General features: G+C 42.7%; 1 protein-coding gene across 1 annotated transcript; it reads right to left on the reverse strand.

Annotated features, from left to right (window-relative positions):
• Positions 1–4,921: 4,921 nt before the first annotated feature.
• Positions 4,922–53,705, reverse strand: STX7 (syntaxin 7). Its single transcript, XM_065401035.1, has 10 exons — positions 53,638–53,705; positions 43,435–43,597; positions 24,562–24,631; positions 17,112–17,202; positions 15,697–15,834; positions 14,204–14,256; positions 12,631–12,721; positions 10,766–10,838; positions 8,756–8,838; positions 4,922–6,376 (listed from the first exon to the last, which is right to left on the reverse strand). Exons 2-10 carry the CDS (start codon positions 43,517–43,519, stop codon positions 6,284–6,286), a joined length of 777 nt encoding a protein of 258 aa, XP_065257107.1. The 5' UTR covers positions 43,520–43,597; positions 53,638–53,705; the 3' UTR covers positions 4,922–6,283.
• Positions 53,706–68,660: the final 14,955 nt, after the last annotated feature.

Genomic DNA, 68,660 nt, shown 5'->3' on the forward strand with positions numbered 1-68,660 from the left:
AGTAACTATCTTCTTTTGTGGACTGAGCAACTGACCAGGCTCTGAAGTCAGAAGGGAGTGCTGTCCACCTCTTCCTCTGCTCAATCATGGGTAAGTCCTGACGGGGCTTCCATGTAGAGTTGGTTGGGAATTCTTTTTTTGGGTTGGAAATGCTGATTTATCAAAACCAGAATTTTTGGCAAGAACTTATCCATGTAGATAGACAACATTTTTGTTGGGAAGGTTGCTCAAGTCCAGGATGGAAATACTGGTCAAAATGAGAGAACGATACCAGAATAGCCAATAGCTAAATCACAGCAATGCAATTGTTCTTGAGACACTTATAGAACACGTTACACTCCTTATCAAATACCGTTCAACCACCACTGCTTGGATGAAATGAGGGAAAACCATGACTGTAAATCACTATGGTTTGAGTGGAGAAACGATGAGGAGTAACAAAAAAATAAAATGCCGCTGGCAATTTTCAGAATTGAATTGCCTTGTTTCTTTCCACCCGCAAAGATGAGTTAACGCAATATGCTAATTTAAAAAAGGCTAATAGGTAATACTGTCTTGCACTAACAAGCCTTTGATGCTAGATAGGTTCTCTGATTTTAAAAAAAATGTTTAGTATCATTAGCAGAGATTCCGACCTCTCCCACACAAATTGCTTTCTCTACTGAATTTTTACACATGAGCAAGTTTTTTTATGATTGACATATTCACAATCACTCTACCGTTTCTGCAAAACATTGCACCCTTGCATATGGAGATCAGAACACATCTTGCTGCATTTCCAACCCCAGTACCTTCACATCATTTTAACAGCAGTTAGAAATATTATTGCAAGATGGGAAAGCACCATGTGCATGACTCTGTACACCCTGAAATGGACACAAACAGCCAGCACCTCACTAATAGAAAAGCTTATAACCAATGGCATAAAGAAGAAAATTATGACAAAATTGGGTCCTTTTAGGATGACCTATTTGAAGACATTACATGTTCCTCTCCACCTTTTAAGTCAGAATTTTGTTAGAGTTACAGACATCTCTAGTTACAGCTTTTGTACACTTACCTTTATTCAAACATTGTATGACCTGCCCATCTTCAATGAAAAGGAAGTAAAGAACACCACAAATATTTGCATTCTTACACTCTGAAAATGGTTGCAGTTTCTAGGGCACTGTTTGCTTTTGTGGTATGTCTTGGGCCTTTTTTTCCCCCAAGGAAATTGAGTGGTGCAGCTATTGATAATTAAGTGATTCTGCAACAGCTCTTCCAGAAGAGCTCCCTGTGTGGGCATTCTATTCCAGAATAAAATTCACTAACTCTGGAGTAATTACCTATTCTGTAATAGCAGTACTGGTCAATTTCCACATATAGACAAGGTGTTACACTTTAGGTGACATATTAAGATTTAATTTCAAGCTCACTGAGGAGGCACTGTACCTCCCTTTGTTTGCACTGCACTGAGCACATTGTGAATACTATCAGAATATAAATGTGCAAGCGAGAAATAAGGCTGGTACTGGATGGGTACATGTACCCTGTGTGCGCGCGTGGGTATACACACACTCCCCTCCCTCTCATTAATAGTTAATGCTTACAAGCCCCAAAAGTGTTTTAATGAAAACGCTAAACAAAATGACTCCAGAACACAGAACTTGTTCTCTAGCACACTTCAGAACAGCTCTAGAACATTGCTATTTCCAATGCCATTAGCAGCTGGGGATATAAATCTGATAATCTAAAAGAGAAATATGGTTGGTTACTAACCTGCCACCCACCCACTGGACTAAAAACAGTTTAAAATGATTAAACAATTCCTTTAATGGCCAACTTCCAGCCCACCCTTCAGTTTCTGAAACACTGACATTCCAATATATTTGCTGACTTTATGCACAAAGTAAGGGGGCCTGCCAGAAAAGACTGTTAAGTTAGTTTGCAGATACTGTTTAATACTAAGAACAATTTCCAAGAAGGAAAAAAAACTTCACAGAAACCTCTGGCCTTGTGATTGTCATCACCTTTGAAAAAGCAGGAAAGAAAAGAAGCTCTCCTGGTGTGTGGTTAAGATAACTACAAAGGAACTATTCTTACAAGGTCTCATCCGTGAAACTGAAATGTGCTTTGATTGACTTTTTTTTTTTTGCCTTGCTAATCTGACATGTTGATGCATAATTCAGAACAATGAACGTCTGTGTTCTAGAAGACAGTCTCACATACATCCTATCCAGATGTTTTGTTAGGTTGTTAATAGATAATCAAAGCTTTCTTTCAGTACTTGGGGATTACATTTTATATATAGTCAAGAGCTATGTCTATATTAGGAAAAAGATTAGGAAAAAGTAGCTCCATTAGAATTTCTGTTGTTTAAAGTGATTGCTGATAGACACCTAAATTGTGTGCCTTCCATCATCAAATTGCTTTAAAAAACATTCTCCTCCTCCTGCCTATGCCCCCTTGGTTTTGTGAGGCTGAAGGCCCTGTCTGAGCTAATTGGCAATCAGGTACTTGACCAGTGGGGCTGGGTTTTTATATTGAGTTTAGGGGCTGTAAGAAGGCTGCTCCAGAGGGTGCAGTTTGGCTGAATGTGGTGGGCAGCTCACCCTGTCTGATCTACTCAATCTACAAAGTGACTGTGCCCTGATCAAAGGCTTGCACTACATGGGTTCGGACAACTCATCCCCACTACTATGGGTAGAGGGAAAGGAGGAATCCCTAGTTCTTGCTTCCCCCTCCTTTATCACTTGTGCAATGGGGAACAAGATCCTTTGCTCACTCCCTTCCCTAGTACCTAAGGCGAGAAAAGGAAACACCTCCCCCAGCCCTTTCCTAGGAGCAGGAGAATGAAAGTAACACTGACATGATCATGGTGTGCACAAAATAAAATTTAGTATTTAAGTTATACCCTGAAAAGTAACTACACCTCTACCTCAATATAATGCTGTCCTCGGGAGCCAAAAAATCTTATCGCGTTATATTGAACTTGCTTTGATCCACTCGAGTGCGCAGCCCCACGCCCCCGGAGCACTGCTTTACCGCGTTATATCCGAATTCGTGTTATATCGGGTCGCGTTATATTGAGGTAGCAGTGTATGTAAAAATGGCACTGTGCTATTCATCAGATCTGCCCAGTGCAAGTATTCAGAATGCTGTCTGCTTACAGCTAACTCCTGCACACAAGAGTTAGATGGTATACAAGGTTTAAAGTACCCACATAGGGAACTGTAATGTGATAGCAGAAGGCTCTTCAATCTAGCAGCCACAAGTATAAACAAGATCCCATGGATGGCAGTTGAACCTAGACATACACAGACTAGAAGTTAGGCACACTTTTCTTTTTTTGAAAGCAGTAAGTGTAATTAGCCACCAGAACAATATACCATGGGTAGTGGAGGATTCTCGATCACTGGAAATTTTTCAGTCATGACTGGATGTTTTTCTAAGAGATATGCTCTAGTTCAGCCATCGCTATTGGACTTGAAACAAAATTAATTTTGGGAAGTCGTATGGCTTGATTGCCATATTTGGGGTCGGGAAGGAATTTTCCCTGGGTCAGATTGGCAGGGTCGTCTCCCCCCCCCCAATGCATGACTTGCAGGTTTAAACTAGTGTAAATGGTGAATTCTCTGTAACTTGAAGTCAATGGGAGCTGCGATCGGCTGAACCTGCAGATGCGGCAGGTAAACAAACCGGCCCGGCCTGCATGCTAAAGGTTGCCGATCCCTGCCATAGAGTTTAAAATCATCAAATTTTGGTGGACCCGTTTATAAGCCAACCCTCGCTCTTTGATGCGACACTTTTTTACCAAAAATATTCAGCTTATGAACGAGTATATACGGTATGTGCTTAAATATTTGTAGTGGGATTTAGCTGCTTATACCATGCCAGTCTCCACTGTATCCAAACTAAAAGAGCAAACTGTATCTAGTTTTAGCTTGTGCAGCAACATAATTATCAACTAAACTCCAATTGCAAGTCCAAGTTCTGCCCTCAGTTACACCCACACAACTCCCTTTGAAGGCAATGAGTTTGCATAGGTGTAACTGATGGCAGTATGTTCCTGCAGAATTTTCAATACCAGGGAGTGGCGGGTGAAGGGATGAGTCACAAGATGGAGGGGAAAGAAGAAAGCTACTTTCAGATCCTAAATTTGTATTTACAGTTCTGACATTTAGGGAACCACAAGTATTTTTGTTGTTTTTACTTACTGTATCCAAGTAAATGTGTAACAAACCCACAGTGATATTGGTACAGAGTCACCATACTCAATTCTAACCAAGATTGCAAAAGGACAAAGAAATTGGCCCAAATTCTTTTAGAAAAGCTTTTATAAAAAATTTAAAGACCAACAGAAGCGTTCCCACAATTAAAGAGATTCCAATCGCCCCACCCAAAAAAAAAAAAAAAAAACCCCAAAAAACCAAACAACAACAACAACACAGGTTTTAAATAAAAGAACATACCCTGCAGTGTTTGAAACTCAAATACATCAGCACTAAGAACCTGACATTAAAGCTTATTTCTTCCAAAATGTAACACACATCTATAGGTGCCCATCCTGTAATTCTGGGCTCCTATCTTATATATTAAAAATTACAAAGAACTGGTAATGAATATATCCTCCTGAACAGCCAGACTTCAGAAAGAGGTGAAAACCTTGACCTTAATTTCCATTATCCAAGGTTGGGTCTTGACCCTGCAATCTGATACATCTGGCTGAACTCTTATACACATGGAGTCCCATTTAAGTCAACGGGCCCACACACAGATGTGAAGTCCTTGTGTGGACCAGATTGCATATTTGCAGCTTACGATTTGAGTTTGTCCACCTTTAAATGAGTTTTAATCACTTGGTAAGTGATGTGTGCTGGTACAGAAAAAAAAAAAAAAAAAAATTCTGAAAACCCCTCACTTTTAAAACAACATCATCTTTATTTTGGCTTCATGGTTACAATTTTAAGTCCATAGATACTTACAGTTAAATGGTTCTCAATTAGTAAATCTCCGCTTGTTATGTAAATAGTGCATTCTCTATCAAACTGCTGTACAATAACTTTATAAAATACAGATGAAGTGACATTTTCATCTGCACAATATTCTTGATTAGTGCACTATCGTAACATCAATTACAAAGGCAAATACATTACCGTTCTAATTATGGATTAGTATAAAATGGCACAAAAAGGAAAAAAACTGGAAAGCTGTAAGCGTGGCCAAGCTTCTGAGCAAGTTGAGTCAGGTCAACTGATTGGCATTTGGAAGTAGAGATCTTAATCAGTCGTGGACACTAAATTTAACGATTAGTCCTCCTCTCTCTGATTGCATAAGAAACAAATACATTTTTTTACAAATTGGGGTCTGTACTGTTCAAAGTATTTGTACCAGAACAGCAGGTTCAGATCACTGGAGTTCAAGTGCAATTAGGAAACTACACATTTTCACTATTCCCAATATCATACTTAAGAGTTCACAACTAAAATTAGATCCAGATTTTCAGTCAAACATGTTCAATTGTGCATAATCATTTATCAACACTTATTTTAGGCATGAAAATACCAGATGTGTGCATAAGTTAGGTGCATGAATGCTAAGTAAAAATATGGCCCAAAGTCTCATTTCTAAATTTAAGAGTTTAATCAAAAAGCCTATATTAATAAATTATTGCCATCCATTTTACCTATAAAATAGGCTTTGCCTGGCACATGGATACCTACTGCCACATAAAGACAAATGAAATCTATGAAAGATTTCCTAGTCAAAAAGAAACTGAACACCTAATCCAAAGGCTTCAATAGTGAAGGATAGTTTTCTGACGTCAACATGGTTTTATGTTATAATCTTGAGTAATCCATAGGAGACAGCGAGTGGGAAGACCTATTCACCAGTTTAAAAATAATTTGTGACAATAAGTGTGTTGTCCCAATTAGAATAAGGAGTTCAGAAAACTCTGTTTAAATTTGGCAACACTTAGAAATATCAAAGCAGATTATGCCCCACTTTATCAAAACTTCTGATTAGCCCGAAATATTTAGAGGTGTTTATTAAGTAAGTTTACCAACAAAAAGTAAGTTTATAAAGCTGACTGATTGTTGTCTTGCCAGTACAGCCAATCTCAAATCCAAGAATGGAAGGAAGTTATACCAACTAGTGGTACCAACAGTCATTTCTCAGGTTTTAAAAAAATCAACAGTGATAAAGTATAGAACCATCATTTACTGAACAGCTTCAGAAGCAGACAAAAACGATTGTAGGAGTTTTCTTGCATAATTTAAATAATGCTCTTTCAACAGTCTTATCTCACAGATGCCCATATGATGAGTCCAAGAACCACTGCTCCAATGACAAGTACAAGAATGATGATGCACATTTTCTTTCGGGACTTGCGCTGTTAATACAAAAATTTGATTGTTGTGCAGTGTTCAGAACTACTTAGCAACTGCTTCTGTGGTTCTGTTATTTACACAATCTAAATGAACTGTGTACTTAAAAAAAAAAAGACAATTAAGACAGTAAATGGTTAACAGGCAACAGTCGTTCAGGAAACAAACAAAAGTTATAACTTCACCCCTTAGATTTCAAGGGTATTTGGAATTCACATTGGAAAAATACATTCTCCCTGGCATCTCACAGGAAATGTAATGAGTATATAGATTTTTTTGTCTGTAAGGGGAGGGGGAAGGACAGTGGAGAGAGCAGACTGGGACAGAGGTAGAGAGTATGGGTGGAGATCGGGGCTGTGAGCTGGTTGGGGGTGCAGGAACCTGGGACAAGGAGCCAAGGTGTGTTTTGGGAGGTGGGGAATTAGGATGAGGAGCCCAGGGAGGAAGACAGACTGGGACTGGAACTTGGACAAGGAAGCCTGGAGGGGATAACTGGGATGAAGAACCAGGAGATAGGCATCTCCTCCCAGTTCTAGTCTTCCACCCCTCCCCTCAGTAGAATCTCAGGGTTCTCCCCTGACACCCAGCTGGCTCCCAGCCCCACACCGCCCGCAACACACTTTCACTCAGTCTCCCAAGCTGACTCCCAGTCTTCTTGTCCAACCATTTCCACCACCCTCTCCCATCCCCAGCTTCCAGTCTACTTACTGAGCCAGTTAGAGTTTCTCCCCCTGCACCCCTTCCAATCCCAGTGTTGTCGGACTCCTTGTCCCAATCTACTCCTTTCCCACATGGCAATCTGCCTCCCTCGTCTCCCACCCCACAGATGAATCTGATGGCTTCCTTCTCCATGCTGCCTGGGTGCCAGCAGGGAAGTCATTGTGAATGCAGGAGACAGGCTCTCCATTCCAGGGCCTGGCTCCCAGAATAGCTGGGATCAGCCATTACAGGGAATGTCTGGCTTTACTCTCACAGCTCTGAACTGGAGGGAGCATACTCAGTTGCTCTGTGGGGATGGCACACATGCAATATGCTCAGCACTAGGGAGCTGTGAGAGGCTTGAGCATGGTCAGTGAGGATGGAATCAGAGATTTTAGCTGCTAAAAAAACAAAACAAACAAAAAAACACAGCCAACCAAGTCTCTACTGAGTATGTAGAAACTGATTTTTTCAAAGGCTTATAACTTGGCCAAATTTGCACGGATTTTCACAGGGATAACAAAAGGCCCATCCTGACACAAAGGCCATTCCTCAGCCAAATTTCAAGTCCCTCTCCAAAATCCATGGGATGTTAAAACTTTTCAAATAAAAAGGTCACCAGAATTTTTTTAGCATGGACAAAAATTATGTATTTTCCTCTGTATTGCCTCATTCTTTGAAACAGATCAATCATTTTGGCTGAAGTTTTCCAAAAAATTTCAGCCAGGTAGACACTGGAATGAAAATTTTTATCTCAAATGGTTAAAGTTTGAGGGGGGGTTTGGGTGGGGGGGGAAAAAGGTGGAACAAAACTAAAAACTTATAAGCAACTGAAAACAGGGTCTTATAATGGGAACTGTTGGGCAATCTTAATAAGTGGCGCTACCAGCCCTGCCTATATTTTAGAAAAAAGTTGGCCACCTTAATTTTGTCCCTTACAAGCTAGCAGACAAATCTAGGTTTAATAAAATTTTCCCCATTGATTCGTTTGCCTGGCTATAACTGCAATACGACTTTAAATGAGAAGGCCAACTTCAGCAGAGAAGTGTTCAAGGAAGAGGATGTATTACTAATAAGATTATCTCTAACACAGGCCAAAATTTAAGACTCTCTAAATAGACTTGAAAAAGAAAAAGAAAAAAAAGAAAAAAAAAAAAGTCTTTCACAGGTTTCTAAAACTTTGCTCTTTCATTTTATTTTTTAAGTCAGTGAACATGGCAGAACTGGAAAGCAAAGTCTTCTATGCACAGAAGAGATTTATGCAGCCTGAGCAGCAGCACAAAACTTCCCTATGCTGCCCTACCAATGAACCCCAATCCTGACTTAGGGAAATTACGAAGCAAAGGATAGGTTCATTCTCCATGCACATTCAATCCTTCCCATACTGCACTGGCAATGAGAAGGTCAGTTATGATGGTTTTTCATAGTATGGGACACCAGCCAGCTAATTTCACATAAGACTGCTAAACTTTCAGAGGGCATTGACTTTTTGTTACTACCAACCTGGGCTGAATTTGGATTAGTGACCCAGAGATGCTATCCTATGCCAGTCTTGCGCCTTTGAGTAAGTCTCCAAACCATTAAAACAATTATAAGGAAGAATTAAACTACCATAATAAAAATTAAGACAAACAAGTGAAAGGGAAAATTATTGATAGATGACTGGCAGTTTGCACTGATATTACCTGGTAGTCTGCTGCTCTTGATAGCTGCTGGTTTCCTTGCTGGACATGTACGTCAGCATTTTCTACATTGGCTTCTATGCTGTCTTTTTAAAAGAAAGAAAAAAAAGTCATTTTCTCAATTAAAGCCTGATGTAGTAAAAGCCTCATGTGTTTGCCACTGTTACTAATTAAATTACAGCTGCTGCAGTTCTGATCTTCCACATTCTCAGAGCAGACATTTACTCTCATAACATTAAATCCCAACAAGCCTATCCTTAGAATTTCTATGTACAATTGGATCAGATTAAGTATCTACTGCAAGACAAAAACACCACCCTCCTAATGATTAATGGCTAAAAATCAATAACATGGTATAAATGGACCTATAGGTAATAGTTTACCATTACCTCGTGATATTTATTTTCATCTTACTTTCCTGAAAAAGTTAAATCTCTATCCCCTAAAAAGCATTCAAACTAACTTTGATAAACACAGTAGATAAAACACTGAAATACACAGAGCAAAGTGCAAGAACAATCACTTTTGACTTGCATTTACCTTCACTAACACACAAACATTATCCTACTGCATTATGGAAGTTTCCTCCTTTGTCATTTTCCCTATATGTACTGTAACAGTGACCAGGCTAACTTCTGAAGCACCCAGAGTATTCCAAGGTTTACTTCAGATATCATAACTTCCAAGTTCAGGTATTTTAGAAGTGGAGGGTTGGCTTTGGACATGGACCAATAAGGATAGTTTCTCAGGAAGCTGGTGTTTGAGAATAAACGAGAGAGAGAGCGCGCGTGCACCTACTGCTCAGAGAAAGACACGAGAGAAAAGTGATGATAGACAGATGAAATGAGTGACCCAGAACTTTTTAAGAATACCACTTAGTACGAAATTCAATTGATGGAAATTTTGTTTGAAAGGTTTGGTGGATCAGTAATTATTAAGAGAGAAGGCTTTGTGGGCACAAAACCAATCATAGCCAGTCTGTGAATGTTGGTTAGAAGAGTGTTATTTAGTTGTATTCTGAGAAAATGATGTGCGCTTAAATTTGCATTTATTGAAGTAACTAAGGGCTTACTCAAGGTAATTTACTGGCATTATCAAACCAACATAATTGCAACAGTGTAACTCCCTGTGTGGATGATCTTTTTTGGAATAAGAGTGTCTGTTTTTTGGTTTAGCTTAGGGCAGGTCTACAATATGGGGCTCAGTCGACCTAAGTTACGCAAGTCCAGCTATGTGAATAACGTAGCTGGAGTCGACGTAGCTTAAGTTGACCTTTCGCAGTGTCTATACCGCGCTGGGTCGACAGGAGAGTTCCTCCCATCGACTTACCTTATGCTTCTCATTCCGGTGGAGTACCAGAGTCGACAGGAGAGTGATCGGCAGTCGATATAGCGGGTCTAGTGAAGACCTGCTAAATCGACCCCCGGTGGATCGATCGCCGCACCCAGTAAAGTGGAGACAAGCCCTTAATTTGCTTTGCCCAACATAAAGAACCAAGGAAATAACACTCCTATTGTTTCCCCCCCAGTTTCTTTATACTTTGCATTTTTTCCCCATTTTAGGTTGGTCATTCACTCAGAAATGGGGAGTGAAAGACATTTTACAAAATAAGAAAAGTGCAATTAAAAACTCACAAAAATTGGAAGCAAAACTCAAAATGAAGGAGTAGAACCTGAAACTACATTTAAAGCCATTTTCCCCAAGTGTACTGGATTTCCTGATTGCTTTAACAGATCACCCAACAATCTCTGCCGATATAGAACACAACAGGTTAGAACCTCAATCAACTTAAATACAGACAGTCAGCAGAGAAGCTGCTCAAAAAAGCACCATCAAAAACAAATCTTATCTGGCTAGTTTCTGGAGAATCATGATTCTGTGGTTTAAAATTAAGATCCAAGCATTATACAGCATGATGAATAATCTACATAAATCAATGGGATATTATTCTCTCTCCCCCCCTTCCTAAATTTCATGTAAAATTTTCTAAAATATTTTATGATCTGTGCTTACCTATCACATCACCTTGTTCATGAATCATCATTCCTAAATCTTTAAATATTTCATTGATGTCCATAATATCTGCCTGAAAGAGAAAATAATTTAAAAAACAAACAGTTAGCAAATACCATGGGAAACTCCTGTAGTTAGCCAAGCATTGTGCATTATTTCAGACTAGATAGCTATGGTTTCCTGCACCAAGAAGCTAATATAAATTCTTTTGCAAGCTCAAGTTTTAATTTGGATTAAAAGAATACTATCATATTCATCTAAATATCCAAAATCAGTTGCACTGCACATCCTACTAGTTAAGAGGCCAATTTCTAAGGTCTTGTCTACACACAAACTTGCAATGGCAAAGGTGTTCTTAAACTAGTTCAGGGCTTGTCTATACAGAGAGTTAATGCACAGCAAGTTGGGGTGGAAATCTAGAGTGCTATAGTCTGCTGCGTATTCACTCTCCATACAAACATGGCCTTAGTTAAACTAGTGCAAAATTCCTTCTGTCAGTTTAAGAGTAGCTTATGTCAAAAAGGCTTAAATAATTTCTTTAGTGACTTAAACCAAACGGAAAGAAGTATCTTCCCATAAGATTTTGCAGCAGTTTAACCATATCTGTTTAAGTTAAACTTGTGTGACTCTTATTGACCAGCCCTTAGTTACCAAAAAACAGTTTCATCCAGTAGAGGGCAGTGGCACATACACAACATTAACTATTACAACATGGTTATGATAAAGTGACATGTCACCTTCTTGTTTTGCTTACAATTCCTATTTATCCACCTCTGTTTAGTTTACCCACAAAAGTAAGTTCTTATACAATCAGTACTGCAAAGCCTATAAAGAAAAGAGAGGACTGGATTCTATTTGTCTCATGCGTCAGCAAAATTGCCTGTTAAAGGTCCAGTTCCAGACTCTTAATTGCTGGTGAAGTTTGTTGGAGCTCAAAATATATAATTTCAGTCTGGAATCCATCATTCATTTCCACTGGTGTTTTACAAGTCAATTACTTTTTCAAAACCCACAACAGCCACAATGCCATTAATCCATAACCTACATTTCGGAGTCATTTAATATGTTCATTAGTACTTATTTTGTTTTAAAATATTGGAATTTCCCCTGCCTCTCCCATCCAAGTTTTTTGTTTTGCTATTGGTAGATGAATACACGGACAGATGGATTGTCCTCAAGCATTTCTGTTCAATTCCAGAAAAATTTAGTCATTACTGGAGTCAATATTTCATATGCCCAACTATTGGTACTTTTTATGCATATATAGTACAAATAGGAGTTACCCATTTTTATTACATTTAATATGTTTATCCTGCATTTCCAGACAATGATATTAAAGACAGCCGACACCAGGAAGAACTGAAAAATACCCCACCTGGAAAATTCTGTAGAGGGGATGTTTTGCATTTTATTTAAAATTTGCTTTTGAACTTAATGGGGGAACAAGCCATGGACAAGAATGAATGGCAATACTGTGCTACACTGCATGGTCTATAAAAATGCTTTGGGATGAGGAGAAGTCTTGGGGGGGGGGGGAAAGAGAACAGTTCTAGGGATATTTGCATGAAAACCCAAGTTCTATCTTACTTGGTAGTCACATGGGTGGCTATTTATTCCTCAAGTGAAGTCAGGAGAGCTTAGTAGACCATGACACTGCGTAATAGAACAGTGAAAAGTGGTTTTCATGTAGGGAATTCCACATGCAGTTCTTTACCTACTGCGTAAAAACAATTTCTGCATTAAAAAATATTTTCTAACCTTTGATGATGGATTCCTCCCACTAATGCTAATGCCTGCTGCTTTAGGAAGTATCAGAAAAATATTCTCAAGTTTGTTCTAACGCTGCACATAGCAGCACTGCTTACCTCAAGCTGCCTGATGGAGGACTCTCTCTCCTCAATAAGACGGAGATCATCTTCTGTAATGTCTTCATCTTGCACTTGTGCTTGAGGTTGACTGTAAAAAAACCAAGAATACTCGAACCGGCTGAACTGCTCTTATACACAAGGTTGAAATGCACTTCATGTTAAAAAGACTAAAGTACAGAGAATACACATTAAACTTGCTATTAACAAGACATGATGTTTTTACCTTTGCAAAAAAAATTGATGTACAGCTGATGTGAAAGGCCTGAATCCTCAGGCCCTCAATAAAGAAAGTTATACAAGCATACTATTAAACAGCTTTGACATATGAAACTCCTTAAAACCTAGTGTTTTGGCTCAGCATTTTCTAACTAAGCATGCAGATATCAAACACATCTTTCTATTTGGATTCTGAACTAAGTGTCATTTGGAGTCTGGCATTCATTTTGGCTTTCCTCGTTAGTGGAGTCTGAATTAGAAGCCACTTCGAGAAAAATGCAGGTATTCAGTCTTATGGATTAATAGTTAAATATCTTGATCCAAGTTTTAGAGACCCAGCTGTCCTAATCTGGAAGGATAAAAGACAAAAGGCTGCATTGTTTTTATGTTGTCCTCTACAGGCATAGTTGGATGAAAGCTTTTTACCACATCTCTTTCCTTCAGAAGATCCTAACAAACTAGAGGAAGCACATTCCATTTAATGTTTGTTAATTCATAACAATTTTTAAAAGCCTTTTTTAAAATTTTGTCTTATGGGTGTGCATTTTTTCTTAAGGTTGTTAAACATGCATACATCCATTTACTAGCCTGTTCCTCCTCCTTATCTTGTAGTTGGTGGTTTATTCTCTGAAAATAATCAGGAGGGGAGCAGTGGTTGGGGTTAGCTAAATCTAACCTGACTCAAACACATAAAACCCTTAACTCTGAGTCCATTACACATGGAAATAAAGGTTAATTTGGTGGCAGCAACTCTATTTAGTTTTGGTTGGGGGGGGGGGGGAGGGAGGAGAGATGAGGGGGGAGAAAGGAGAGTTTGGTACAATGCCTATCACAATTAGGCCCTTATCTCTGTTGAAGCCTCTGGGCTCTATTGTAATAGAATTGTATTACATTTTTTTAACAACTAATTTTAGTTTTCTATTTCCTTCTGCAGGGAAAAAAAAAACAAAAAACAACAACTTCCACTGTTCCAGTTAAACAGATCACATTAAAGGCCAGAAGACCCAGAAACTGAGTTTGATAGTGTTAAAGCAGTAACTTTAAAAAAAAAATAAAAATAGAAATTGATATTTTCAGTTCTAATTTTAACTTCTGTAGAACACTAGCAGCTTGTGATCATTAGCTTTCAGAGGGTCACAAAAAGCCAACAAAAAAACCGAACACACAGCATGCTTTAACAAATAGATTTTTTTTTAAATGCACTGTATAAGTGATCTTAATGTTGTTTCACCACACAAGTTCTGTTAAAACCATGGACTACAGCACAGAGTGTATCTCAAATAAGTCACCATTATTGGAGTCAACCAATCAATTTACAAGACAGGTTATAAGGTTTATGGCACACCCGTCCTACCTGTCCCAAGAGACAAGTGTTCCTTCTTTGTAACCGTCTTCTGAAGGACCAGCCTGTAGGAAAAGCAAAAATTACCATTTTATTTGAGTGATGGGTACATAGTAAAATGTCTGTCGAAATTCCCATAATGAATCAAGATTAAGGGGGTTTTAACTTCGGTAGCTCTAAAACAAAATGTCAGTTATATTCTTGGTGTGGGGCTGGGGTGTGTGGATATATATACAAATAAACTGAGCTTGGTAGCAGCCTGCAATATATTTTATGCCAATACACATTGCTGTATTCATGGAGTCAAAGGTCAGGACTGAGCCTATATTACTACCAAAAAAAAAAAACCCAGCATAATTTTGCATTTCCAAACTATGTTAAAATTGTAGTTCTCTAAAATTAACCGAAGTCCAATTTAAGACTGACATAAGTAAAGACACTTTAAATGAAGGCTACTACTTTACTCAATGTTTCCTGCTTCATAGCCCATGATAGCCTCAATCCTGCAAAGGGGTCTAGCAGATGGATCCTTATATCCAAAAAGAATCCCTGGTGATTTAGGGGACACTATACACATACAAAGATCTACCTCTATGATTCCCATAGCAAGATCAGGGCATTGCACTATGCGGAGTACCTATGAACCCCTTTGTAAAACCATACATAGGCACAAGGACAGAGTAAGTCTTTTAATAAGGAATTACTATGAAGTTATTTTTTCCTTAATCAAACCATTAAACTGAAATGCATGTTTTAAATTTAATACCTTGTGTTCAAAGGCAAGCAAAGTTTAAAAAAATAAAATAAAAAAACCACACAACTATGCTGGCATTGTGCGCACATTCTACATGCGTGCATTTAGTTTATTTATTTATTTTATTTTATTTATCTCCTGCAATGGTGACAATCCTGTAAGAAGCAACAGAGGGTCCTGTGGCACCTTTAAGACTAACAGAAGTATTGGGAGCATAAGCTTTCGTGGGTAAGAACCTCACTTCTTCAGATGCAAGTAATGGAAATCTCCAGAGGCAGGTATAAATCAGTGTGGAGATAACGAGGTTCGTTCAATCAGGGAGAGTGAGGTGCTCTGCTAGCAGTAGAGGTGTGAACACCAAGGGAGGAGAAACTGCTTCTGTAGTTGGATAGCCACTACAGAAGCAGTTTTTCCTCCCTTGGTGTTCACACCTCTACTGCTAGCAGAGCACCTCACTCTCCCTGATTGAACTAACCTCGTTATCTCCACACTGATTTATACCTGCCTCTGGAGATTTCCATTACTTGCATCTGAAGAAGTGAGGTTCTTACCCACGAAAGCTTATGCTCCCAATACTTCTGTTAGTCTTAAAGGTGCCACAGGACCCTCTGTTGCTTTTTACAGATTCAGACTAACACGGCTACCCCTCTGATACTTGAATCCTGTAAGAATGCTGCTCTCAAGCTAATAAAAAGAAGCAGGTTTTATGTAAATAATGTTTGAGTTGAATAATATATTTCTGGATACTTACAGATACCCTAGAGCTGGCTCTTACTCTGGCTACAAGATCTTTTTCTTTCTCAGCAGCTTGCCTTTGGATCCTCTGGAAGTTGGCCAGTGCAGTACTGAACTCCGCCACAAGACGATCTTTCTGTATTTTTCTTTGACGCTATTGGAAGAAAGCAAGACTGATTTTTATAACAAGCAAGCTAGCTCTTGTTCAAGGCTTTACAAATAAGTTATTTCAAGGGTGGTTTGTTTGTGTGGTTCCCCCCCACCCTTTCCCGTTAGCATGGGCCTCACACTTTAAATAGAGTGTCTCATGGCACGTTCCCTCTCATTTGAGATTGTATGGACTACCTCCCATTCGGGTTCACATAACAACCCTATCACTATTACAGCAATTGTGGAAAAGTAGTATTAGGAATGCAGTGTATTTTCAACTGTCTTATTGGTATTTAACTACTGGAATTAAGGAGGATCCAGCATCACACATACAGACAGCTTTCAGTAAGCCACTAGTGAGACCTTCTGTCTTATTTATTAACTAGGTTCACTGTACAATTGCTGAATATTTTGATATTGTAAAATTTAAACTGTGTAAAAACAGCCCAGAGCATCAGGGGAGGAGGGGAAACTCACTGATTTAATTATAAGACAGAAGTGCTGAAGGTATGCCCTGAACTGTACCTGAGAGGAGAAATGACCTTGTAATCATGTTTTTACAAAAACATCAATTTCCAATTTTTACTCCTATTGAGAATGGACAAGGTCAGGTCATGAGAGAATTTCCTCTAGATTTCCCCATCCACATTGACACTCCCTTTGAATTTGCAATGTGATCTAAGAGCTACAACTTGCCCTTAGTCAATCACCTCCACTTTTCCATCTTGGAGTCATGAACAAGGGTGGGAGGGAACAGTCTGGTCAAACAACATGGTTGAGTTTCTTACCACAAACTTTCAAACTCTAGGGTCAAGCAAAAGAGGCACTTCAAATTTTTTTTCCTTTTTTGGGTCTAGAGGTATTTATGTACCAAGTGCAAAGTTTAAGCAGCAAACATGAATGAGACAGAAGTGATTAAATAGTTATAATCTGTTGACCATACTCACTCATTTTAAATCTCTTAATCCTACAAGTCACAATAACACACCATCAGCAGCAATAGTAATTACCAGGTTGGTAGCAATTCTTGTCAGAGTGCTTTAGTTCTGATACACTGTAGGAGCAATTGCTTACAGAAAACTATTCTGCATTTTACTGCACTTGAGGCCTATTAAGTGACTTCTACATAGCACTGAACATTCGTTTTGAACACAGACCTCACTTGGATGTTGTCAACATCTAGTAACGACAGCAATAATATGAATACGTAACTGAAGCCATTCAGATACTTTACATCAGCCAACATTATGTTCAAATGATCCATGTTCTTCATTTTTATACCTGTTCACTTGTTGCAGGCAGAGACCCAAACTCTTTAATGTTCTTGTCAGTTTCTTTGGCAAGCTGGTTTGTATGCTGCTGCTTCTGCTGCCTAAACCAAACACAAAGTCTGTATTATAGCCACTGGATTATTTTGCTGGAACAATTTCATGGATGCTCAGGAGCAGTATTTTTAGAAGAAAGTTACCAATTATCTTACTAAATATTTATTTATAGGCATTTCTATTCATCACTATAATATCTGTGAACTGATCACTCAGAAGGGTGTTGGATGAGACACAGACTCTGAAAGAAATGATGTTAAATTAGGCCTGGTCTACACTATGACTTTAATTCGGATTTAGCAGCGTTAAATCGAATTAACCCTGCACCCGTCCACACAGTGGAGCCATTTATTTCGAAATAAAGGGCTCTTAAAATCGATTTCTGTACTCCATCCCGACGAGCGGAGTAGCGCCAAAATCGATTTTGTCAATTCGAATTAGGGTTAGTGTGGCCGCAATTCGATGGTATTGGCCTCCGGGAGCTGTCCCAGAGTGCACCATTGTGACCGCTCTGGACAGCAATCTGAACTCGCATGCACTGGCCAGGTAGACAGGAAAAGCCCCAGGAAAATTTGAATTTCATTTCCTGTTTGCCCAGCGTGGAGAGCACAGGTGACCACAGATACCTCAGCTCATCAGCACAGGTAACCATGCAGGCTGATAATCGAAAAAGAGCACCAGCATGGACCGCACGGGAGGTACTGGATCTGATTGCTATATGGGGAGAGGATTCAGTGCTAGCAGAACTTCGTTTGAAAAGACGAAATGCCAAAACTTTTGAAAAAATCTCCAAGGGCATGATGGAGAGAGGCCACAATAGGGACTCAGATCAGTGCCGCGTGAAAGTCAAGGAGCTCAGACAAGCCTATCAAAAAACAAAGGAGGCAAACGGTCGCTCCGGGTCAGAGCCGCGGACATGCCGCTTCTACGCCGAGCTGCATGCAATTCTAGGGGGGGCCGCCACCACTACCCCACCTGTGACCGTGGATTCCGGGTCGGGGATAGTCTCATCAGCTACACCTGAGGATTCTGCGGATGGGGAAGAGGAGGAGGAGGAGGACGAGCTTGCAGAGAGCACCCAGCACTCCGTTCTCCCCAACAGCCAGGATCTTTTTCTCAGCCTGACTGAAGTACCCTCCCACGCCTCCCAAGCCAGTAGCTAAGACCATGACCCCATGGAAGGGACCTCAGGTGAGTTTACCTTTTAAAATATAAAACATGGTTTAAAAGCAAGCGTTTTTTAATGATTAATTTGCCCTGAGGACTTGGGATGCATTCGCGGCCAGTACAGCTACTGGAAAAGTCTGTTAACGTGTCTGGGGATGGAGCGGAAATCCTCCAGGGACATCTCCATGAAGCTCTCCTGGAGGTACTCCAAAAGCCTTGCCACAAGGTTTCTGGGCAGTGCAGCCTTATTCCGTCCTCCATGGTAGGACACTTGACCACGCCATGCTTGCAGCAAGTAATCTGGTATCATTGCCTGACAAAGCCTGGCAGTGTATGGTCCCGGTGTTTGCTGGCATTCAAGCAACATCCGTTCTTTATCTTGCTGTGTAATCCTCAGGAGAGTGATATCGCTCATGGTAACCTGGTTGAAATACGGGAACTTAATTAAGGGGACAGAGGTGGCCGTTCCTATTGAGCTGTTTGCCTGTGGCTGAAAAGAAATCCTTCCCTGCAGTTAGCCAAGCACAGGGGGGGGGGAATTGGCCCTGAGCTTTTCGCGTTTGGCTAGCAGGGGGGGTTAGTTTGGTTTCTGCAGGGATCTTCCCTGATACCTGCCATGCGGTGGGGGGAGGGATAAAGCGATCATCCCAGAGAATTGGATGGTGAGGGCGTTAGTTTGTTTTCTGCTGCTGAAGGTTAACAGGAAAACTGCAGCAGTCAACAGGCTTTGCTTGGTATGTGGGAAAGGAGGGCGCAGAAGCCGAAAGACAATGGCTTACCATGGCTGCCTGCAAGCTGAATTCTTTTGCCCGGACCTGCATCTGTGATCTTTAACACCAAAGCCACAGGCACTCAATATTAAGATGGAAAATGCGACCTTGTACTGAAATCACATGTGCTATGTAATGTGAATAGTGTTTTTCACCATGAAAGAGTATAAGCATTGTTCTGTAAATTGTATCAGTTTAAAAACTTCTCTCCTTTCTTTCAACCCTCCCTCCAGCAGCTGCAAATTTTTCAAGCCTCCCTCCTCCGTCCCGAAGGCTATCTCAGATAAGGCGGCGTAGAAAGAGGACGCGAGACGACATGTTCACAGAAATAATGGAATCCACCCGCAATGAAAGAGCTCATTTGAATGAGTGGAAAGACACTATCTAAATTTAGGAAAGATGCCAGTGAACGTGAGGTCTTGAGGGACGCTCGAGATGAGAGGTGGCAGGCTGCAACGCTGGGGCTGCTGCGTGAGCAAACGGACATGCTCCGGCGTCTGGTGGAGCTTCAGGAACGGCAGCAGGATGACAGAGTGCCGCTGCAGCCGCTGTATAACCTCCCTCCCCCCTCACCATGTTCCATATCCCCCTCACCCAGACGTGTAAGAACGCGGGGGGGGGAGGCTCCGTGCACCCTCCCACTCCACCCCAGTGGACAGCCCAACCAAAAGGCTGTCATTATATTGAATTTGTTAAGTGGCCTTTTACTTCCCTCCTATCCTCCTCCCAAACCTCACCCAGATTACCTTCTTGGTTCTCTCCCTATGTTTATAATCACTTAATAAAGAATACATGATTTTTAAACGACAGTGACTTTATTTCCTTTGAAAGAAAGCTGGGGGAAGGGGGAGGGTGGGTTGCTTACAGAGAATGAGTGAGTCAATAAAGGGGGCTGGTTTTCATGAAGGGAGAAACAAACAGAAATTTCACACTGTAGCCTGGCCAGTCATGAAACTGCTTTTCAAAGCTTCTCTGATGCACAGCGCTTCCTGGTGTGTTCTTCTAATCGCCCTGGTGTCTGGCTGCGCGTAATCAGCAGCCAGGCGATTTGCCTCAGCCTCCCACCCTGCCATAAAGGTCTCCCCCTTACTTTCACAGAGATTGTGGAGCACACAGCAAGCAGAAATAACAATGGGGAGATTTCTTTGGCTGAGGTCAGAGCGAGTTAGTAGCGATCGCCAGCGACCTTTTAAACGGCCAAATGCACATTCTACCACCATTCTGCACTTGCTCAGCCTGTAGTTAAACAGCTCCTGACTTCTGTCCAGGCAGCCTGTGTATGGCTTCATGAGCCATGGCATTAAGGGGTAGGCTGGGTCTCCAAGAGTAACTATTGGCATTTCAACATCCCCAACGGTCATTTTCTGGTCCGGGAAGTAAGTCCCTTGCTGCAGCCCTTTAAACAGAGTAGTGTTCCTGAAGACGCGAGCATCATGAACCCTTCCCGGCCAGCCCGCGTTGATGTTGGTGAAACGTCCCTTGTGATCCACAAGTGCTTGCAGCACCATTGAAAAGTACCCCTTGCGGTTTATGTACTGGGTACCCTGGTGCTCCGGTCCCAAGATAGGGATGTGGGTTCCATCTATCGCCCCACCACAGTTAGGGAATCCCATTGCAGCAAAGCCATCCACTATGACCTGCACATCTCCCAGAGTCACTAGCTTGTGTAGCAGCACCTCAGTGATTGCTTTGGCTACTTGCATCACAGCAGCCCCCACAGTAGATTTGCCCACTCCAAATTGATTCCCGACTGACCAGTAGTTGTCTGGCGTTGCAAGCTTCCACAGGGCTATTGCCACTCGCTTCTCAACTGTGAGGGCTGCTCTCATCCTGGTATTCTGGCGCTTCAGGGCAGGGGAAAGCAAGTCACAAAGTTCCATGAAAGTGCCCTAATGCATGCGAAAGTTCCGCAGCCACTGGGAATCGTCCCACACCTGCAACACTATGCGGTCCCACCAGTCTGTGCTTGTTTCCCGGGCCCAGAATCGGCGTTCCATGCCTATAACCTGCCCCATTAACAGCATGATCTCCAAAGCACCGGGTCCCGCGGTTCGATAGAATTCCATGTCTATATCCTCATCACTCTCGTCGCCGCGCTGCTGTAGCCTGCTCCTCGCCGCCTGGTTTTCCAGGTTCTTGTTCAGCATAAACTGCACGATAAGGCGCGAGGTATTTACAATGTTCATGACTGCTGTCTTGAGCTGAGCGGGCTCCATGCTTGCCGTGGTATGGCGTCTGCACTGTTCACCCAGGAAAAAGGCGCGAAACGGTTGTCTGCCATTGCTTCCTGGAGAGGGGGGAGGATACACCCAGAACCACCCGCGACAATGTTTTTGGCCCCATTATGCATTGGGATCTCAACCCAGAATTCCAATGGGCGGAGGAGACTGCGGGAACTATGGGATAGCTACCCACAGTGCAATGCTCCAGAAATCAACGCTAGCCCTGGTACATGGACGCACACCGCCGAATTAATGTGCTTAGTGTGGCCGCATACCATCGAATTTATACAATCTGTTTCCCAAATTCGAATTATATAAATTCGGATTAATCCCGTAGTGTAGACATACCCTTAGTGATATAGCAGTGGAATCGGCCACAAGAGGGCCACTGGCTATTGTACAGAAAAAGTTACAAATACCAGAGCCATTTTTGGAAATATCTGTAGGCAAAAATATTTGTAGAAAAATAAAAAGCAAGTTGCAGCCTCGTCAATTAAATGAATCAAGATGCTTTTGCGGTGGCCCCTGAACAATGAAGTATACATATAGCAGACTTCAGACACCCTCTAAAAAGAGAAGATCAGAAAAACTTAGTTTCCTTTTTTGATAAACCAAGCAGTCAAACTTTCATTTTTTAAATAGTGATCTTTGGCTCAGGTGTAAATTTAGGACAATGCCCACCCACTCAATCTATAGCAAATTTCTTCCTGATGTCAATGGGAGATTTGTACCAATAAAAGGGGAGGATGTGTCTTATGTGGAAACTAAACTTGTATTATTTGTTCAGTATCTTTTAGTGAAGAAACATACTCACTGTTAAAGGGCATAAATAGCTGTGCTGTTACTCTGCCTTCCTCATCCTCCTTTCCTTCGTTGCCTTTTCCATGCCTGTAACTCTCCTTACTTTCCTTTTCTATTTCCTTCCAATTCCAATGAGATAATAGAGGCCAGGAGTTCCCACCTCTCAGGGTAGGTCTTCACCAGCAACGTCAAAGGGCTGCTGTGGCAGCACTTTAACGTGGCTGTGTAGTCGTGGCACCAGCACTGGGAGAGAGCTCTCCCAGCACCACCCACATGAGGGGAGTAGCTACTAGTCCTGGGAGCACGACTCCTAGCGCTGGTGTACTGTCTACACTGGCGCTTTACAGCGCTGAAACTTGCAGTGCTCGGGGGGAGTTTTTTCACACCCCTGACCGAGAATGTTGTAGCGCTGGAAAGTGGCAGTGTAGACTGAAATTGTGACAGAGGCCTTGTCTATCTGGAGACTGAGGAAAACAGCACTGCTTACGTCAACCATTCAAACGTGACTGGAAAGTGATCTTCACAGTCAATTGTTCTTTTAAAAAAGAAAGCTTAGATTCTGCAGAATGACTCACAAACAGGAAAACATGAAGCATGTCAGACCCATCCCAAAGAGTAGATATTTTAAACACCTGCCACAATATCATTTTCCTGGACATTTAGAAGCCGCCAGAGACCTAAATGTATTCCCAATTGCAAATCTGTACAACAAAAGGCACATGGCTTCCTCAGTTTTTAGGGAACAGAACATGACTCCTCTGGTATACATTCAAATTCCCGCCCCCCGTACCGCACCAGATTAACGTTGGTTTTGTAGATGTAGTTGTAGTCAGTTTACCCTCAATCCAAACAAAACATTGCATAAGTAGAGGTCCCCAAAGTGTGGGACACTGTGCGTAAGGGTGTGGAGGAATGTTCGGGGGGGGCGGGGCGCACAGCTGGGGCCCGGGCCAGCCCTCACAGCCCTGCCCTCAGCCAGGGCCCCAGCCTTGGCCACCTAACCCCGGTCCACCTCCCTTCCCTCCCAGAGCCGCGTCTCTGCTCCTGGCCCTGGCTCGGGGGGCACAGATAGGGATAAGGGGAGGGCACGAGGTAAAGAGTTTGGGGACCACTGGCATAATCTGATCAAACCATACTAGCCAGGATCAGATTTTCAACTAGTGTAGGTATGCAATTATGTGCCTAATTTTCAATATACACCTCTACCTCGATATAACGCTGTCCTCGGGAGCCAAAAAAAAAAAAAAAATCTTACCGCGTTATAGGTGAAACCGCGTTATAGCGAACTTGCTTTGATCCGCCGGAGTGCACAGCCCTGCCCCACCGGAGCACTGCTCTACTGCGTTATATCCGAATTCGTGTTATATCGGGTCGTGTTATGTCAAGGTAGAGGTGTATAATCACTACAATCCTATGTGCAAATGGCTAAAAAACAGGAAGCAGCACTAGAATGCCTAGCAGCATCTCCCCCCCCCACCCACTCCATGCTGAATGATGCCAAGTGCAAGAGGAACTTAACTAAACTCAAAGTTTAGTTACTGTATAAGTGCTAGAGTTTACTTTCAATCACTGTCATCAGTAGGAAATCCATTGTGGATCCAGGGTAGTATGTCACCAATTTTGTAGTCCTAGTTCAGAGTAATTTGTCATCCTGCCCAGAATGAATGTGACAAGCCTGGTCTAATATACATTTCCCTCCTTCCATTCAATGGCTACTGTGCTATATTAACAGCCACAGAGAAAAGTCTGCCAACTTTCTCACTCAATGAGTTCATGCAGCACATGCAGCCTGTGCATATCTGTGTTAGGATTAAAGAATAAAAGTGGTAGAAGAGTTTGGTCCAAGTCGAATGAGCCTCTGTATTGGGAAACAGAGCGGCTAGTAGTCTCCTTCAATGGGACACGAATGAAAGCCCACATTCAGAGGGCTGAACTACAGTGTAACTTCTGACAACTGGCCTTATTTCACTTCTGCTTTCTCTAGTATTTTTGGCATATGTTCATCTTGTAATTTCACTTGATACGGTGGTTAGCGTTGTTTAACAGTCTCACTTTGCCTTCTTGCAGTACCCCACAAAAGCACCTCCCTCTCCAGACCGTACCACGTTGAGTGCTCTACAAAAAGAATGTTCTGGAGGTTTTTGAATCCCTAGAGCCAAATTAGTACCTTCCAGTGCTGTCAGTTTGTCTGTGTTTACATTTAACACAGCACATGTGCAGCAGAAGTACTGAGAACTGCCAGTCAGATAGGTTAGCATGGCAAGATCCTGTAGGTTACAAAGATACCTCAGATAATTAATTTTTTCATGTTTAAGCTTTAATACTTCTGTTCTACTTTCACCATCCCATCCCCAACAAAGCTGAGCACTTGGCTAAAATCAAGGTCACCTATTGAGGCAGTATTTACAATATCATGAAATGAGAGATCTTCATGTAAAGTACTTACAGCTGTTGCCTCAATTCAGGCGTGTCTTGTGGTGTTCCAAGTTGATGCAGTATTCTTTGTATTTCTGCAGCTGTTAGTGAAAAGGAAGAGATTTTAATGACCCAGTTAGATATATTTCCCCCTTTAGTTTTATGCATTTTTGCTTGACAACTCTAACATATACACTTGTTGACAAAAAGTGTATGTACAACTGTGATAGGCCAAGCAAAATGTGATTTTCAAGAAGCCTAAATTAAATCCTAGGTTATATTAAAAAGGAACACAACATGCTGAAATATCTAGGCAGAAAGTGGTGATGTAAGGATGAAGGTAGTTTAAGCCAGACTCCTTAACTCAAATTTATCTACAATTAATTTCAAGAATAAAAAACTGTGTACTGATTTATTCATCCTGTGTGTGCTATATCAGACAAACATCTGAAAGACTGACACAATATTGACATGTGTATAAATATTCATAACTAGTATGTTAGTGACACAACATCTCACAAAAAAAATGCCTAAGCTTAAAGTAGTACTGATACAAAATGAATATCGAGGGTTACGTTTGAAGTTTGATTTATACATTTGGTTCAAATGCTTTAAAAATTCATTTTCTTATGTGATACAATGAGTAACTCAAAGCCCCATGCCAAGTTTTAAGCTTGTTACATAAAATGTATCTCAGCTCTGAATTAGCAAAATGAAGATGCACCCAAGCTTTCCTTTTAAAGTTAATGTGTCGGGGGGAAGGGCGGGGGGGAGAAAGAGGAGAAAATGAAATAAGAGCTTTAATTTAAAATGTTAATTTGCAATGTGATCACTAGTCCAATTCCACAGTGGCACATTTTTAGAAGGCCAAGACAGGGAGAGTATTTAATAGGGAGAATCTATATTTGCATACCCTCAGTCAACTGTTACTTGTCTCCCCAAAACACATTTATCCCCATGCAGTCTAGTGCAGCCATCTAGGCAGCAGAAAATATGATGTAGGAAGAGCTCTGGATTTGATGATTTCATGATATGTAATTTAGTGTGTTTTAAGGAACTAAAGAAAAATTGCAAAATTTAGATAAAGTGAGTTTGAGAAAGATGGCTTTTACTGTTTCTTTTATTAGTGATTAAGAACAGGAAAAATAAAGATTCATGGCATTATACATTCAAAGTCTACAAGACATTTATTATATAAACTAAATATTATAGCAAGGTGTTTATCCAATCACATAAAATAAAAAGAGTGAGAATCCCTTACTGAAACATTTTAAAAAACATTAGCAGTTGAGTGATTTTTAAAGAGTCCTCAGTGAATCATTATATTGCATTTGTTTATCTTTAAATATATACATTCCAATATTCAGTATTGTTAAAGTGACTGATAATTTTCTTTCTACCCTCATAATATAGAAAGTACTTAAATATTTTGGAAAAAAATGATTGTGCAAATTTTTTTTGTTTTTGTTGTTTTTTAAATAAAAAAACTTGCATAACACAAATAAGCTTTCGGGAAGTTTGTAAGCGAATTTAAATTACACAAAAATTCAAGTATACAAGCTACTGATATAAAAAAAGAACTTAATGGTTTTAAAATTTAATCAAGTTAAACAGAACAGATGTAGAGAAAGTTCTAAGAAAAAAATCCTGAACCAACAGCATAATTTGTGAACAAATGCCACCTGCTGGCAAGTTTGAGAGAGACAGCTTCTGTGGCCCAAGTCACATTAAATATCCTCTTGAGAACATGGTGTCCTAAGACATACAGACAAGGTTTACTGAAAATGAATGTTAACTCAAGTGTTGAATAATGAACTACTAAGCTGAAATATATTGTACTAGAAATCCTCTTTATTGGTAGTTAACCACAATAGTTATTTTTGGGGTCTAATATAACTAACGTATTAAGTAATTACTTTAAAGGTAAAATATCATTTAAATTGGTAACTCATGCAAACGACCCTGTGAAATTAATCAAGATGTTGGTTGATTGGCTGTTATAGACTATTTATTAGGTTTTACTGGGTACTAAACTCTCAAAGCAAAACAAACAATTTCTGATATTCTACCTATAGAAAGATATCTTGGACATAAGAATCAAGGTGCTCATACATTTACTGATAATTCATCTCCAGAGTGAAACATGTATTTTGGACATATAAGCTTTTAAGCACTCTACTATACCTACATCTATTTGACAGATGTTTGAAGGTTTACCAGTTTGGATTACCTTACTGCCATCTGGAGGATGAATTTTCTAACTGCAACAGAAGATTAAAAGCGAATGAAGGTTTAAGCAGAGGCCATCATATGTAAGTTACTCTGAACAAAGTCTGCACTTTCACTATATTTAGTTCCAAATGCCACAGGCATGACTCTCAGATATCTGTTGTACTGTAGTTTTAAAGCTTCCTCCTGAATATTTTGGTGACTGGAAAGGGGATAGAGAATGTGATGGGGGCGGGGGAGGTCAAACTTAGTCCCTATAAAACAAGGGCTGTATGTAAAAATTCCAGTTTCTCAGATGGGCAACCAACCCCCCCCTCACCTCCCCCCCCACACCCCTAGGGTCAAAATGGTTTGTTGCTCACAATTAGGAACATAAGAAGTACAAGACCACACCAATCTAAAAGAAAAAAATCCATCTGGTCCATTATCGCAGTTCTAAAACTGATCACTACTGTACAATTCAGGGGATGTTTAAAAACCCTACCAGGCAACTGGTCAATAGTGTTACACTAAGTCAAAGAGGTAAATCTGTTCCAGCTTTATCCTTAGCTAACAGGATTTTTCTAAGTTACAATACACATGAACCCTGGTTGGGTCAAGAGATTGGTATAGGTTAGAAGTCCTTCTTGTAGTGTTCAGTCCAGTTTTCATAAATACAGCCAGAAGGTACCATTGTGATCATTTAGTCTGATATCCAAAGTGATCAAAATCTTTTATGATCACCTGGTAGCTATTTAGAAGCCTTTGGGAAGCAAGTTTAATTTCAGTCTAGTTTCCAGTGGGCAGATATTGACATCACAAAAGTAACAACCACAAACAATACTCTGTTAGGCCTAAAACATGTCCACTCCACACTTGCCTTTCAACCAACCAACCATCTTTCTCCCAAGAACCGTGTTTTGACACAGTAAAGCAGAAAGGTGCTAATGCAATGTGAAGACTTCATTTAAAAAAAACAAAAAAAAGAACCAGAGAAAAAGAGCCAAGCACTGAATGGACAAAGACTCCAGAACAGGATTACAGCACTTTGGTAAGCAGTCTGGGAAAGATTTTACTACTACTGTCTTTATTACGTAAGCTTTATGAAAAGAACGCTTCAGTACCCAGAGCTGCCAATCTAGCAACATGATAAGAGAGCAGAGTGGGCATGGAAAAGCATCCAATCCCCAAGTACATATGCAGGAAAAAACAATGAACAGGTACATCTAATTTTAGGCCTACTATCTTGGCAGCATCCTTTTCAATACAATATGCCTATGTATAAGCCAAGAGCTCATATTTTCTATGTAAGCTGAGCAAGTCAGCGTACCAAGAAAGCCCACAAGACTCCAGTGCAATACAAAAAGGCCAAATGCTTCTTTGAGTTGTAATGGAGATGCCTGGGGTACAAGTCAGTGTAGAATTTTCCTTTTAGAACTAACGAGGTTGACTATACACCATATATTTATCAAAAAATCTTCAGATACAAGTTAATCAGGGATTTAACCCACATTTAGTGAGGCAACTACCCCCAGACCTTTTAAATCTTAACAGGTTTGTCAAGTTGCAGGGGTTTATAGTGGGTTTGGCACCTACAGAAAGTGTGACGAAATAAAATAAACTTATTTTTATTAGAGAAGTGGGAAGATTCCTACCCACACCCTGACACCTTAAAAAGACTGAACTGGTTTTAAAACAACTACCAGTAGTTTAAATTTGTTAGACTACTCAAGGTAAAGACAACAAAACAATTCTCAATGGAACGTTAAGATGGTCTATTTCCTAGGAGTAGATGGACCTAAGCTTCTCTTCCCCAAGAAAACTGGTAGGAAAGCTACACAGGAACACCCGGATTTGCTACTTTTTGCCACCAATTTCCCTTGAACTAGGCAGGTGGTAAGGCATAGGGGAGCGGCATCTTGGAAGAGGGCAAAGAGAAAAAGGAAGATAACAGCACTGGAAAGTCTGGGACCAGTTTTCAGACAGATGGGGTGGCCACAAAGCTTCCTGATTTACAGCAGCTGTAATACTGCTGCCTTGGGCTGTTCTATAACATCTGTCCATCCCCCTCAGTCTCCCTGCCATGAATATTATGAGACACTGAATAAAGCCATTTGGTGCTTTACTTAGGTATAGTCAAGAAATCCAACACAGAGTCCTAGTAAATTTCATCAATACTCTACATCCTGAATACACTGGTAATAAAAGCCAGAGACCAATTAACACAGCATGATTTATGCCTGGTCTACACTGGGCGGAGGGTAGGGGCGGGGGGGTTGATCTAAGTTACACAACTTCAGCTACGTGAATAACGTAGCTGAAGTCGACGTACTCAGATCTACTCACCGTGGTGTCTTCACTGCAGTGAGTTGACTGCTGACCCTCCCCCGTCGACTCCACCTGCGCCTCTCGCTCCGGTGGAGTACCGGAGTCGATGGGAGAGTGCTCAGGGGTCGATTTACCACGTCTAGACTAGATGCGATAAAATCAACCCCCACTGGATCGATTGCTGCCTGCCAATCCGGCAGGTAGTATAGACATACCCTTAGAGTGGTTTCTCGGTTGCCTCCAGTTCTCTCTCTCCTATACGGCAACTGAGGTTGGGTCCCCCCCACATCCTAGTCAGGATATGAAGAGAGACATTAATTCCAGCACTTTCATACCCATAAAATAACCTTGCAGAAGCAAAGTCTCAGTCAGTCAATTTTAAAAACAAGACAAGCTTGAAAAATGCACACACTTTTTATAATGAAAGTCACTACTATGAGCTCAGGGGGCAAGGCGCTGTTTAGTGATGACAGGAAACAGGACAAACTTGTATGGATTACAGAATGCGTTTTTCCTAGCAATTGACAGCTCACGTGCAAAAAATTACCCAAGCCTCATCCTTTCCATCAGACTGAGTGCTGCATTAAGAAGAGCTAATACAATTTTAGCAGTTAGATTTCAGTTACTAGGCTAGAGATGCTGTGAAGAGAGTCTTGCAGCACAAAGCTACTGGCTGATTAAAGCTACTCTCCATTCAGTTACATCTTTAAAACTAGCCTGACTTGTTTAACAGCATATATGAGCTGAAAAGAGAATTGCAGAATTCAGTCTGGTTTTCTGCTCATAAAGTAGGGAGAAAGTCACCCCATAATTATGTGGCCAAATACTGGTTCAGGCCTTGGCTACACTTGGGAATTCAAGGGGCTTCAAGGGGAATTCAAGAGCTCTCTCGCAGTGCTGTATGTACTCCACCTCTCCGAGGGGAGTAGCGTGCAGCGCTGCAGGCGCTGATTACACTGGCGCTTTACAGCGCTACACTCGCTGCGCTCGGGGGGGGGGGGGGCGCGGCGTTTTCACACCCCTGAGCGCAGCAAGTTGCAGCACTGTACAGCGCCAGTGTAGCCAAGGTCTCAGCTACAGTCAACAGAAGTTCCACCACTGATGGCAAAGGGGATCAGGATATGGCCCACAGAATACGGATTTAGTCTAGCATTAAGTCTCACATCTCCTACACAAGGTGCAACTGTTAAGAAAGCATCAAGCTCTATTCTGAATTTACTGCTCTTCAACTAATCCCATTATTCACTCTTGATACACCCTGCCCATTTTAGTAACAATATAGTTCCAGCCACACCTGAAGCACAGATTATCTTGTGGGTCAGAAAGGTTTTAAATTCTGAATCACAGACTTTCCTTGTCATACAGCATATTATTTTGCATGGACCAAGAAAAACAGTTTTAAATTATATTTTTGTAACAATTGCACAAATTGCATTCTGCAGCAGCAGTTAGAATGCCACAGTTAAAACTATGCTGATGTAGTTGATAATAGTGCTTTTTGAACAAGGAAGGAAGGAAGGATTTTAAACTGCTTAAGGAAATAGGAGTTTTACAAAATTAAAAAAGAAAAGAAAAGGATCAAAGAAGTCAACAGGGAAATAGTTTTCAGCCTTTAAGAGCATTAAAGGGAGTGTGAACAGAGGAATCTCCAGTTCAGACTTCAAGCAAGCATGACGGCTCTGCACAGTCTGCAATGCACTAAGAAATCTTGGATCAGATCCTGACCTGTGGCAGAGAAGCACGTGGCAAAAAAAAAAAATCACAATAGGGAGTGCAAAAGGTATTTAAAGCCACCTTTGTTCTCTACCAAGACTGAGTATGTCCATGCACTGCATTGATCCCCAGCAGAAGTTAGAACAGTAGTCATCAACCGGCAGATCGCAATTGACTGGTTGATCCTGAAGCCTCGGACCGTCAATTGCGATCTCCGGCTGCTAAAAGTCCGGTGGTGCAGCAGGACTAAGGCAGGCTCCCTGCCTGCCCTGGCCCCGTGCTGCTTCTAGAAGCGGCCAGCATGCCCCTGCGAGCCCTGTGGGGAGGGCAGGGGTCTCTATGCACTGCTCCTGCCTGCAAGCACCACCCCTGCAGCTCCCATTGGCCGGGAACACGAAACTGGCGGCATTGCCTGCAGGTAGGGGCAGTGCGTGGCCCCACATGCCACCACCCCCCTAGGGACCGCAGGGGTGTACTGTCTGCTTCAGGGAGCGGCGTGGGGCCGGGGCAGGCAGGGAGCCTGCCTTAACCCCACTGCACCACCGCCAGAGGTAAATGCCACCCAGCTGGAGCCTGCACCCCAATCCCCAGCCCCCTCCCAGAACCAGCACCCCATACCCCCCTCCTGCACCTCAACCCTCTGCCACAGGCTCAGCCCGGAGCCCCTCCTACACTCCGAACTCCTTGGCCCCAGCCCAGAGCCCGCACCCCCTCCCCCAGCCAGGTGAAAGTGAGTGAGTGTGGGGGAGAGCAAGCGACAGAGGGAGGATGGAGTGAGTGGGGTGGGACCTCGGGGAAGGGGCAGGGTAGATCCTGGGTTACATGTAAATTCAAAAAAAGTGATCTTGTGCATAAAAAGGTTGGAGACCACTGAGTTAGAAGAACCTGAGAGTGAATCTAAATTTATGCCAACTGCCAATGGTCCATCAGCCAAAGATCAGCTGGCTGTAAGAAAGTCTGGCCATACTGTTTCCTCCAGCTCTGCCCCTTATGCCTGAGGCTGGCAATGGAGTGAAGTCAAATCATTATACTGGCTCTATGCCATCTGAGACTTTAGCACAGCTTTGCACAAGGAGAGTGATGGGAAACAGTCCAAATAAAACAGAACCTTTAAAAAGGCCCACAACATGCAAGTGCATAAAAACAATGTGAGACCTTATTTCCGAGCACCATATTTATGACACATAGCCCAGCTATGCTATAATTACAACTATGTTTCTGTAGCCAGATAATGACGCTCATCTGACACGGTTACTGAGTTCTGTCGGCACAACAGTAGTTTCTACTTTGATTTTTTTAAAAACACCACCACATATCAGCCATGTTCTGAAAACTGCAACCACCACATTGCATCTATGCAGCTAGGCAGCTATCCTAGAATGCCTCAATGGGGAGACAGTGCCTAGTGGACATGCACACAAAGCAACACCAGCAGCAAACAGAGCAATGAACACTGAGATGTCATAGTGCACAAAGACCTGATCACTGGGGGGGGGGGGGGGGGGGGGGAGGGGGGGGGGGGTTGGGGGAGGGAAGAGGAGAGAATGAATGTATGTGTCCATATTACAAAACAACAGTGTTACGACCACGTTACAGGAAGATAGCCTTATTGCAGCCTAGGCCACTGGCAAAGGTGACATGTGATTAGCGGTCACAGTTACTAGTTGAATATTAACCATGTGGAATAGGGACCCAAGCCATACTTCGAGCTAAGCATTTCAGTAACTGATTCAAACTCAGTTAAAAATTAAAGTGTGTAGACAGGGCACTGATGCAAGTCCAAGATTTCCCATTCTAAACACAGCATGGGGCCAGTGAAATTAGTGTTCGAGATTTAAAATTGTCAATTTCAGTCACTTCTAGATCTTGAGCCCAAGCAGATTAAGTAGAAACTGCAAAGTGTACTCATGTACATACATACTATATTTTCCCTTTCACCTGCTTTAAGAAGGGTTTTCCCCCCAAAATAAATCAGCAGTATATAAAATGCCATTGCACGCATCTTTCACAAAGATTTAGACATTTTAGTGGCACTGGTTGGGTAACAGTGTGTGGAAATACTTAACTTGTTCAACTGGAAATAAGAATTTGAATAAGTGGAATATCCAACTACAGATGAAGATGAAATCTAATAATTTAAGACGTCACTTGGGAGCAGTCTACTGAAAATACAGAATGATTCCTGTATTTTCCCCCCCCACACACACACACACGTTTATTTATTTGGATAAGGGGAGGGGAGGGTGCTGGTTTGCATTATTTGTATCAGATTCAAAACATTTTCCTACTATTCCCTAGACCTGAATACTTGATTAAATAGATAGATACAAGAAAATATAAACTAATCCAGTAGACTTGTGAAAGTCTCTTTTTAAACTGTGATATTTGGAGAAATTTACATACCCACAAAATTTAGTTAAATAGTGAATTTACACTAGAGCGTTCGCCTGAAGGATTTCAAAGCATCTCACACATATGTCAAAGATGACTTAAGCTCAACACTGCTGTGAGGTAGGTAGGCATCATTTCTGTTTTTAAGGTGGTGAAACTAAGGCACAGAGGTTAAACAAATCGCTCAAGGTCACAGCATGTCTGACAGAATTCAGATTTCCTCCTTTCCTCAGCTAGAATAGGCTGGTAGATACCATGCATTTCTTGAAGAAACTGGGGTTGAGGAATAGGAAGAACTTGAAGTGACAGAATAATATAGTTATACTAGCACTGAGGGATAAAAACCCACACACCCCACCACCACACACACAACGGTATTTAGTACTTTTATAATTTAGTATACAAAATAGTTATACCTGCACGCTATAAGTGACGATGACATAAGGCAACAGTTGCCTAGACTTCATAACAGCCAAAGGAAGGGATGGCACAATCTCTAAATCAGTGGGCCAATGCAGTAGACCTGTATGTTTAAGGTCTGTGACTGTGGAAAGATAGTATTTCTAAATATCCCTGGTAACAGGGTAGCGGGCCCCTTAAATGGAATTGGGCCCAGCTCTCCTGTTCCAGTCCAGCTTCACCCTAGTTTGGTGTAATGTGGAGGGTGGGGCTGCCTCTGGGAGTTACACAGGAGAGACAGCCCAAAGGCAAGGAGAGATCGGAACAGAGAGTCCGGAGTGAGAATGACAGAGTTCAGAAGAGCAGAGCTTCAAGGAAGTGATGCCCCTGAAGGAGAGGTAAGAAGTAGGCAGTCCCGGGGGGACAGGTGGGGTCACCTACAGACCTCTCTAGGCCAGAGAGCCAAAGGCTGAGAGCAGCAGAGGCAGATGTCTACTACCTCTTTGAGCTGGAGAGCAGAAGCTGAGGAACAATGGAGGGGTGAGCCCACGGATGCTTCCGGGCAGGAGCTGGAACCATATCTGGGAAGAAAATGGGGCAGAAAAGCATGCCAGCTAAAGGGTCTGGGACCAGAGATGCTGGAGTTGTACTGGAGTGCTGGACTGTGGTGAGAGACGTCCAACCTGTACTGGACTGTCAGAATTTGAATCACTGAATGTACTGTTTGGTCTGTGCTGTGGAATTCTAGATTATGATTGAGACTTTTGTAACAAATTAACCCTGAAAAGGGCTATTTATACTTGGAAAGCTAGCGTGGAGTTATTAGGGACTCCAGAACAAAAAGGGGACACTGAGGCACGTGCACTGGTAATGCCATGGCCTGCTGCAGCACAGCAACCCAGGAAGGGGCCACCATAATCACACACATCTTAAGATTGTCAACTCAAATACGTAACAATGACTGTTAACGTCACTTGAGTCTAGTTTCTGACCTGGACTCGTTCTGGGCCACCATAAAAAAAAGCATAGAATAAGTTTTGACAGAGTCTGCAGAAGTGTCAGGAATAGAAGAATTGCAGTTACCAAGAAGATTTTTATCTTCTCAAGTGTGACTTTGTAAAGATGCACTGGCCCTCACAGCCAGGTACTTTTGTAAGATAAGGCCTGATACCCCCGGCAGGCTGCACATACAAAAAGTTTGCAGGACAGAAACTGGCCCCTTTCCAGCTTTGTTCCAGAATGCCCCCAAATCCCATTCTACTTCCTGTTGTGTTGTGGTGGTGACTTCATAGGTTTGCTTTACTGATACCAGTACACGACACTCTTAGCTCATCAGAACTCTGGATTCTTGTTTTGCCTTGCTGTGGGATCATGGGTTTTTGGTTTTTTTTGGACAGTGAACCATATGGTTCTGCTCAATCTCACTTGGCTTTGCTGGTCTGAAATGTTGCAAATGGAGCTACATGAAGACAGGCTGCTGACTTTACATCTCCCTATAAGTATTCAGGAGCAGGCCATGGTGGTTTTTCAATGGATCACAACTTTGGGCAGTAGGTCTCGGCAGCTGTGACATAGACTCCCCTCCCCCATCCCACCTCTTCTTTGGGGTGTGGAAGAATTACCTATTTTTATTATTAAATGTCAGTAAACTCCATTTCACCATACACGCACAAATTCACAAAAAACATATTTCCAATAATCAAAATTTACAGCTAGGCTAAAAAGATATACTTAAGAACAGAGTTAGATTTAAAGATATTTACTTTATATATTTTGACATGTGATGTTGACAATTGGTGTTTTAAGGGTTATAAAGCTTTAATTTTTTGAATCGTCATCTACAATCACTAAATAATTACCATCTGACCACCTCAAAAAAAAAAAAATCCAGTTTCAGGAAATTAAGTGAAAAAAGGTGTAAAAATAGACAATGATATCCATCAAAATTGCAAATAAATCAAAATTCAGTTTTGCCAAGCCTAGTTATGTGATGCTTAGGGTAGGGCCCAAGGGCAATGCTCAGCACTAGCCTATTAATTAGAATCAGCTCTCCCTCATCAAAGGCGGACAGGGCTGATCTGCAGAGATTCCCAGGCACTTATGAGACTTGGTGGTGTTCTCAGAGTAGTAGCGTAACCAGTTTTTTTGAGCAAATAAAGGCCTGGAATAAGTTGGGCTCTCAAGAGCTTTGGTTTAAGTGGGTCAGTTATATCTAAGAGAGGCTCTGGATTTGAGCCTTTAGCAGTGGTGGGAGGACTGCGAAGACCCAGGATAGGCACTGTCTACTGTCCTCTTCCATAATTGCTACTGTACTAGGACAAACTGCCCTGCAGAATTTTCCTGCTTAGGTTAGTCTATTTACATTTGCTCAATCCATAAAATTAGCAACCATTTGGCCAAAATTCCAGATGACTGACTGCTCTCATTGGTCCCCTTAATATTTACAGATGATATTGTGGCTCCATGTATATCACCTCAACAATTTCCAAACCCAAAGGGCTCAGTTTACAAGCAACAGATGCTTTTTTCCGACTTGAGGGGCAAGGCTAAGCATGCAGGGCTGAAAAGTCACACAGGATTGTCTCTTCTTTCAGGCATCACCACCACTAATAAGGAGTTATGTAGGTCAAATTAGGACCTCATTTACACCTATGAAATTATGCCATTTGTGAATGAGATTGCACAAATGCACTGGAATTTATGTTTGTGATGCACATGATGGAATAGAATTCTCAGATCACTACCACAATACCATAGACCAAACACTGTTAAGAAATAGCAGGAATAAAAAGCAGCAGAGGTACACTTTTGCCACTAATGTGAACAGATAAGACTGAATTCACACAAGACAGACATCTGTTACATACAGAGGTGCCATTTTTACAGACTTTTCAGAGCAGAACCACACTTTAAGAACAGTATGTAAATTTGTCACAGAAAAGCTTGGCTTTTCTTTAAGTCTAATTTTAAATACCGTTGTACAAAACTATAGATAAGATGGGGACAAGAGACAAGTGAACTGTTTTTTGTACCGGCTTAGACTTCAAAACATCAGTGAACTGAAGTACAGTAACTCCTCACTTAAAGTCGTCCCGCTTAACATTGTTTCATTGTTACGTTGCTGATCAATTAGGGAACATACTCATTTAAAGTTGTTCAATGCTCCACTCTTACATTGTTTGGCTGCCTGCTTTCTCCACAGCTGGCAGCCTCCCTACGCCCCCCTCCCCACCCAGCACCTCCCCCCCGCCAGCAGACTCCGCGGATCAGCGCCTTCCCCCTCCTCCCGCCTGCGGCAATCAGCTGGCTTGCGGCGTTTTGGAGGCAGGAGGGAGGGGGGAGGAGCGAGGACTCAGCACGCAGGCTCCCCCTCCCTCCTGCTGGCAGCAATCAGCTGGCTTGTGGCATTCGGGAGACAGGGGAGGGAGGGGGATCCTGCGTGCCGAGTCCTCGCTCCTCCGCCCTCCCTCCTGCCCGGGGCAATCAGCTGGCTTGCTGCGTACGGGAGGCAGGGGGAGCCTGCGCGCCGAGTCCTCGCTCCTTCCCCCTCCCTCCTGCTTCCAAAACGCTGCAAGCCAACTGATTGCCCTGGACAGGAGGGAGGTGGGAGGAGCGAGGACTCGGTGCACCTCTACTCCCTCCCCCCCCTCCTGCCGGCGACAATCAGCTGGCTTGTGGCATTTTGGAGGCAGGAGGGAGGGGGGAGGAGCGAGGACTCGGTGCGCCTCCCCCCTCCCTCCCCTACACAGGCAATCAGCTTGTGGCATTTAGAAGGGAGGGGGAGGAGACAGGACACAGCGAGCGAAGTAAAGGGGGAGGAGGTGGGGGGGGAGAAGAGGTGGGTCAAGGGTGGGGGCTTGTGGGAAGGAGTGGAGTGGGTGGGCTGAAGGTTGAACCCCCCGCCTCTGGTGCTTGCAGAGTAGGGGAAACTTCCCTGGAACCTAACCCTCCCTATTTACATTAATTCTTATGGGGAAATTGGATTCGCTTAACATCGTTTCACTTAAAGTCGCATTTTTCAGGAACATAACTACAACGTTAAGTGAGGAGTTACTGTACCTCTCACATTTATATTTGTATTCCCCTTAGCTAAGAGCAATTCTGCCTATATCACATGGACATCTCTAATTATATCATTGACCTTATTTATAAGATGGCCAAAGTGGTTTCATAAGAAGCAGTCAACACACCATTTTAAAACAACAACTAAAAGCCATCAGTTGTTTTCCATATTCCAAGAATCAATCAATTTTTGTAACTTTACACTTGCCAGGACTGAAGTCACGTGGCAAATATAGTCCTGATTCATCTCATTTTAATAATACTTAGCAAAAAAGCTTACTCCCAGCACACATGGAATATAATAAAAGTATCTGACAGACTTGACCTCTCAGGACAGAAAAATTAAACAAGCTAAAATTGACCTTCAAGTATGTGCAATATGTAGTGATGGCTGTATTGCCTCAAAATCAACAGTAAGTGACTGAGGTAGGAGAACTTCTCCTTATGGGAAAAATTCAGTAATGCTTGTGAGATGTCAAGGATTGACAGTCTCGTTTTTTCTTTTTACCCAAGCGAGGATTATGCCTGTCTGATTATTGTAATCAATTTATAGTATCCAAAAAGCATATGCTCCCCCAGCTATGTTTCCTTTTGTAATGTATGCAACAAGGTCAAATACTGTATCAGTCACCTTGTGAGTACTGAACAAATTTAGTTGCAAAGTCAAGTCAATAAGAACCATATGATTCATAATCTGCTATGGGTAAGAAGCCTGACAATCTTTTTAAATGGAAAAAAAATACTATGTGAATGGTAAATTTGAGATTACACAAACAAGAATCAGGAAAAAGCAACAGAGGGTCCTGTGGCACCTTTAAGACTAACAGAAGTATTGGGAGCAAAAGCTTTCGTGGGTAAGAACCTCACTTCTTCACATCTTGCATCTGAAGAAGTGAGGTTCTTACCCACGAAAGCTTATGCTCCCAATACTTCTGTTAGTCTTAAAGGTGCCACAGGACCCTCTGTTGCTTTTTACAGATTCAGACTAACACGGCTACCCCTCTGATACATAAGAATCAGGAAGTTAAAGTTAGAGCTTCCATACCAACTCCAGCTCAGCCACACCACACATTTTCTATTATTCTATAGTGGTACACAGGGCTTTGCCCTGCACCTACAAGCTTTGGGCAGTATGTTATTGCCCTGCCCTGCCCCTAAATCAAACCAGAAAGCTGAAGACTTAAGCCTGGTCTATACTGAAAAATTACATCGGCATGGTTGTGTCTCTCAAGGATGTGAAAAATCCACACCTAAGAGATGTAGCTAACCTAACCCTCAGTGTAGCCAGCACTAGGTTGATGGAAGAAGCTACCGCCTCTTGCGGAGATGGATTAACTACCGTGATATGAAGACCTTCCCTATGCTGTAGTGTCTACACTGAAGTGCTAGAGCGGCATACCTGCAGTGCTGCAGCTATGCCACTGTAGTGATTTAAAGTCCACTAAGTCTGTCTCCCGGCTTCCCCGTGTTTGGGGGAGGGGGAGTGTCAGGGTACCCTGTGCCAATTCTATACATAGTACAGTTTACTTCTCCCAGCACATCAGTGTTGCTACACTAACCAGAGCTTTTCAGTTGGGTGATGACAGCTCCACTCCCATTCTACCCTGTCCTGCCCTCTCCCACAAGGGGTGGAAATAACTACCTCCCAATGGAGGCTGCTGTTCTTTCTATGTGTTTACCACCATCCAAGTTAGGCCACAGTCTGGCCCTATGGTATTAGTGTTAATATTTTATAAAAGGACACTACATTCTATTAATTAGTTGTCACACAGAAGAAAGCATCACTTAAAAGTTTAAACACAATATTTTAAAATAAAATGAAATAGTATACTTATAAAAAATAAATATATTTAATGTCCAAAATGCTAGGTGCTTTACGTACATGTAAGAAGAATGGCCAAAAAGAGCTTGCAACTTAAATTAACAAAATGTGGAAAACGGACAAGGGTAGTACAAATGAGGAAGGGATGCTACACAGAACATTTTTAAAAGCTTTTCCCCTTTTGTGTGTGCATGCATGTACATACACACCAGTTTGTTTTTTCAATCAGGGCATATTTAGTAAGTGTCCATCTAGTTGCAGCCAAATTACAGCATTTTTCTATAATACTGTATAGATCTGGAAGAGTTACAGTCGCTGTGAGAGGCAACACTATCAATTTGCATACAACTGTCACTTATTTTGAAACCAAGACATTAGAAGGATTGTATGGTACAGGGTTTGGTAATGAATATAAAACCTTCCCGCTCTACATCATTTGTTCATAATTAGCTATGTCGGTAGTTACCTAAAAATCATTATTATTTGTAGATAACGAATGCAGAGAGGCCAAGAGGTAAGCAAGCATGCAGACTGCATTACTTCCTCAAGCCTAGAGGTGGTTGCTGCAGGAGATGGGCAAAGCACAGTGGTGTCTCAGGGTGGTGAAGGCTTTCACTGCTGTTGGCTATGATTACCAGTTCTGTGCTCAGATGGAAGACTGGAGAACCCTGCACTGTCAGTCCAACACCTGGCAATAGCATGAATTTGTTATCATGAGATATCCTGTAAAAAAAGTACTATGTATGTGACTTTTCTACTTACACACACACACACACACACACACACACACACCTTCCCCCCATAAAGGCTTGGATATTTATTTTTTAACCTAAATTTTTTTTTTTAAACTATTTTCCTACAGTTCTTTTTTTTTTGGCTAGAGACTCCAGAAATGGAATGGGAGCTTTTTTCAGCCCCCAACTGAAGAGATGGGGGTGTTATTCCTCTAACAGAAAAAAAATCTCTGATTTTATCTCGTTCTCACATTTGTCAAAAATTTTACTTCAACAGATAAACAAGCAAGAGTTTTAAACAGACTCTCTCTCAATTGCTCAGATTTCAGTTTCTTGTGGTGTCATAATCTCTTTATTTCTTTAGTCCATCATAGAGGGTTCTTCTGCGAGAGTGAGAAAGTGAAGATCTAATATTCTTCTCTCAATAGACATACTTCTAATTAACAAAATGACCTTAGTGAAAATAAATACAAAATTAGAAAGACTCAAGCCCTGTATGTGATAAAGCAGCAGACCAGCACAGAATTTTTGCACATCTTGTTTTTGTGATTTAGAATTCAGTTCTATACAAAAAAAATTCTCCCCATCCCTTTCAGTTATAATAGTTATACAAATAACACTCTCCAAGTATTGAATTTTCCATGACTAAATAGTGCCAAAACCTCCCCTTCTAGCCCCCAAAATAAAGTCTATATGCACCAACACACAACACATTCAGGCTTGTTCCCTATCCTGTCTCCGACTCCCTATCTATCCCAACATCCCAAAATTTGGCTGAGGATAGTTTTGTGAAATGGTTCTTTAAATATGAGGCAAGGTGTTACACAGTACAACAATATGATTTTTGTTGCCCTCCAAACATATGCAACGAGGAATGAATAAGATAGAGCTCATCTTGTCATAAGCAAAGAAGTCAATAAGAAAAACTTAAATCAACAGGGAATATTTTCTAACTTTGTATTCAGAATGCATTAAGAGATTTCAGTCCAGATTCACTAAAGCAGTCATTCAATTAGCATGTAATTGAGCATATGTGATCTCTGAAGCCACTGGTGTTTTAAAATGACTGTTCCTTTAGTAAACACTGATTAATTAAAAATATCTTGATGCTGTGGTTTATTTATTTGTTAGGCCAGTAAACTAAAGACTTACACCTGGTTTGAGCTATGTGATTCACATAACTTCTTTTTTCTTCTTCTTCAAAGAGAGTAGGGACAAATCTCAACCACTTTTAATTTAAACTACCCACACAAACAAACAAAACAAAAATTACCCTTCTATCCAGAACTGAACCATAACTACCATCCTTACTCACGGTGAGTAGTATATGTAGCCCCACTGAGATCGAGGTAAAATTCTGGCCCCACTGAAGTTAAAGGGAAAACTCCCATTGACTTCACTGGGGCCAGGATTTCACCCAGTGTCTCGACTCACAGTAAAGAGCTATTCAGTGTGAAGAGGAGCAGCAGAACCTGGTCCTATGCATTTTCAGAAATACCTTGCCTATACAATTATTTGCCTCAGACTGAACTATTCTTCTCCCTACACACCCAGAACTTCCCTCAATAGAATACTGAACGTGCTGGTGTGGAAGAACAAACGGATTCCTCACAGCTACTTCCACACAGATAGTTACTCCAGCAACAAAGCGGTTCTCACTTTTACTGTTTTCCCACCCTCAGGCTGGCCACCAAGAATTTTAACTTATCATCAAGTACCTAGTTACAAGGCTAACCAAAGAACCAGGGCTTCATTTCCCTCGCATCCTTTCCCCCCTATACAGGACACAATTCCCTGAAGTCACAATGAGAAGGATAGGTGTATAGCACCTCAGGAAACAAACATCTCAAACCACTTTTTTTTAAGTCGCTAAGTATAGCCATAAGCAACTATATTTGCAAGTTTTGGTCATAGTGTTAGTGCTTTAATTTCAACCATCAGCAGCAGCTTCACCAAGAGGGTTACTCTACAATAATATTTTCTGCTTTACAGAGGCTCAGAAGTGTTGGTTGCTGTATGTGAGGAAGCACCTGAAAAACTGCTCGAGTTATTTATGGGAGTAAAACATGTTTTACAGATCTGTGGTTTGAAAACAAAATGAAGAATTTAACTTTCTTCCTTTTTCTCTCTCTCTCTTTTTTTTTTTTTTTTTTTTTAAAAAACAAGTCACCAGTATTAGATCATTGTCTGTATTACAAGCTCACTTGTTACTGCCATTACCATTACAACCATTTAAGAGTCTGTGAGCTAGAAACTGTTTCTAGGGGATTATTTTATTCTGTCATAAAAACCTGCTCCAGGCTAAAGCCCAACATACAAAGTTTCATCTTGGGAATAGCTGTCCCTCCATGGAACAAAAATAAATAATAAAATGCAAGTTATAGGAGGGGAAAGATGAATTCTATATTTGAAATAGTAACTCAAAAGGCTACATTCACATAATTTTATGTTTATATTAAACTAGGCTCTTTACAAGGAAAAAAGCAAGGACAGAGGTGCTGATGATTTAGAGTTTTGTAATGGTAATACAGAGTGGGCGAAAAAGATCACTCCCCCTTTCTCTGCCACTTTTAGGTTGCCTGACACTCCAGAGTGGCTAAAAGGTGATGACCTACATGAAATGAGTTGGTAATCCTAGTGAGCGGTGGTGCTTATCACAAAAGCCACTATCACAAGCTGGTACTTTTATTGATGGTCTCTTTCCCGAGACAAAAACTGAAACAGCAGAGACTCTTATTGAGTCAATATCAAGAGTTAGCGCATAAAGGCATTTTTAAAAGCCTGACACCCCCCCCACACACACACATCGCATGTGTGGTTTAATACCATTAAACTGACTGTTCTAATTTTTTTTTAATCCAAATATGTAGAGTACCCTTTAAATAGTATGCCCTCAACTTTTAAAATGTGTAGCATCTTTCTTTTCCCCTGATGATACTTATAGGGATCTTTCAGGAAGGGAGAAACAATGTACAATGAACTGACAAAAACAAAGTGCTGTCAGATGTACGAAGTATGCAAACTAAAAACAAAAACAAAAAAAAACCCACCATGAACAAAAATGACAATTTATTATTGTAATTTAAAAAGTGTTATGTGCAAGCACAGGAGGTACAAAGTTACACAGAAATGTGATTCGCTAACTGATAGCGTTCCTTTAATATCAACACAATTTTGTTGCATAGTTACAGGCATGGAAGTATTTTCAATAGGTTAGTTTAAAAGAACTTGTATTAATTCAACTTACTGCATTGGGTGATCTTCTGGATATTAGAAGTTATATGTTGAGCTAGCTGGGTAGGATCCCCCACAATGCCTGTACTGTACGACATGGCTGAATAGACTGTCCACTAAGAAGATCAAAGGTGTGAGAAGGTCAATCAGACAACAATTTCATCAAGTGAAGGCACCTAAAAATAAAAAGAAAGTAGTTATACACTGGTAATTCTGCAAGTCCATAATGCATTTTATCAGCTTAGAGCACACAGAGACCGAAATAACTCCAGCAAGATGAAACTCCACCATACAATCCTATTTGGCCTTTACCAAACAAGTCTGTTCTGAAAAGGGCATTTTAGAGAATGCTTTCTCAAACTAAAGTAAGGATGTGAAGCCATTTCAGAGCCTGTTACAATAATAAAATGCAACTGATTAACATACACGAGGTAGGCCTGAGATTTTGTGACTATGACTATCAATTAGATCAGACTAGATGATCACAATGGTCATATCTGGGCTTGGAATCTATGAATCAGCAAATCACAGAAACAGCTTCCTATGAGAACAATTAGGCCAAATCTGTTAAGCTTAATATAAGATTTTTCCTACCCATACAAATAAGGAAACTCACATAAATTGAAAAAACAGAAACTCTATCCAGAGACACTACGTTGTTCATTGTCTTGAATTTCTAAATATACAAGAAATATTTACACTTTACTCCCTGTGAAAACTGAAGTCTCTGTTGCAACTTTAACTATGGTCTTATGACTACTTGCCCATAACATGCATATTATGGGGATGAACAATATGACCTATTATTTTTTAGCCTTTTCTCTGAAGCGATCCTAACTCTTGTAGTCTTATCTGTAATCTGATTTTCCTTTTAGTGCTCTGACAGGCCATTTTACCCTGTGTAAATGACACTATTTCTTGTGCAACCTAGGGATACTACTTGAATTTTTAGTTACAATAATTCTGAAAAAGTATAATCAAAACAAGCCTTATATGAATCTTTTACAAGATGATCGTCGCTATACATAAAATCTTCTACAAGCGAAAACTGCTTCCCCTAGTGGCACAATCGTAAATACCTGATAATCTAGGTGACTACAGTGGCTTGTACAATGGGGTCCGAATTCCTGTTTGGAGCCCTTTAAACATAATTGAAACTACACTCAGAGAAGCAGAATATAGAGCAGAGGTCCCCAAACTGTGGGGTGCGCTCCCTGGGGGGGCACAGAGGTATGTCTGGGGTGGGCAGCGGCCCCCAGCTCTGCTCCTGGCCCTGTGCCCCCCCCCCAAACATACCTCCACACCCCCCAGTTTGGTGACCTCAAGGAAATACTCAACAGTTCAGTTTATAAGACTACAAATACCGGTGAATTTTCATTAGTGCAAAGTAGGCTACTGAATGATAGACTAAATGCATTTCTCACAGTGTATATACAATCCTCTATTTTAAGAGCTTTTGGCCCAAGTTTTCAGAAGTGAGTGCCCAACTGGAAACACCTTTAAAAGATCTGATTTCCAATAAGTGGTGGTCCCGCTCATACTTGGAGAGCAATGTCAGAGCAATGCTGGAAAGAACAGCTAATGAAAGTTTCTTCATCTTTACTCAATTTTGTAAGAGCAAGAAAAGCCTGATTGCATTAGTATAAATAAAGGGTACAAGTCATCACAATGTGAGAACAGGTTAAATGGTTATTTTATTGCAATGCACTTTTCAATCAGACTGGCTCCCCATACACTTAACATAAATCAAGAGATTAGCAGTGAAGGCAAGGAAGAAAAGATAGGTTTTCAATCAAGACCTGAAATGAAACTGCAAATAAATGAGGTGGTAATACACGGGAGGTACGTGTGACTGAGAAGATTCTCACACCAACAACACTTAGATTATGTAAGCTATTTGGGACAGGCACCATCTTTTTGGTGTGTTTACACAGTGCCTAGTCTGCTTTAGCCCATCAGCTGAAACTGACAACTTTCAGAGGGGCCATTCAAAAAACTATCACCTCTCAGTCAATATCACAAATTCCTCAAGAAATATCCCAGAGGAGCATAAGCCAAAATCTGCAAGGCCTGATGAAAATGGAAGCTTTATGGCCTGTGCTTTAGTTTATAAGAAACAGGAGAAAACAAAATTAAGACGAGGCCTGAGAGCAAATGAGGTTGCTGGACCATAATTAAATACATTCTACAACAAACCCAATTCCAATTCTTAGAGCTTGTGACTGATAAACAAGGACAAGAATAGATCCAGAAAAAGCTAAAGCCACAAGCACCACCTCTGAGTGCTTCTCCATTCAGTACCATCTCAACTTGTTAATTCTGGGTTGCTCAAGTCTGCCTGTGAACACAATGAGTGAAATCCTGGCTCCACTGAAGTCAATGGGAATTTTGCTGTTGACCTTGATGCCAGGAGTTCACCCGCTAACACAGAGGTGGGCAAACTACGGTCCGCGGGACATGCCTGCCCGGCCCCTGAGCTCCTGGCCCAGGAGGCTCGCCCCCAGCCCCTCCCCTGCTGTTCCCCCTCCCCGGGGACCTCAGCTCACTGCGCCGCCGGCGCAATACTCTGGGCAACCGGGCAGAGCAGCTGCAGAGCTGCTGCCTGACCCGGTGCTCCAGGCAGCGTGGTAAGAAGGCAGGGAAGTGGGGGTGTGGATAGGGGGCAGGGCAGTCAGAGGGCGGTTGAATAGGGGCGGTTGAATAGGGGCAGGGGTCCTGGGAGGGCAGTCAGGAAGGAGGGGGGTTGGATGGGGCGGCGGGGGGGGCAGGCAGGGGTTCCAAGGGCAGTAAGGGAGAAGGGGTGGCTGGATGGGGCAGTGGTCCCAGGGGGCAGTCAGGAAGGAGAGGGGGGGTTGGATGGGGTGGCGAGGGGCGGTCAGGAAGCAGGGGGTGGTGGATGGGACAGGAGTCCCGGGGGGCCATCAAGGGACAGAGAACGGGGGCGGGGGGGTGGATGGGGTAGGAGTCCCAGAGGAGGCTGTCGGGGGGCGAGAAACGGGGGGGGGGGGCTCAGATAGGGGTCAGGGACCAGGCCACGCATGGCTGTTTGGGGAGGCACAGCCTCCCCTAACAGGCCCTCCATTCAATTTTGGAAACCCGATGTGGCCCTCAGGCCAAGAAGTTTGCCCACCCCGCACAAACAAGAAGTCAAGAAATGACCAGTTTAAAGTAACATTTACATATGCACCAAGTTGAAGTCTTATACCTTACCACTCTAATATCACAATACCAATACTCATTCAGATACCTCATCTCTACAGCAAATACCCTTTCACTTCCTATGTACAATCATCCACAATACTCCCCCCCCCCCCCACAAAAATCTCTCACACACACCTTAACTACAACTTCAGCAAGATCAAGATAAAACTAAATAAGTTTTGAACTTGTTGCCTGCATAACTTTTTAAAGTGAGTAAGTTAATATGCTGTATATTGTTCTTTGAGAAGGCAAGGTTGGAGAAGGGCACTTTCCATTGAAACCAGAATGTAGCAATGTTTGCAATAGTCCTTAGTTTCCCTGAGATAGATCTCCCTCAGGAGCTGACCCCAGACTGTAGAACTGTCTCCTCTGCCTTCCAGCCTTATCTTTGGGATACATATTTTCATACCGTTACCCTGTATTGAGTTCAATAACTTGTGTTTTACTAAAGCATACCTTTCCGGATGGCATCCAGTCTTGATTTGAAGACATTAAGAGATGGAGACTACCACCTCCCTTGGTAGTTTGTTGCAATGGTTAATCACCCTCCCTGTTAAAAATGTGCACCTTATTTCTAATTTGAATTTGTCTGGCTTCAGCTTCCATCCATTGGTTCTTGTTAGGACTTACATGCTAAAAACTGCCTTGTGCCTGGACTTCCTTCCCTTACATATGGCACAGGACTCCACATTTAATAGAAAATATCCACATTTGAAAGCTCACTATGACAGGCACTGATGTGAGAAGCACAGAGCAAGTTTTAGATTTCAGCTTTGACAACAAAAATATTTCCCCCCAAAAGCAATCAGTTTCAATTATTTAGCCTCATGCCTCGTTTAGTGGTTTGCTACTTTGGACTATGTAGCAGAGGGGTCTTTCTTCTTGAAAACTAGCCTATGTATGACATAATCAGAACTATTTACCAAGGCCCTTACAGTTTAAGTGACACTTAGGCCCTGACCTTGCAAAAAAATTTATCCACATACAATTTTAAATATACAAGCAGTCATTGAATTCAATGGAAATACTCACATGCTTAAAGTTAAGCATATCTGAGTCTTGCAGGATCAGAGTTTTACTCAGTAAGTAGCTCTAGAGAAGTCAGTGGGACTCCTTGCTGAGTAAGGTACTATTCAGTGTAAAGGTGGTAGAATCAGCTCCACTCCAAGCAATTTTGGGGTTGTAATTTGACTATTTTCAAAATGTAAAGACAAGAGAGAGAGAGACACACACACAAACACACACTTTTGACCATTTGTCAAATAAATGTCATTTTTAAGTTTCTTTAACTGGAAAAGTATTTTGCTCAACTTTCTTCAAATTTTCTAAAATAGTCCTCACTTTCAGTAACCATTAATATTTTTTAAACAGGTGCACAAAAAATTTACAGAAAAATTTGCCTCAAGATGGAACCAGTTGCAATAGGATTGCCAGCCCTCCAGGTTTGGCTGGGAGTCTCCCGGAATCAGCATAGATCTCCCGGTGACTACTGAAAGCAATCCAGGAGATTTCAGTAGGATATTTTAAGAAAATGACATTACGTCGTGTTGGGGGGGGGAAAAACTCTCTCTCGGAATCGCTTCAGTCAGAGTTGACAACCCTATATTGCAACCTTAGCTGTAGAAAGACTATTGTCTTGCTATACTCATGGTAATTCAACAAAGCATTATTCAATCCTCCTCATTCATATAGGTTTCACCATTGTCTGTATAATATTTTGATATATTAAAATAAAAGGCAACTGAGATGTTCTTGAATCTAACTGACAGTGACATCCATGCCAGCCCAGCACCTATTACTGCTTTTAATGGTCAGTTTGGAATAGGTAATTTTTGTTGTTGGTATTTTTGAAAAGAATACATAAATTCTTGTTAGGATGAGCTTAAATAAAAAGTAAGTGAAGAGTTGAGAGCAGTATGCTACACTGTACTACAAACATTCCCTAGGTCTAGGAGTGAGTCAGACATATCCTCACAATTGACTGCTAATATTTAGCAACAAGCAGTTATAAAGTAAACATTTAACCTTATTAGAGATCAGTATTTTTTCCAGTGGGGGAGGGAGGGAGTACTCAACCCAGAGTTTATATGTAAACAAAATTGTTATTTTTCCCTTTAAAAATTAAAAACCAAATCCCTTTTTATGATCAGCTTTTGGATACAGAAGTGTTATCAGAAGTCACCCGGTGCGGTGCTCTGCTCTGTTCAATGTTGATAACAGTCAGCTGCGCGCGTGTGTTCCCTCTGTGTGCTGCCCCGGTTCTGCAAATCGCTGACACAGCAGACCCCGAGAGAACCCCCAATGACCACAGACTCCGATAAGGTACGAAGGCACCCGGCCAGGTTTATTGCCAAACGAAACACAGTCTCTAGCTCCCCGGATCAGATGTCTACAGTTCTGCTAGTACATATGTGCTCCCTGACAATGGACCGGCTCAGTCAATGGCAGGATTTACCTCTGCCCCCCTAGGCCAGACAAAGACATCCACTCAGGGATGCATTCTTATACACATCACTCCTGACGCATAGGGGTGCAACCTCTCACAAAACACCTCTACCATATTACCCTCCTGCCCGTCCTTATTTCCTTTCAATTCAAATTTAAAACATATATCCTATTGTGTATTTTAAAGGTCCTAAGGATCAAGACATCCAGGTAATTCAATTTAAAGTTCATAAGATATACTGGACATACACAGAAGAAAAAATGACCCTCTTAACTTCAACACAGCTGAATGTATGAAGATTTAAAAAATTAAACTTGCTTATCAGACTGTGCAATAGGTTAATTGATTTAGTAGGAGTGTCCTCCAGAGTTAACTCTGTTTAAACCAGGATGGAATTGGAATCAGTCACATTGGTTATGTAATATTTATTAAGCACTAGTGATTCATAACAAAAAATAAATACTGCCCTTACCATTATTTATTTTCTCCTCCCACCCTTCCTTCCCACTTTTCCCTTCTTTTGAGGTCATACTGAATGGAGGAGACATTTAACTGTGTTAGCATTTGGAAGTCTCACAGAACAACTGAGTCTTTAGGATAGATTTGAACAAAACGAAATTGATTGGAGGCCTAGCTAAATAGGATCAGGAGTTCAGAGAGAGCGAGCAAGCGTGTGTGCATGGAAGAAGGTGCAAAAATGGAGTAGAAGAAGAAAACAAAAAGCCAGTAAAGCTGGTATAGTTAGGGTGACCAGATGTCCCGATTTTATAGGGACAGTCCCGATTTTTGGGTCTTTTTCTTATATGGGATCCTATTACCCCCCACCCCATCCCAATTTTTCACACTTGCTGTCTGGTCACCCTAGGTATAGTTGACAGTGAAGACAAAGAAAGGGTGGAGGAAAATATGACGTAATAAGAAACTTCAGTTTATCTTGCAGTATCAGATTTCTTATCTGTACCCATTTTGAGGCAGATAATGTCTGTACATATTTGTACATCTAGCATAGTTGGGCCCTGATCACAATTAGGGCCTCTAGGAAATACTATACACCTCTACCTCGATATAACACGACCCGATATAACACAGATTCAGATAGAATGCAGTAAAGCAGTGCTCCGGGAGGGCGGGGCTGCGCACTCTGGTGGATCAAAGCAAGTTCAATATAGAGCGGTTTCATCTATAATGCAGTAAGATTTTTTGGCTCCCGAGGACAGCGTTATATCGAGGTAGAGGTGTACTAAAGTATAATAAGCTCTGTTTCTAAGAGCTCCTCCTCAGATTAAAGTTAGTTCTACTAACATATAAAATCCCACCTGTCCTCAATGTAAGTCACGGAAGTAACCGTTTATTGGAAATAGCTAAATATGAAAAACATGAGGCAAAATATTATTTTATGGAAGGATATGGTTTCCATTTTGTGCATTTAGGGGAAGCCTCACTATATTGTTTCAGAATAACTTACTTTCAGTTTTAGTTTAGGTTATTTATGATTTGATTATTTTTACTAGCAGCATTTGTTTATATAATACCAGGCTCAGATACTTTGTTCTCCTTCAACAACTAATGCAATTGTGAATCATGTCAGTAATCCTTGTCCAGAGATATACTGCAGCTCAATTGGTCAGTGTGTTGACTATTTTGCACTGTTTGTACACTTATCCTGGCAACCTTGCAATGTATGAATAGATCCATTTAATGAACATTTGCTCTGAGGTTTTCCCATTAAAAAAAACAAAACAAAAACCCCACACACTTTGATTTTACTTATTTGCATTTCAGAGTGGACAATACAACCAGACATCAATTTAACTTTTGTTTCTAGATACTGTCAATATTTTGTTCTCATACTGTAGCAAAGCAGTATACAAATTTTTCAAAGGTCACATTAGCATCATGCCAGGAGCCTAAAGGATGCACCTAGTTTGCACAGAAAATTAAACACACATATACCCATACAATTATAATTAGGGCTCCATATTTGTCATGGAGGTCACAGAAATCACGGATTCGTGACTTTCTGCGACCTCCATGCCTTCTGCAGCCACCAGCATGGCTGAACCTAGGGTCCCCCTGTGCCAGCTGCTCAGGTGGGTCTGGGGACAGCCAGACCAGCTGCTGCTGGAGCGGCTTTGCAGCCAGTCGCTGGGGCGGCCCCAAAGACAGCGGCACTGGCCGCTGCTGGAGCAGCCCTGGGGCCAGCTGTACCGGCCACTGCTCAGGCAGTCCCCAGGACCAAGCGAGCAGGAGCTGGTGCGGCTGACCCCCTTTCCTCCTCAAGGTTTAATCAGGGATATTTATAATATAAGTCATGGACAGGTCACAGGCTGTGAATTTTTGTTTACTGTCTGTGACCTGTCCATGACTTTAGTAAAAATACCTGTGACTAAATCGTAACCTTAATTATAATATTTCCATCTCCATTAATATGTTTTATTCAGAAACAGCACAGGACTGAAATAACAGGACTGATGCATGTAAGGAATTAGGCACTAACAAAGACCACTGGATATCATGTGTATTAAAATTCACCAAAAACTGTGCTAATTGTACAGCACCTAGAACAACTAGGTGCTGATGGGCCTCTGGAAATTACTACAATATAAATTAAGTACAATTCACCAGAAAACGGTCCTAAAAGTAAGCTATTTAAATAAAATGTGACACTAGCTTCTTCAAGAGGAAACTTTATAAACTTTGGGGCAAACAACTTTAAGTAACAGAAGAGCAAAACCATTACTTTGAAAAGATAGTATTAAGGAAAGAGTATACCCTCAGCACACTTTTAAGACTCCAGTCACAGAATTTAATCTATTTAGCTTAACAAAGAGTAGGTTAAGGGGTGACCTGGTTACAGGCTGTAAGTACCTACATGGGGAAACAAGTATTTAATGATGGGGGTCTTCAAATCAAGCAAAGAAAACAACAACATGATCCAATGGAAATTCAGACGGGGAAAAAGACAATTTTTTTTTACAGTGAGAATAATTACCATTGGAACAGTTTACCAAGGGCCATGGTGGATTTTCCACCACTGACAATTTTAAAGTCAAGATTGGATGTTTTTCTAATTTAAAAGATATGTTCTAGGAATTATTTAGGGGAAATTCTATGGCCTGTGTTTATCTCTAGATGATCACAATTGTCTGCTTCTGGCACTGGAATCTATGAATGTATTCGAGACCCACATCTCTCTGTAAGAACATAGGATTTTTTATTTATTTATTGTTTTTGATATGTTGCATGTGGCTATATGACAGCAGACCAAGCAGACTTTGAGCATGTTCACTTATTTACACAAAAATATATATGCTTCACAACACAAATCTTGAATGTGATAATGAACACAACATGAAAGATTCACTTCCTCGGGCTTTCACATGCTAACTTTCTGCACACAGAAAGTCCAGCAACTTCCCAAGAACACTACAATGCCTGCTTTTCAGAGAGTGAAGGGGAAGTATGGGAAAAGGGGAAAAGGGGAAAAGGACTTATCTACACTTATTTTGAAGCAAACTGGGGTGTAAACCCACACCATGCTAGCCTGCCATGCACAATGTGGACTCTGCTGCTGCATACTAAAAACTAAGTTGTGCGCTTTGCTCTATCCCACTTTGAAATGGAAGCAGATTAAAGTACACAAGGAACCCTTTAGTGCATGGTAGCAGTTTCCACATAGACAGCTGGTGCACAGTAGGCTACTGCAAGACAGCTTTATGAGCCAGCTTGCTGAAAACTGTGTAGACAACCCCTAAAAAGGGATACATACAAGGATGTGTGTGCGCTTTAAATCTATAGCAGGAAGGCAGGCAGCAGGAAAGCTGGGCAAGATTTAGGCAGAAGTTCCACGGTCAAGCAGAGAAATAGTAGCTTTGGGGTAGCACTGATTTCATGATTCTAATGAAGTTCCTTGCGCAGTCAGAAGAAAGGAATGCCGCAATTCTTTACCATCGCAACACTGCAGGGCTGCTAAAGAAGACAGAAGGGGCCGGGGGTCTTTGGCTTGGCGTGTGTGAAGCCGGTCTCAATGGAAGTATGAGGCGCACCTGCACACACAGGCGTCTGCACTTGACAAGCACTGCCTGCACCCGAACGCGTCTCTCGCCGAACACACTGGGCGTGCACGGCACGTTCCAGCCATGGGCCACTCCTGGCTCGGGGAAAACAGTCCAAGAGGTGGAGGACTGGCGTGTTGTCCCCCTCCACGCTCCCTGGGGCCGCCGGGGCGGGCAGCACCATGGGTGAGCGAGGGCTGCCCGCTCTCCAGCCGGCTGCGGGGAGATGCAGAGCGCACGGAACTGCAGCAACTCGGCTGAGGGCCCCGGGAATGCGGAACTAACCCCTTCCCGCGGGCACCGCCGCAGCGTCAGCACGGCCCCTCCCTCTCCCGCGGGCAGTCCTGGGGGCTCGGGGCACCCCCCGCCGTCCCTGCCTCGCGGACAGGGCGGCCCCGGCTGCCCCCCTTGCCGCGGAGCAGCTGCTGCTCGGGAACAGGGCGGCGCCCACCCGAGACACCCACAGGGAAAAGCGAATCCCGCTGCGCCCCAGGCTCCTCAAAGCGCCTCTTACCAGGCCCCAGCGGCTCTGCCCCCCAGCACAGCTGGGCTCCGGACCCCGCAGTGCCGCCGCTCAGCTGATCGGCTGCTCCCCCTGCTGCTGCGGCAGAAGTCCCCGGGAAAAGAGGCGGGGCTGAGGACGCCGGCCCCGCCCCCTCCCCTTGGCCCTATAGCGAGGATTGACAACGAAAGCAGCTGCCTTCCGCCCCCTACCGTGCTGAGACTTGAGAGCCGCTGCCTGGGGCTGCTGGGGCATGTAAGCAGGTGCCTCCCCACAGGTAGGGGCGGCAGGTTTGTATAAGTTTTGGTGGTGCCCAGAACGGGTCCAAGTCCTGCCCTCACCCCACACCCGCCTAAGGCTCTGGGAGGGAGTTTGACTGTGGGAGGGGTGCGGGCTCTGGGAGGGAGTTTTGGTGCTGGGTGCAAGCTCTGGGCTGGGACACGGTTGGGGTGTGGGAGGGGGTTTGGGTGCCGGGTGCAGGCTCTGGGCTGGGACAGAGGGTTGGGGTGCAAGAGGGGGTGTGGGGCTGAGGAGTTTGGGGTGCAGCAGGCAGGCTGCCATGGGGCTGGGATGAGGGGCCAGAGAGGAGGACTCCCCCCCAGCCCTCTACCTGCCGGCAGTAGTGAGCTCGGGGGGAGGGAGCCCCTCCCTGGCCCCCCTGGCCCAACACTCACTCAAGCCCCCCCCCCCCCCCCGGCTGCTGCTTAGGAGGTCCAGCCAAGTAAGCCCAGCGATGCTCAGGGGAGGGGGCATGCAGGGGCAGAAGGTGGGGCAGGGGCAGAGACCCAGCCCCGAACATTGGTGGAGCCGGGCCCCCTGGGCCCTGAATTTGCTGGAGCCCGGGCACCACGGGCCCATACAACTCGCCGCCTCTGCCCACGGGCAGGCATCATCATAAGGGATCCTGAGAGGATTACTTCCTCATGGCTTGGGATCTCTTACCCCTTTAACTACCCAGCCAGCGCTCTCTCAGTGGGGATGCTACAGCTAAGAGTAGAGCACAGCCCTGCAGTACGGCCTGGGGCTCATCTTCTGCAGCAAAGTTCCTGGCTGTGGAGTTGAGCTGATTATCATCCCCCTTGGGCTAATTTGTCCCAGTGCAAAGGAGCCAGGGGTACAAGATGATGTGGAACAAGACTCCCCCAGCAGGATGGCACAGCGAGGCACCAGCTGCAGAAGTTACGGAGGTCACGGAATCCATGACTTCTGTGACCTCTGTGACAGACTCCTAGCCTTAACCATAAACAACATTAGCTTTCTGCCTATTGCCCACCCACATTGTCTGCGCATAACCTTGACCCCTAGGGTTTAATCTCTGAATCTGTTACAAATCTTGATTTCTTCAGTCATTTCATTTTGAATAAATAATGAATAGAATCTGAGGATTTGGGGGAAAAATCATTGGTGCAAAGCTCCAAGTCAGTTAACACTTAAGTCTTGAAAATAAACAGCAATATTTTCCATGAAAATACATGAAAATAAATTTGTAATCTTTCCTTGGTTATTTTAAAAATACAATGCCAGAAATGTTAGAGCTGGTAAAGATGCATTGGCAGAACTGTGGGAAACTAAAAGGTTTCATCTTGTGTGTTCTTTAAATCTGTGCTAAAGTGTTAAAAGTTTCAAGGAGCCTTTTTGTTGTTGTTAATCCTGTGCTTGCACCCTCTGAGTTTCACACCGAGTTTAGAAATTTGAATGAATAAATGGAAATTCTCAGAGCTGAACTTGGCTTGTACCACAGTGTTTAACACCTCCCACGCCCAACCTACACACTTTTTAGAGAACTTCCCTAATACACACGGGGAAGGAAATGGTTCTTTATGAAACTCCATCAAGGTTTATTCAAAACTTATCCTCAGTTCTCATAAAAGTTTTGCAAACCTTAGTGAAGGTTTCAGTGAACATACTTTGACTTTCAGATTATTAATAAAACATCTTGGGATTTGACTACAAAGATACAGCTAACGTGAACAGATTTTCAAATTGAAATATTGGGCCACTTTCCTTTGGAGAGGAGATAGCAAAAAACAGTTTTGGTAGGAGACAGATATAGAATCATAGGACTGGAAGGGACCTTGAGAGGTCTTCTAGTCCAGTCTCCTGCACTCAAGGCAGGGCTAGGTATTTCCCTGACAGGTGTTTGTCTAACCTGTTCTTAAAACTTCCCATGATAGAGATTCCACAATCTCCCTAAGCAATTTATTCCAGTGTTTAACTAGATATGTGCATAGAAGGGTTTTCACAGGTAGGGTGAAGGGAACAGTGTCTTCATCCCAGCATGCAGCATCAGAATTTGGGCCTCATTGTGCTGGGTACTGTACATATATAAAATAAAAGACCCTCTTTGCCCCAAATAGTTTACAATCTACTAGAACCACATAGCATACTGTTCCAGATGGCAGACACTGGCCAAATACACCCAGTTAGAGAGAGAAAATTGTTTGATAAGTGTTTGAGGCTGCAGAGGTTCATGAGATTATTTGCAGGGTCTTGATTTCATGCTTGTGACAGACCAGAATTCAGTGGTGACAAATGCATGATAATGCATACTGGAAGTAGTAATTGGAACTAATCATGCACATTACCGGGTTCTAAGTTAATTGTATCCACTCAGGAAAAAGACCAGGGTATACAAGTAGACAATGTAATGGAAACCTTTGCTCAATCAAAAAGCAAACATAATGTTAGAATACATAAGGAATAGGATTAAAAATAATACTGAAAAAGTGATAATGCCATTACATAAATCAATGTGATGTCCTTGCCTGGAATTCTGTGTTCAGTTCTGTCACCTCATCTCCAAAAGGATATAGCAAAAATACAGGGGGATTGGAGACAAGAGATACATTATTAGAGGTATGTGACGGGGCTCACTTGCCCCGCACTGGACGGGAAAGGGTTAATGCCACATTGTGGGCTGAGGAAGCCATGCCCCTTTCTCCCTACTGGGCATGCTCCAGCTGTACCAGTATAAAAGAGAGCAGCCCAGCTCAGTCAGGAGGAGACACTGATGGGGGAAGGTTGTGTGCTAGGAGCACCTGCTGAGAATAGTCTCCAGTCTGTGCCAGAGGGGAGTGGAGATGTGGACCACAGCCTTGGACCCCAGCAGCCCATGGAGCCTCAGGGAGTGGCCGGTGCTGGGGAACTAAGAGATCCCAAAGCCTCCTGGACTACAACGCCTGAGACTGCGGTAGGAAGTGACCTGGGGCAGTGTCGGAGTGGTATCTCCTGCCGAGGTAAGCTCGGTGTGTTTTGGTGGGACTACACACTGAGCAGGTAGCTGGTTGTTCCACCACTACTAGGACCCTGGGTTGGGGCCTGGTGGAGTTGGGTGGGCCTGAGCCCCCCTACCTGGGCTGCTGGCCCTCTGGCCATTGGGCCACACTGCCCTGACATTAGGGGCATGTTTCATGGACTCCGGCCACTAGGCTGTACTACCCTGAATGTGCAGGGGGTTTGCATAGACTCTGGCCATTGGGCCACTCTATCCCACAGCTAAGCCCAGATGTGTGGACTTGCACCTGCCTCTATTCCCCGAGGAAGGCAGGTGCATTTGCCCCACACCGGATGGGGCTCACCTTAATTGTGTCACAAGATACCAAAAGATGGACAAGATTGAGATTGTAGTTTAGAGAAGACACCCTCCCCCCCCACCCCTGGAGTCTGACCTGTACCTCATGGTGGTGGAGGGGGTGTAACATCTGAAGTAGGGGGTTGCTCGTTGATGCTATGCAATCAGTATCTGGTGTTAGGCAGGGTTGAGTTCTGGCCCCTGCACTCTTTTGTCGAGCAATGGATTTCATAATGCAGCATTCCGTCAGGTCCATAGGCATTGAAATCAGTGATCTCTCGCTCACGGACCTTGATTATGCTGACGTTGCTCTTTTAGTAAAGAGCCCCGACAGGTTTTGTGAGGCACTCCAGCATATGGAGGAGGAGTCAGCTCAGATTGGCCTCCATGTTTCATGGTCAAAGACAAAACTGCAAAATCTAGGACCAGGTCCAGCGACTCCAATCTCTTTGAACAACGAATCCGTCTAATCAGTTTCCAGCTTTTGGTATCTGGGTTCTATACTTACCAGCTCCTCCAATTTTCACACGGAGTTTCTCCATTGCAGCATCTGCCATGGGCTGTTTACAACAGATATGGAATCAACATCATCTTGGTATGACAACCAAGTTCAGGATTTATTTGAGTTGTATCCTTCCCATACTGTTGTACGGCTGTGAAAAACGGACATTACGCCACTCAGACTGGACAAAGCTGGAGGCTTTTCCATACAATGTCAATGTCATATATTGGGCATAAAGTGGAATAACTTCATCTGTAATGCAGATGTTTATGGTCACTTGGGTCTACAGACTACTGGGGTCATTGTCCGCAGGCGGTGCCTTATGCTTTTCAGACATGTCACAAGGGTGCCACAAGATGTTCCAGCGAACGCCATTCTCCGGGTGGCTTGTAACATCCGGGATAAAATTCCACCAACTGAGGGGTGGAGGCGGCCCAGAGGCAGACTCCGTATTACATGGGTTTATCAAGTCTGTTCCGATGTTGGACTCTCAGGCCATCAAGCAGTAAACTGTTGCGCAGAAATGGACCAAATGGCAAATGATTGCTACAGCCGACTGTCTAGCTAAGCATTGAAGAAGAAGTTTAAAGAAGAGACACATATGAGGGGTCATGACAGAGGTATACAAAATAATGAAAAGTATATAATGCACTTCTATTTATCCTTTCTCCTAAGAACAAAGGAACTTTCAGAAAAATTGAAAGGCAGATAATTTAAAACTGAAAAATAAATTTGTTACACAAATATAACTAACGGGTGGAACTTACTGCCACAAGGATATCATTAGTAGGATTCAAAAAACAATGAGATTCTATGGATAATGTGAATATCCTCATTTAAATTAGATATTTTAAAATGGAAGTTTATAAACTCTTGTGCTTTAAGGCATAAGACAACCACTAACTGACCGGTGTTAGGAAGTGTTATGGACCAGGGTGGGGCAGCCAGGCCGAGTAGTTGGAGCATTGGTTCTCAAGGCTAGTGATCAAAGGTGGAGTCAGAGGCCAGGAACGGCACTGAGGGTCAGTGCTGGAATCAGGAGTCAGAGCCGAGGGTCAGAGACAGAGTTGGGAACCAGGAGTCCGAGCTCAGGTTCAGAGCCAGAGATGGGAATTATGCAGTGGAGTGGACTGGAACAGGGGAGGAATGAGGCTGGGAACAAGGTCTGAGCAGGACTGAAGCAAGGCAGGCACAGGAGCAATCATAGCTGCAGGTGTAACTCTGAGCAGGCACTAGGTTGGTACTGCTGTTGGGCTTTAAACAGTCCTGGTGCATAGGACTGTCAATTAATTGCAGTTAATTCACATGATTAACTCAAAAAATTAATAATCATTAATCACAGTTTTCATCATATTGTTAAATAATAGATTACCAATTGAAATGTATTAAATATTTTTGGATGTTTTTCTACATTTTCAAATACATTGATTTCAATTACAACACAGAATACTATTTGAAAATGTACAAAACATTCAAAACTATTTAAATAAATAGTATTCTATTGTTTAACTGTGCAATTAATCGCACAATTAATCACAATTACTTTTTTATCATGCAATTAATTTTTTAATAGCTTGACAGCCCTACTGGTGATGCCTGTCAGCCAATCAGTGGGTCTGGTCAATCAGGGTGTTCATCTGTAGGTCAACTAGCAGGTTCCAAGCTCACCTGCAGGCCCTGATTCCTGACAGTACCATCCCCAATTTGAGGGCACCTCCTAGGGATCTAGGGGCCTGGCTTCTCTGGATAAGTTAGATGGAAGTCCATAGCAGGTCCAAGACCTGGATGTTCTCCACCAGCTCCCAGCTGTCTGAACAATAGTCCTCCCAGTTCACCAGGTACTGGAGTTTGCCCCTAACTTGCTGGGAGTTAAGAATTCATTGGACCAAATGTTCTTCTAGCCCTTGAACGATTATGGGCGGTGGCAGTAGCCACTGACTGGGATGAGGGTGGTCTAGTTTCGGGTCACAGCAGGCCTCATGGTCGGAGTGGGTGACAGGCCTCATGGTCGAGGTCCGAGACATTATCAGTAGTCAGGAGCCAAAGCCAAGGGTATAACTGGAAGGCAGAAACTGGATACCATAGCTGAGGGTCGACCAGAGTCCATAGTCAGGAGCTCAAATTGAAGGGCAGGAACTGGAGCAAGCAGGGTATCAGGCCAGGAGGGGTTCAAGACAGGGGCAGGACAGAGGCTCAGGCAAGGCTGGGTAGAAAGCAGCAGCAGCTGGAACAAGGTAACATCTTGGTCGTGAAGAACTGGATCATTGGAAAAAATGAAGATATCCTTGGGGTAAATAACCACAAATTGGTGTAGCATGTCCCTAACACGGCTGCTACTCTGAAACATGTCCCTAAAGATATCCTGAGTGAGCTGTTGGAAAGTCACTGGAACATTACACAGGCCAAATGGCATATTGAAGTACTCAGTGTCTGTACTATGCCCAAGAGGCGGTCTTCTGTTTGTTTCCTTCTTGAATCCAAACCAGGAATAAGCTCCACAAAGGTCCAACTTGGTGAAGACCTTTGCAGAGTGGAGTCTTTTAAAGAGCTCATTGACAAGGGGTAATGGGTATCAATTCTGGGTAGTAATGCTTTTTAATGCCTGTTATTCCACACAAAGCCACAGGGAGCCATCCTTCTTACCCACAAAGAAAGTAGGAGCCTCTTGGAGGAATGGATTAACCCCTTTTTTTTCAGGCTTTCCTGTATATAGCTCTGGAGAGTCTGTAGCTCAGGTTCTGAGAGAGAATAGATACACCCAATAGATACACCTCTGCTCCAGGCTGAAGGTCGAAGGGACAGCCGTAACTGTAGTGAGGTGGCATGATGTCAGCTTTCTTTTTGTCTAACATGTCAGCAAAGTCTCCGTATTTGGCGGGTACTACTGAAGCTGTTAGGGAGGCCACAAGGGTTGCCAAGGATCCTGGGAGACAGGCAGAGCTGTAGAGGATTTCTGGTCTATGGTTGGATTTTTGAGAGGCAAGTCTTCTGGCAGTATGATGAACTAAAATGCAACATTCCAGACACGACAGTCTGCCAGAGGATACGTGGGTCACAGGTAATGAGCCAGGAAATACTGAGGTCAACTGGGGAATGGTGCATACAGATCAATCAAAATGGAAGGATTTCTCAATGACATGGGACCTGGAAGTGTAGTGACTTCTAGGGGGGGGCAGTTTGTTGAGTGACTGGGCCCAAAGAGAGGTCTGTCAATTGACTGTATCAAGTTGGGGGGGGGGGGGGGGGGACTTTGAACTGGGTGGGGACATTATGTGCTCGAGCAAATTCCAAGGCCATAAAATTGCTTAAGGCGCCAGAGTCCACTAGTGCTTCCTGGTTAACCTCCAACATCATGGGGTGCTGTAGCTGTAGTGGGAGTTGGGCCAAACACACTTCCTACCAGCCATCACCAAAGTACTAGGAAAAAAATGTTGGTGTAGGGTCTTGGAGTGAGGAGGCAAATGCCAACCCAGCCCAGATCCCTCTTTTGTGGCTGGGGCTTGGAGTTTCCCAACCAGGATGCAGATTGTGTCCCAGTTCTTCACTGCATAAGCATAGGCCCAACACTTGTTTTTCTCCACCTTGGAGAGGTGAGGCCAGGCTTGGTCGAGCTGCATGGGTTCAGGCTGTGGGGAGGGTGCAGATGGTTGGTGGACCAGAGACCGCAAGACTAGCAGGGGTCAGGAAGTTGACCTTCTTTCTTGGTTGCTTTCTATCAGGCAGTTGTCAATTTTAATGCACAGTTTAATTAGGGTGTCCAGAGTGGTTGGAGGCTCCACCAGTGCCAGCTTCTCTTTGAACTCATCATCTAGGTCAAGCCAGTAGTGATAGTGCTGCATGGCCTCATTCCATTAGGTGTCTGTTCTCAGGCATTGAAATGCCATGGCATAATTAGCAGCTGGCTGGCACCCCTCCCGCAACATCTGGAGTGCAGCCACTGCTGTGTGCATGTGACTCGGGTCATCAAAAAGCAATGCCGTGGCTTGAACAAAATTCTCAGACTGGTCCAGGAGAGGGCTAGATTTCTCCAAGAGTGGACAGGCCCGGGCCAAGGCCTCCCCAGTCAGAGGGGTGATAAGTCCCACATGGGACTTGGTTCATGGGGAATGACTATGGATGCAACAGAAATAGGAGCCAGCACTAATTCAGCAACCCAAAGAATTTACCGCAGCTGCTGGCATACTTGTCCAGCTGGGGAATTTTTGGTTCTTGAGTGGCCTGTTGGAGTTGTGGGCAGCATAGCCTGTGTCCGTAGTGCCACACTTTGTGGCTGCAGGACCGCAACCTGAGTCTGCAGGTTCTGCAAGAAGCCCACCTGTCCCTTCTCTCTTTCAAGGGGTTGCTGTTCAAACCGTCACAGACTGGGTTATGGGTGATGAGGCCTAGTGATCGGAGCAGTGGGAGTCATACCTAGTGGTCAGAGTCAGAAGCTAGGAACAGCACCAAGGGTCTGAGCTGGTGTCAGGAATCGGGAGTCAGAGCTGAAGGTCAGAGCCGGAGTCAGGAACCGAGCAGGGGTGGAGCGGGCTTGATCTTGGCAGAAGCAGGGCTGCTGCAATGCTGGGAACAAGGCAGGCACAGGAACAATTGCAGCTGCGGGCATAATTGCTGAGTAGCCGCTAGCCTGGTGCTGCTGATATTAAGAGCAGGCGTGATTTCTTTTAGACAGAGAGTCTGGTTAATCGGGGTCTTCAGCTGTAGGTCAACTAAGTGGTTCCAGGCTCTGCTGCAGGCCCTGATTCCTAACAGGAAGAAGCTCACCCTATGGGCTGATTATTCAATAATTGACCATTGTGGCATTTCTTCACCTTCCTCTAAGCATCTGATACTGACCACTGTCAGAGATAGGACACTGGACTGGATAGATTATTGATCTACTCCAATAAGACAATTCCTGTGTTGCTATGTTTCACTGTCTTCCAACGGCCTTTCCCAGATGGGAAGTCAGAGTGCAGGAAGAAAGGAGCAGATGCTCATCCATAGATGGAGCCAGTTCCCAGGAGGAGAAGAGTGCCAGAATCAGGAAAGAGGCACCTTTACTGCTGTCCCCTCAGGGACCTCCCAAAATGGGACAACTAGTACCAAAGAGAAGATGATCCCATTCTTTGACCTCTCAGTGCCCTCTCCACTTCCTTCCGCTAAGTAGAAGACCAACACTTTCCTTTCTCTTTCTCCTAATGTATTTAAAGACCCTCCTCTTATTGTCTTGTATGTCCCTTGCTAGGTGCAACTCACTTTGTGCCATAGTCTTTCTGATTTTGTCCCTGCGTGCTCGTACTGTTCTTTCGTCCTTAGCAATTCATCCATGTTACCCCTTTTCTGTAGGCTTTCTTTTTGAATTTCAGGTCATTAAAGAGCTCCTAATAGCGCTAATGCCCAGGAGGAAAGGAAGAGAAGTGCCAGCCCCCAGATATCCTAGAGACCCTCACAAGCAGATTCAAAACGTAGGAGAACAGGGGGAAAAGATCCAACTCCTTTCCCCTCCCAAAAACAATTGCCAATATTACAGATCTCAGCTGCAAGCAGATGGAGGAGCCTGTCCACGTGCCCTGCCAGAGACCCTCCACAACAGGAGGGGCCACAGCCTAAGAGAACCCAGCTTCTACACACATACATTCTCTTTCACAAAGGGTGAGCAGATTATCTTAGTCTCCAGTTTTGGGGTCTTTCTGTACAGCAGACTCTCAGAAAGCAGACAGAGTATTCACCGTTCCAGCCCTGCACTTCTCTTAAGGTATGTCTTCACTACCCGCCGTATCGGCGGGTAGCAATCGATTTATCCAGGATCAATATATCGCGTCTTATTAAGATGCGATATATCGATCCCCGAACGCGCTCACCGTCGACTCCGGAACTCCACCAGAGCGAGCGGCGGTAGCGCAGTCAACGGGAGAGCCGCGGCCATCGATCCCGCGCCGTCTGGACCCCAGGTAATTCAATCCAAGATACTTCAGTTGCGTATCTTGGATCGATTTCTCCCCCCACCCCAGTGTAGACCAGCCCTTACTGTGGAGCTGTGACTGCAGAGCATGAGCCTGGGAACCCTGCAGGACGGGTCCTGGAGCCTGGTAGTTAGCAGAGCAGTTCACACCTCCGCCCTCTTCTGTCTCCAATATTTAATTAGAGTTGTTTCCACCCACTGTCTTCTCATCCTAGTCTTCTAGGCAGTTCTATAATTTTATTGTTTCCTAATGGGGATATCAAGAATCTTAAGATTCTCAACACTGCCTTATGAACACTTTATTCTAAAAATGAATCAGAGTCTGAAATTAGAGTCTAATGTCGTATCAAAAAAAGATGAGAAAAACCTTTCCAAATATGTTATGCTTATGTAAATACAGCAGAGTGACAGATGTTACTTAACCTGTGAGCTCTTCAGGGCAGACACAAACACCTAACAAAAAATAGTGCCTAGCACTGTGGAGCCTTGATCCCTGATTGGAGCCCTTAGGTGCTACCACAATACAATCGTACTCGGAGGAAGTTCAAAAAATTTAGAAGAAAAACCCAAACGAAAAAAAATTAGCTGAAATTCTGATATCAATACTAATTCCACATCACTCTTCCATCTCGTTGACTCTTTCAGACCCGGTGCCCTCTCTTCAATTAACTGAAACAATGTGATAGCGTTTAGTCTTATTTATTAAAGCATGCCAGAGAGGAGTCATCCCAGAGGTGGAACAAAGTAGATTGGCAGGCTTAGGTGCGGTCTTTATGCCAGCTATTTGGAATTCAATTGAACAGAGATAGGTGCTTTTTGATATTTTTATACATTAAAAATGGCACTCTCATGTATCTGCTATCATACGCTACATAAATTCTGTATGCATGCTGATTGTGGGTTTAATATTTCATTTTGATTAGCCATGATTTTAATGCTGCTATTTGTATTGTTTTATTTCTCTTGCAGTTGAAATATTCAGGATGACCCAGTATTATCCACTAGATGGCACAACAGTGACATTATACTGCTCTCTTCTGCTAGCTGAAGATCTTGGGCTTGATTTTGATCTCACATTGGTTTTACACCAATATAACTCTACTGATTTCTGTACAGTCACTCCTGATTTACAGACACTCAGCTGAGATCAGAACCCCTTCTCTCAAAGCAATATACCTACCAGTATTTTGTTTTGGATTTATATTTATGATCAAAAATGTCCTTTTCAGAGAATACACTTTGGAACTTGAGGGACAATTTACTTTGATTCACAGCATATGGACAGCTCTGTCTACTTTTCATGTCTTCTGATGGTAGTGTGTGATGCCTATGGTATAAAGCAGAGGCTCCTAAACTGTGGTTTCAAGGCTGTAAGTGGCCCATGGAGATCTTCCGAGTGAGCAGATGGTGCTGGCTTCTCCTCCTCCTTATCTCCAGCAGCTATTTTATGTTACAAGACTGATAAAAATTCATTAAATATTTACCTAATATTATTCTTCCTTTTAACCAACTGTTGTTGTTGCCACAATGATGTCACAGGATGGGAGGAGAGGTAGATCACAAAACAAACCCAATCGCCCCAAGGGCGGGGGGGGGGGGGCGGAAATAAATGCTTCTGAGCAATATCATCTGTCAGACTGTCTCATCAATTTATTGCTAGAGCTTCCAGCTGTGTAGCATTTGGGTGCTGAGTTCAGGGTTAAATAACTGTCTGATTATGTACCATTTTCACTGATCCTCTTGATGCAAAATCATGTTTCATGTGCCCATATTAGGCAGAGAAAAACTAAGAGGAAAAACAAGGGGAGGGGGGCTGATTTTCAGAGGTACTAGTCCCCAAAATTCTTTTTGAAGTCAGTGGAAGGTGTGGGTACTCAGAATCTCTGAAATTCAGACCCCAGGCCATTCTGAATTCCTCCTTATTGTTGGAAAGGCTGCATGAAGAAGTGTGTCTTTCCCAGTGCCCAAAATGAGGATGATTATTCCATACAGTGTATGATGTTCTGAAAGTGAACTGGAAACAGAGTAATGTGCTTTTGAACTGATCAGACCCTGCTGCGCAGGCTGGTCATGCAAAGTTTCATTGACCATTCTGCAGTATAAAATTCTGAGTGCTTGTTAGAGGTCTCCAGGATTGATCAGTCACAGCCCTCTTCTCCAAGGAGGGCTGTCATTGGCCCATGAGTACTGAAGTATCATACAAGGGTGTGTGGCCCATCCCCTTCCACCTCCCCCCCTTCCCCCCATTCTAAAGTCTCCTGCCAGCCAGGAAAGCTGGCAGCCCTTTCTGTAGTACATATGGTTCACAGCCGTTTGCCCACATTCTTAGTGAACACCTTCTTTATAGAGCTTAAGTGATACAGAGGGCCTTGTGTACCAGCGTGAATTTTATCCTCTAATTACGCTTCTTTTATCTTCAATTTTGAACAATAAAATTAATGATAAATGCATGAAATGATAAACTGTATAGCAGATGTTTCCAAGGCAGTTTTTATTAGTATGCCTGATCAGAATGAATAACAATAATTTATTGTTATATGCATTTATTTATTTGTATTAAAGTAGTGCCTAATGAAATCTGAGCCCCAGTGTGCTAGGCTCTGTACAAACATATGGTGGAAGATGGTCCCTGGCCCAAACAGTTTACAAGCTAATTACATGTATTGCAAAAACACCTAAACAAATTTACACTCCATAGTGTTTTGCATATTATTTAGAGTGGGACTTAATCTTCAATAGGAGCAGAGTTAGGCCAGTGCTGGGTGCTTTTGAAAATCCCACACTATATTCTTAAATCTGTGCTCAAGTATCCTTCAATCTCCCTACCTTGCCCATCCTCTAGTTTGTCTCATCCATCTGTTGTATCGTATCTATTAAAACACAAGTTCTTTGGCTGGGTAGGGACTGTCACTTACTGTTTAACTGCATAGTGCCTAGCACAATGCAGCCCCACTCTGAGATTTCTAATTTTTCTTCATCATTCTAAAAAATCACTATGACTTTATATTTCACTTTTACTTTATTTCACCTAAAAAAAGAAAAACCACACATAGTTTTATAAGAGATGAAGAGTAGAAAGGTGATCCAGGGGTAACTGGCAGACAAGGATTTAGATGTTGTACAAACACAACATCTAGACAGATTTTCAGTCTGAAATAAATTCAGTTTTCAACAGTCACCAGTTATTTAAATTTTAGGAGTTATTTGCACTGCATCTTAAGCAAAGATAAAAGCTGGCATAAATCACAGGGTTCACAGAGAATTGGTAATTTTGTTAATTATAAGCCCACAAGCATCAGCAGGACTGTCAGATCAAGAACATACATCTATTATGTTGAAAAATGGTGATCAAAACCACAGAAAATCTCCCCTGGATACTAACAGAGCTTTACTTTTCTCTCCTTTCGCTATTACCTGTTGTGTTTTTTGTGATTGCGACTGGGTTTTGCTTGTAATACATCTGCTAATTCAAGTCTGTTGTTCAGATAGCACAAACATTTTGAAATAAAGGACTAGCCAGTGGATCCTGACATTGTGGCTGCATGGATATTTCCCTGAGCTCTGGGCTTCCCCAGTATTTATGTCTCAGAATGTACCATAGTTTTCAAACACTGAATCTTGCAAGGTTTACCTGTGGAGTTGCAGAAAAGTGGTGTTCTGTGACCTACAGTGGTAGGAACCAGTGAAGAGGCTACAGGTGGCTGCTGCTAAAAGGGGCAGGATGAAGTGGGCTACCTGCCTATCCCAGTCAAAAGGCTGTGCCATGAGAGGGGGGATAGATAAAATGTTATGTATTCAACTGACTACTAAAAGTCAGTTGTCATCCTATCCTATCTGTAGCCAAGTACGTCGTCCTATTCCTATGTGTAGCCAAGTACATTTTCTCGCAGAGGCTGTAAGCCACTGATGAAGTTGGTTAAAGACTTGAGTCAGTTGGACGTTTATAAAATAATGTCTCATGCTCTCATTAATGATTTGGATATAAGCAGGCGGCACAGTTTTTCTGTTGGCATGATGCTAATTTATCTCTGCCGACTCCATGTCACTGGTGTGTGTTGTTTGTTAACTCCACTCTGGGGGTAAAGGAAGTAGCAGTGGCTCTTAAGGCAGAGGGATGTATGGCTTGGGACAGAGAATTCCTACAGGGAGAGCCCTGAGAACTGCCAAGCCGGGGGAGAAGGTTTGGACTGAAATTTATTATTAATTTCTTGTTAATAACCTCAGGCCTCAGGAAGAGGGAGAGTTTCACCCTATACAGACTGAAGCAGGCAGGGAAAATCTGCCACGGAAATTGAATTAAAAAAAAGAAGTTATTTTTGGAATTTGTAAATTGAACTTTTAGAAGTTTTTATTAACAAAATCCTAGTTAGTTCCTGTGATACACAGTTAACTTGCCTGCTACAGTAAAGTCAATGGCATGCTCCTACTTCACTTACAATGTAACAAACCAGATAATAAGCAGTTATTGTTATTATAGAGGAATATTGCAAACTAACAAATATTTCTCATTCACAACTGGCCTGTCCAGGGCTTCTGTAGCAAGTGTTTGAAATCCAGATCCCTTGCTGCCAGTAGGAAATATCTTAGGGCTTGTCTATGTGGGAGGTTTACCGGAATTGATATTGCAGAATAGCTAGCTATTGCACTTTAAATTCACACCTTATTTTAAACCAAAATAACTTTCAAGTATAGACAAGCCCTTAGAATGTTGCTGTGACACAGGAGACTGTTCTGTGATTGGATTTTCTCCTGTAATGGAAAGGACAGTTTTCTCTCAAAATAGCAGAGGTAAAATCTTGGTCCCATTAAAGTCAATTACCATTGAATTCACTCGTATCTGGATTTCATGTTAGGTTATTGTTTTATTTTAGTGTCTGTTATTACTAGAACCCTCCCTCGTGTGAGGAATCCTTGTGCACATGAAAGAGTCTTATTTCTACTCAATACTTCTCCAAGAGAAAGGTTGGTCTTGTGGTTAAGGCACAGAAATGGACATTTCCTGAGTGAATATGGGCAAGTCA

This window comes from Emys orbicularis, chromosome 3 (assembly GCF_028017835.1).
Source record: "Emys orbicularis isolate rEmyOrb1 chromosome 3, rEmyOrb1.hap1, whole genome shotgun sequence".
NCBI classification, from domain to species: domain Eukaryota; kingdom Metazoa; phylum Chordata; order Testudines; family Emydidae; genus Emys; species Emys orbicularis.

Excerpts from the sequence above, each read along its gene's own strand:
- STX7 (XM_065401035.1), bottom strand. The coding sequence starts at position 43,519 with ATGTCGTACAGTACAGGCATTGTGGGGGATCCTACCCAGCTAGCTCAA. Across the intron at positions 15,835-17,111 it reads TGCCTGCAACAAGTGAACAG|CGTCAAAGAAAAATACAGAA; the intron begins GTATAAAAATGA and ends TTCTTCCAATAG. Across the intron at positions 8,839-10,765 it reads TGAACAAGGTGATGTGATAG|ACAGCATAGAAGCCAATGTA; the intron begins GTAAGCACAGAT and ends TCTTTTAAAAAG.